This window comes from Trifolium pratense, linkage group LG4 (genome assembly GCF_020283565.1).
Source record: "Trifolium pratense cultivar HEN17-A07 linkage group LG4, ARS_RC_1.1, whole genome shotgun sequence".
NCBI classification, from domain to species: domain Eukaryota; kingdom Viridiplantae; phylum Streptophyta; class Magnoliopsida; order Fabales; family Fabaceae; genus Trifolium; species Trifolium pratense.
The window spans coordinates 47297103-47369191 of NC_060062.1; the positions used below are offsets into that span (position 1 = coordinate 47297103).

Below are 72089 nucleotides of genomic sequence, written 5' to 3' on the forward strand. Positions count from 1 at the left end.
TGTGTGTACTTTATTCTAGTGTGATTGCAGATTAAATCTGCGTAGGAATTTGTAGGATTATTAAGGTACTTGATTTGATTCAATTAATGAAAGCTTTGAACATTTTAACTATTGTCTTGGATTCATAATTAACTTATAAGGCTTTGAATCAACTAACAAGGGCACTATAATTATAGTGTATTTCAAATGAAATATCTGGATTAAATTGAGGAAAGAGAGATTAATCACCAAAATTTAATGGTTTTGACAAGGCATAAAAATGATGATATAAAAATGGTGAATCAAAGATGGGTTGAATCTCACAAGAACCCTAATTTCCTCTTAAATAGGAGTATATAGCCACAATCATGGTGAAATTCCTCTTCTTTTTTTTTTTTTAACCAAACAAACTTAATTCATATATATCATTAACTAATAAATGTTCAATACATAAGGGAATAATGTCAAATTTATAGAAACTGACCCAAGTATTGGCACACTAACAAGAGTATGAGCAACCAAATTCGCTTGTCTCATAAATAACATATTTCATAGCATGTAATAGTGTCCATACTACGCATTCCACTATAGAATAAACAAGTTGCTGCTATATTTAAATACAGTTTCTGTAAGTTTTGAGTATACGACACCACACATCGCGACGCACGTGTTCCATATTTTTTATTTTTAAAAATCTTATAATTCCTCTTTGGTGTTTTTTACTTTTCTAAATAGGAAATCAAATTTTGTCACAATTCTCTTCCTATCTATAAGGTTCCTACTAACTACAGAATTAGATCTTCTCCTGTCTTAACGTGTTGTTACATCTCTCCTACCTTAATCCAATAACTGAGACGGTAAGGAAAAATAAAATGGCATGAAAAGAGAAATAACAACAAAGATCCAACAATTATAATTGACGCAGGATAGAAAACATGAGATAATCCAAATCTACTAACGACTAACACTCACAAGTCTATATTAAGACACAATTAATTCTATCTACGCAATTTCACAAGGGTACACATGATACGTTTCACATATTAATTCAAATATTCACTATTATCACAACACAATATAAATCCGAGTAAGAATCGGGATGTTACCAAACTTTAGATATTTTAGTTCTTTTTTACAACTTTTCCTCTAGTATGTCAAATATGTTCTATGTGGTATTACAGTTTGATGATTAAGTGTCTGGCTCGATCAACAAAAAGAAGAATAAAGAAACATATATAGTCAATATTTGACAGACTCAAATAGAAAATTGAAATAATGAATCAAAGTGTTTCACGTTAGTAATTTAAAGGCTTAAAATGAAACAAAAAATAAAAAGCCAAATTTTTTAACGTTTAAAACTCAAAGAAATAAAATTAAAAAGAGCCTTTAAAGTGTCACTATAAAACTTAAAACACTACAAAAATTTATGTAACATCCCAGAAGACTTTACGCATTGTCGACTGACCATACAAATCAACACGAATCTTTTCAACGTATCTTGTCTTCACTCGCACGTTTTTCGGGAAACTTCTCAGAAGGTTACCCATCCAAAGACTACTCCAAGTCAAACACGCTTAACTGTGGAGTTCTTATCGAATGAGCTACCAGAAAGAAGATGCATCTTGTTGATATAGGTAGTACTAAACAATTCTTATATGCCTTCCTTCAACCATGCAGTCTCATACCTGCACGGTGTCAGGATCACTCTCATTTCGATGTGATTCGTTTTTGTCTAGAAACTGCCAGAAGTCGCTAATTGTCATGCCTCATGCACCGACAACCACTCCCCACCCTCAACAGACCCGGGCATTACAATTTCGCTCTTTAGCCACGGTCTATTAACCACGATTGTTTGGACTGTGAGTAAAGAAATGCATTTGCCACGGTTTAACCGTGGCTAAAATAATAGCCTTTAAAGTAATTAACTTGAGCTTGAGAGAACTGCTCTCAATTAAGATTTAGTGAGTTTAATCAGAAAGATTAATTATATTTAAAGAAATATGAAAGAGAGACCTACGAACATCGTTTAATATATAGTCTAACAATAAGGTCCTGTAGAAAAGTATGAAATTGTAAAAATTAAAATATTCAACATTGTCGATCTCTAATAATTTTTTGTATGAAATTCTGAAAAAATAAAATATTTTTTAGGATTATTGAATAATAGTTATATCTAATCTATATTACAGACCAATTAGTTATTCATTGAATTTAAAAAGTTATTTATTTCTTATAATAAAGAGAACCAAAGAAAGTCCCCGTAAACTTAACTCAGTTCACATGAACATTAATTGTATTATATATGTAGGGTTCGAAACTCGGTCATCTCATTTATACACTTTTAGGATGAAATTTCTAACCATTAAACTATTTGAAAAAGAAAAAAAAAAAAGACCAAAGGAATAACCCACTCACTCATGTCGCATTTATAAGAAATAATCATTTTTTTTTGTTTCATTGAACTTAAAATGTACGGTAGATTATTTCTTATGAAAGAGTAAACAGAGAATGTTTAATCAACATTTGTGGCTTGTGCAATCCAGCTCAAAAGCTTAGATGTTATAGCAGCCAGAACAGCCATGTTTTTCAATAAAATAGGGATCTTGTTAACATGTATTTTAGATAGCTGGGTATGCGGGCTAGTCCGCCCCGTTTAATCCGTCCCGCATAAACCCGCATATTAAACGGGGCGGACAAGCCCGTCAGCAAATATAAACGAGCTATAATATTAAGCCTGAGTTCGGTCCGCGTAAGTCTGCGGGTTAAACGATTAACCCGCGGACTATTTCAAAAAAAAAAAATAAAACTTTTTTCAAAAAATAAACAAAATTAGTAAAATATTGATATAATAATAGCTTAAAAAAAACATATTATTTATAATTTTATGTTATAACTTGTAACTAACAAATAAAAATAAATAAAATTCGTGATATCATTGAGTTTATCTATCTTCTTTACATAAGAGATTAGGTTTAGATTTTTTTTTTTATTTTGTTAAAAATGTTGGATTTGGACATTGACCAAATTATTTATAAGTGATAAATTTTATAATTAATTATATATAAAAAATATGGCGGGACACGGGCTAACCCGCGAATTTAATCCGCATAACCCGCGGTTTTAACGGTCCAACCCATACGCGCAAAAATATAAACGGACCAAAAAAATTTGGTCTTAAGTTCGTGCGGACTGCGGGTTAAACGGGTCGGTCCGCGGACCTTGGTCCGTATACCCAGCTTTAATTTTAGAGATACAGTATGTGTTAAGAAAATTAAAAATAATTTTTTTTATTGAATAAAATTAATATTATTTTTTTGAAAAGTATATTTAATTTTTAAGTAAAGTTAAATTCACGATTTTTAAAACAGATATTTTTATATTAGTTTTTTTTTTTAACATATTCTCTAAAAGTTGATGTTAGCATTTTCATAAGAAAATACTGAAATAGTAATCCTCTAAAGTCTTACCAAAATAAATTGGAAAGAATGAAAAACATAAAGTTGGTACTCCATATGGTGGAGGTTCCCCAAACCCTGGAGCCAATGGTTTTGAAGATTCTTCCACGTTTAATTATAATTTATTTGATTTGATTTGATTTATTCATCAAAACATTTTCAGAAGATTCTCTAATTTACTTATGTAAAAAGTGATAATAGGCAGTTTAAATAAAGTTTTGTAGAGTTGACCTATAATCTCATCAGTTTAATTTGTGGTAGATACAGATACCTTGGAAGAAAAGCATGTCAATCAATGGTGATAGAAGTAGTGACAATTACAAAAGAGAAAAAAGAAAAGAAGTACTATGCTTGTTAAATCAAATATTAGTGGACCAAATTCAAGAAAATTGGTTCATAGGTTACTTACACGTACATTACGCGTTGGATTTTAATGGTTCAAGATAACTTTGCACCAGCACTACTGACAATTGATAAACGTACGATAATCGAAATACTGTGTTCAAGTGATTAATGAGCTTTTTTAAAAAATCTAAAATACCATCAAACTCTTTAAGAGGTGTCAACTCAATTCCTGCTTCCTTTTACGAGTGAGAGGTAAAATATATTTTATACTAAAGCCGTTAGAGTGTTGTGTCGTGGCGAAACTCACTCTTTGTTGTCTTAGTGGCGAGACTCACTCTACTTCTTATCGATATTTATTATTTGTGTCACACGTTGTGCCATAGGGCCCTACACAGTGTAAAACACTATAACACAACATAGTATCTCAAGTCACACATTGTACCACTATAGTGGTATCTCAAGTCTACATCTAGTGGTGTTCCATCACAAAAGATGGCTTAAATATTAATGGCAAATCTTGGTATCTACATTTTATACGCAATAAAATGCATCACAAATGCATTGATACCAATTTAATTATTTCTTAATGCAGGTCAAACATAAAGACTAGAAAAGTATATTACAAGTAGAATCTTTCTACTTCTTTAGATTTGAGCCTGCGACTGCGCAATCATGCAACTCATTTGAAACTTAGACCTTAAGCACTTATAAACAAAGATATAAGTGTACTAATTTGATAACAACAAATTAATGGATACTTAATTAGACAGATGTATTTCACTTGAACTTGTCGATCGACCAAACTAATTAAAAAGGACATGTGACTTGTGAGATTGAACAAAGGCCATTCACTCATCCCCATATATCTTTTTCTGGAGGGTCCATTTTCATATTGTGCGCAAGTCGTTTAACTATTTTTTATTGGTTTTCTTTTTAACATAACTCTTCTAAATTCTAATGGTATCTGTTGCATTGAAAAAGAAGAAGAAATAAACAATCGAGAGAGCTTTAAAATTTCACGTTCTATGGAAGACAGGCCAAAGGCGGCTGGAGAGAGGAAGAGGGTTTGTACTACAATTCCTAACTGTCTGATGTGTTCAGCCATCTCTTCTGCTTTTCATCCGACGGTTAAAAATGTTTAAAAAATTAATTAATTAAAAGAAACAGTTTTAAAGAAAGAGAAAAATGTAGATAGACGGCTGAGATGACGGCATAACATGCAGCATGATAGAGCAGACTGGCGAGCATCCGAATCAGAAAATGGATAAACAAAAGTTTATATGTTTGGTTTAAAATTTGGACCATATAGGTTGCCGAACTCTCCTAGGATGAATTGTTTCAGGAGAACCCGAGTATGATTCCTAATAGAAACAATTTTTTACTAGATTTTATTTATCTCTCGGCCGAACTCTAGATTATCGGACTCCCTTCTGTGGGAACCAGAGGATTAATATAAAAAAAATCTTGGCCCATCACAAAAGACGGCTTAAATATTAATCGCAAATCTTGGTTTCTACATCTTATATATAAATTTTTGTTGACCAACATTTACTTAAAATTAAAAGAAATGTCTTTTTAATGTATAACACTCGGGTTGTGTTGATTCGAGTTTGATATAAGAATACAGAATCGGTCAAAATTTATTAAGTTTGTCCAAAAATGGTCCAACTGATCTACCTGCAAAATCCCCGGTCCAACATATATTTTTTCTTTAAAAAGTTTTATAGTCAAGCACCTTAAAAGTCTAAATTTTGGTTTTTAAAAATATATTTTCTTTTATTTCTCATTTTAGTTCCTTAACTAGTGTATCGGAACCCGTTAGCAAGACTAATGTTAAGAAGTCTTATATCGGTTGTGGTGCTGTGTGTAATTGAGGGGGTGTAGGGGGTGGTGTATATACACTCCCTGAAATTTTAAAATTTTCACAAATACTCGTATGTTTTTTGCACTTTGTATCCTGTGATTTTTTTTTTGTTTTGCACAACTTACTTAACGATTCAAAAGACATTTTATTACTCTCATTATTTCCTTTCAACTCCCCTCTAAATTTAAATCCTCTCAAACAAAACATTTAACCAAATACGTATAATAGTGATAAATCCTTCAACAATCTTGAAACAACACTAAGGGTCCGTTTGTTACGGATTAAAAAAAATAGTGATTTTGATGTAAAATAATTTAGAGATTAGTTTTTAGAGATTTTTAGAAAAGTTGAATTTACTTTGTGTTTGTTTATTATAATAAAAATCAATTTTTTTAAATAAAATAATCTTTAGTTTGTTTGGATACAACTTATAAAAGTGATTTTTTTTAATTACAAATAACTTTCTTATTTTAACATTTCTTTTCTCTCTCCTCTAAAAAAAATCTATTATTTTATAAGCTACTCTTAGTAGCTTTTCATTTTTAGCTGTTTTCTGATTATTTTTAACTTCTGATTATTTTAAAAATCTATAACAAACAGATGCAAAACAATTAAAAGTGATTATTTTTATAAAAAAAGTGATTTTTTTCTAAAATAAGTTATAACAAACGGGCTCTAAGTAAAATATAAAAATTCTACCAAGTTTTCAAAAAAAATTAAAAAATTCTATCGTTTAGGGTTTTAAAATTTGGGATTTTGATATAACTTCCATAGTGATAAATTGGTTGATTGATTAATCAATTGGGGTTCTAATAACATATTTGTGTGCTTTGTTAGTTGCTTGTTTGTAGTTTATAATTTGGTCCAAATCCATTATATTGATTTCTGTTTTACAGTTTCTAGTTAAGCCATCTACAAATTTGTTTAAATTTTAGCTATGTGAAAATTAGTGTTTTCATATGAAGCCAATACTTGTGTTGGTTATTGGTTTGTATATACTCAAATGATGGATATAAAAAATTGATCAACATCGAGCAATGAAAAACTAATCACATATTGTGTATTTGTGTTACGATATAAATACTTATGCACTGTTTATATAGTTTGGTTTCTTTTCTTATGAAACATCTGTAATCAATGTATGTCATAGATTTATTCAACAATATAGATAATGAGTTGATTATTTAGCAATTTTTAGACATCGTGTCATCCGATTCGGCCCAGGTTAATACCTATATAACTTTGTTATAGAGATCGATTTATTCAGTAACTCAACCAATAAGCAAGTGGCTCAGTACTCTCACCGATTCGATGACTTGGCCGAGTTTTAAAACATTGGAGGTAGAGTTTAGAATCTCAAATTCTCGGACACTTATAATTTCATAACCAGAGAGATGGATGGTAGTTTATTCAAATTTGAAAAAATAAAAGGGTAGATGTGGTTGGAGGAGCCGCAAATCTGGGAGAGAATCCTCTCCAGGATCCCATGTTGCACTCTATGGTTTAAGCTACAAAGATTCTTTATTTACTGGTTTAAATATTCAACCGAAAGTCTGAAACTAGCTACTACATAATAAGAGTTTTGAATCCCTTAAATAAATAGTTAGGAGTCCGATTTTTAATTTCTTAAAAAAAAAAAAATCTACCTTATATATCTCCCACAAACTCAATTAATTAAGTCCACCTTCTGTTCTCATAAGTTTTCTAACAAAAATTAGTGATCAGTTAACGATAGTAGAAACTTGGTTACTATATCGTAATAACCTAAAAAAATATTGATACTGATGATCACTTAATTTATTATAGTATTAGTTTAGGTTTTACGGTTGTATCTAGCTTGAAAAAGGGTGATGTTCAAAAGACAAAAGGAATCAAAAGAAGCTTAGCTAGGACAATATATGAAAGCCATGTGAATCTCTGGTGTTTCGTCAGTCATTGCATAGTATTAGTTGTACAACATAAGTATATGAACCTTTGCGTTTGTGTATTTAAATGCGAATATTCTAACACCGATTCTGTTCATTAAGTTATTTTTAACTCAACAACACACGAAAGATTTCTTCTGTCTGTGTGAAGTGGCAAAGAGGAATTATATTTAATTGATAGGAGTATAATCTTATACACGTGCAAAATTTAATGTTTTTTCAAGTTTGTAGTTTAGGGAAAAAAATAAATACTATGTTTTATGAAATTTAGGAATTGATCATTGTGTGAATGATCGAAATATTTTAAGTTGGGTAATCGACCAATGTTCAGGTTTCGAAACGTATTTTGATTTAATCAGTTTGGTAGGGAGGATAAAAAGATGAAATTACTATATGAAGAATGTTAAGAACATTTTTTGTCCATTAACTTTAATAATAGCACTTTTGATCCTCAAACTTTAGCTCATTTTACAAAAGACTGATACTAATTTTGACCAAGTCAAAATACACATCAACAATAACTCACATATGTCACGTCAGCATCATAAGAGTCAATATCCATGAGTACATTGCCTCTCATAAAACACCTTATGTAAGCCCACAAAAATAAAAACAAAATGGGCTATATATATTTTTTTTTAGAAAAAAAAAACTCTCAAAAAGAGGACATATAGTTAAGGGCCTTATTAGTAAATAGGAGGTTAGAATTTGGAGTTGATTGAGAATTCAAACTTTGGTTCGTTATTGTCAAACTCATTGTTGCATGCTTCTTATTTTGGACGTGCACGGGACTCGTGATTCGACATAAAGCTAACATAACCACCAATGTATGGAAACATTTAGTCGGGAGCGGATCAGGTCTCGAGTCAACAGATGTGAAAAATTGGTCATAAATGATTGTATATGGGCGGGTGCAGGTCTCTAAAAATTTATTTTTTGATAATCAAAACGACCAAACAATGATTAAGATGCAAATTAATTTTATTTTTTTTTCCTTTGATTTCGAGTGCCTCTTCTCTCTCACTCTCTCTCTCTCTCTCTCTCTCTCTCTCTCTCTCTCTCTCTCTCTCTCTCTCTCTCTCTCTCTCTCTCTCTCTCTCTAATATTTTAGGTCTATTTCAATTTCTACCTCTCATCTAGTTGATCTATTATTGTCTTTAGATCTACAAATTTTAAACAAAGTAATTGTATATCACTCTCTTTGTTGTTCATTTAGTTCTTTTATCTTTTATTGTTTTGTGTACGAGATGTTAAATTATTTGAAAATCATATATAAATGGATCAAAGGAATTTTAGATCATTTTAGATGCATTAACAAAATTTCAACCTAACCAGTTAAAACCGACATGTATGACCCGACACCCAAACAAACTGAAGACGTAAACAGTCAAAATTGAGTCCAAATTAAGATGTTGCAATTTTTATCTGTTTGGCGATTTTCAACCTAAGTTCAACTGAACCTGACCAAGGACCAATGTTCAACTCCATTTCTCCTTTTTAAGATCTATAAATACTACATGGGTGGTTGCCTTTCAAATATATATTCACAATCTTCCTTACATTCCTTTCCCCCAAAGGCCCATTTTTTAGCTTCTTTTCCTTTTGAAATTTCTTTACTTTTTCACATAATCATTCATTCAATGGCACATTTAGCTCGCATTTTCTTTGTACTAATATTGTTTTTGTCTCATGAACTACTACTCACTACTACTGAGGGTAGGACTTTGAGACAGAGCATTCAGCCACCAAACATTGACTCTACCAAAACTACAATGAGCACTCCAAAAAACATAACAAAAATTGGAGTTGCAAAATCAAGCCATGTGTACCATAGAAGATTGGAGGGAGATGTTGAAGCTTTTAGGCCTACAACTCCTGGACACAGTCCTGGCATTGGTCATTCCATTAATAGTTAATCAATATTAGAACCTTATGTTTTTATTTTGTGTGTATGCTTCATGCATGCATTAATATTGCAGTTAATTTGTAATAAGCTTGCTGTGTTGTACTACTATGATTGACTAGCATATGTTTGTTATAATTAATATTATATACTAAAATTTTCATCTCTAGTCGATCTCTTGGGCTCTTGCTTTTAATTCTGTTTTTAAAAAACAAATATTTATATTGTTTTTTTTGGGTAAATATTGATATTGTTAATATTATGCTTAGTTGTGTTGACATGTGAGTGTGAATTATTAATCTCGCATTTGATAAAAAAAATAAAATTGATGTTGAATAATATATAAATGTGATGATTCATGTATCTAATGTTTGAAGGTTATTGTTGAAGATGTGGTGTCAAAATTCCAATCAGAATAAATGGAAACTCAAATTTCTGCACTCCCTACAAACAAACCTGCCCCATGTTAACATTCAACATGTAAAACTGCGTCCAAAAATTCTGTCTTTAGATCTCCTTTAAAAATGATTATGCTTCTATACATTCAAAGGGATCATGCACTCAAATAGACCAAACCAAATCAAATAATAATATGGTTTGAATAATCAACTTATTTGAGACTTATAGCACAAGTGTTTATCATGATAAATGTGGAAATTGATCCCTTGTGGTCAAATAGTGACTACAGGTGATCTTAGTCGTCCAATCTATAATATAGTTTTTATTTATTTTCTGTGTTATTAATCTTCATCGTCAAATCTCAATCGTAAAGTCCACATCACTCTGACTACGTGACTGCATGGTTTCTTGATTGCAGGAAATCCAGATCAGATAAATGCTTATGTATAAGTTAATATAAACTATTTTAAACCACTTATGAAAAACAACCGAAGAAAACTAATGAAAAATTTCATAAGATATTTTTACAAGTTCTCTCAAATAATCTCACAAAACTTATATGTTTTATCCTTATATTTCAAATAAGTCAACTTAGACATGCTGAATATGTTTTACCCTCACATACTCTTTACCTTGCACATATGATCCAAAATGTAAGAAACTTTGACCCAAATTTATAAAATTGTACATGATAAAACCCAACTGTTACATTACCCTTTACAACATGGAAATTAAGGGTTTAATTAGTTTGGGAGGTGGTTTTTGAGGAAGAGTTTTAGGGACTCACCGGGTCTATATTTATTTTTAATATAAATGTTTAAGATTTTAAAAAGTTATCATATATTAATATATAATTCAATCACACTTTATTTTATAAAAAAAAAATGAACTTAAATAATTTAGAAAAGGAAAACAAGTTCACGAACTCTTCTTCAAAATCTCCCACCCAAACCGACTTTGAGATTTTGGCTCATAATCTAATTTATATAAGAAAGTTGATTGTTCTGAAAAACTCTTAATTGTCTCTCTTAAAATGCTACCATGTGTTCAAAGTAAGAGCAATTGGTGTCCAAAAAATTGATAACTAAACTAAAAGTACATTACTAACTAAGCCATCTAAGCCATATGACATTTTGTGAATAGAAAGTTAATGTATTATTGAGATTGAACCAAGTCATCTAAGCCATATGACATTTTGTGAGTAGAAAGGAAATGTATCATTGAGATTGAATCAAGTCATCTAAGTTAACCACATGAAAAAGATCATTCAAGTTACAAATAAACCATGTGACAGTGACATCACTAGTTTGACTCTTTTTCTTTCTTCCAATTTTGGTTCCCAATGTTTGAGACCAAATTTCAAATTCAATTTTTTTTCTCTCTCTTCACTTATTCAAAATCCTATTATATCTTCTACACAAATTTTCATATCATTTCCTCTTTCCTCACATCTTCTTTCTCTGTATTCATTCTTTCTTTCTCTACTCATGTTAAACTACATTTTTTTCTAATAGTTTGATTATGTAATTTAAAGATATTTTTTTCTATCTAACAAACAACAATATGAAGAACTTCATCACAGTCAAATTACATCGAGATCACGCGGTATGCAAAAAAAACTTTCATAATTATTTTTCAAATTAACATCCAAACAGTAAACATAAATGACATACAAGATCTTTTGAATAAAAAATATACCAGAACCAAAATAAATAAATCAAATTAACCCAAGAAAACACAAAAATAGTAGTTATAAACACTTCCAAAAAAATTTATTCATTAAAATTGTACTTTATAAAATAATATAAAGATCTAAAAAAACTAAATTGAAAGATGCGAATTTATGATAAAATATTGAAAGAAGAAGTTGGAAAAATGAAAGGAAGGAGCGGCTGTTCATAAAATGAAAGAGGAAAAGAGAATAAATTTAGGGTTTGAGATAGACTAATGATAAGAGGTTTGAGCTGCGTCAAGTTATTTGGGCATGGACTAAAAAAATATTGGTTTGAATTTTGGATTTTTGGCAAAACAAAAATGACATTGGGATATATGAAAAAAAAAGTCGATATTTTTTATTTACAAATATAGTCCGTAAAAAAAACAGTATGTAAAATATTTTTTAAAATTGATCATTCTTACTAATATAAATTTTAACCATCATAACTGGGACAAATTATCACCGATAAAATTTTTAAAATAATTATTATATGTGTGACAAGTTCTTACTAATAAAAATTTCAAACAAAACTATTTTACACGGGATAAATTTTAACTAATATATAAATTTTAACTATCATATACGGGACAAATTATCACCGATAAAAATTTCAAATAATTATCATACGTGAGACAAGTTTTAACTAATAAAAATTTCAAAAAAATCTATTTTACACGGGGTTAATTCTAATATATAAATTTTAACTATCATATACGGGATAAATTTTAACTGTAAAACATTCAAAATAATTATCATATGTGACATAAGTTTTTACTAATAAAAATTTAAAAAAAAAAACTATTTTACATGGGGTTAATTCTAACTCATATATAAATTTTAACTATCATATACGGGATAAATTTTCACTGATAAAAAATTCAAAATAATTATCATATGTGATACAGTTTCTTACTAATAAAAATTTCAAAAAATATATGGGGTAAATTCTAACTGATATATAAATTTTAACTATCATATACGGGATAAATTATCACTGATTAAAAATGCTTAGAAAAAGTTTATGTGTCACATATGATAATTATCCCGTATATGATATTTATCCAGTTAGAATTTATCCCGTATATGATATCATATGCGAGACAAGTTTTTACTAATAAAAATTTAAAAAAAAACTATTTTACACGGAATAAATTCTAACTGGTATATAAATATGTTATATGTAATTGTTTCTTTCAATTTAAATATTTATAATTGCCACCAATTTTGATTACTAAACTATATAACTTAAAAAAATATCGTCGTAACGTTATAACCCTTGCGATAACACAGGTCTATTACTAGTTTAAACAGTAAAGTCTCTCCATCTTCAGAATTCTAAAAACTTTCATTGCTAATATGCTTACATATTTAGTGAATGCATGAATTAAGATAAAATAAGCATCTCTATTTTCCAAGAATTATTACTCACAACACAAGTGCATAGCATCAAGAATCAACATTTTGTCTAAGAAGATCAAGAAAACAACTTTGATTAATACATTGTGAAGAAAAAAATGGATTAACAAAAGTGGATGTTTCTTATCTAAATTTTGACCATAACAACAAATTTTGTTCAGTCAATTTTTTCTCTTTTAGATAAATTATGAGCATTATAAGATATCATAGTAATTAATAGATATCAGAAAGACATCTAATAACGCTAATCTTATGCCTCTTTGTTTCGGTCAATTTTTTTCTTATATTAAAAACTAGAGGAAATAATACATTGCGAAAAATTACTTGGACAAGGAAATGGAAGTGTGTGCCGAATCAGTGATATTCTCGTAAACTTAGCATATTCTGTCTAGTTAAAACATAGATTCATGCATTTAAAAACATTAGCAGGTACTATCTGCCTATCTGGTGGCTGCTGAACTATTAATCTATTATTATTATACAACTGGGTAGCAAAATCTGATTAAATTATTATAATTCCAATCATGCAAGTGAGTTGAGACCCAATGATCTCCCAAAGTATGAGGAATCCACTTTTATTTTTAATGTATTTTTATGAACATGAGAGAATCTTTGAGTTTTCATTTGTTTCTTCTTGTTTACTAGTATATTCTTTTTAGGTACTACTTCTTTTGGATTCTCTAGCTGCAATGTTAGGGTAGGTTTGCCAGAGGTGTGAGTGAGTGCACGGTTCTCATGAAGGTATACCAAAATAAATAGTAGGTCTCATAAATAATAGTCATAGTTTATGTGTGCATTACTTAGAAAAAGTTACTTGTATAATATTAACCTAATGAATCCCACATGATATCATGGCCTAGTTAATGACATTGCAAATGCAAGTGGAGTCCTTAGTTAGTGGGGAATGTGCATGTGGAAGGAATAGTGACAAAGTACATTAGCCCTTTCAAAATTTAGAGTTCATAAGCAGCCTTTGAGTAGTATCAAAGGCAAAAGACACTTTTGGGAAAACAACATAATAACCTTTAACACCTTTAATTTAATTAATACTTAAATTTCTTTAATTGATAGATTTATTTAGTACTTACTTGGTACTAGCTAGTTATGTATACATCATGACTACATCCTAGGCCAAGCTAAGTACCATAAAAATAAAAATATGTGAGGGGGTGGGCTTTCTCTATTATATTATTATTTTTGACAGGATCTCTAATTTTATTTTTGGAATCAACAGAAAGAAATAAAAACAGAGAACAAAGGGGTTTGGTAAGATAAAAAACTAAAGAGTTAGCATATGCTTTGTTGAAAGGAGGTATATGAAGTTGGTCTGAATTTTGAATTAAATATATAGTCCTTTTTGTTTATACACCCTTGGTCGTATTTTATAATTATTGATATTTTAAGTGAGTTAAGTTCTACCTTAAATGGAAAATTAATTTTTCTTTTTTTGGTATTAAAATTAAATTATTTTATAAGTGAGATATCTCTATATTGACGGTCGGTTCATTCACTAGTTTTATCAGAGATGATTTTTTGGAAATCATTTTAGATTACCTAATTTAAAATTCCTTGAAATTTCCTTTTTTTTTTTTTTTTTGTTTCGTGAGGGTTAGGTTCGGCTACTCTCTCTCTGCACTCTTTTTTCTCTTTGGAATATATTTGGCTATATAAAAGAATATCAAAGCTAGATCATGGTCACGGCTAGTTGCTGTGTCTAAAAGACTCTAGCTTTTTTTTAAATTCGTGTAGTTGTCCATTTCAATATTGCTTAACAATGTGTGTATATTAAGATTTCTAATTCATGATTTGTATATCTCTTGTAATTTTCTACTGTTATAAATGTTATTGACAAAAAGAATTTTATTTATAAAAAAATGTATATATAATATTCCAACTCAAATATATGAGCGAGGAAATTGAAAAGAGAGAAATAAAATAAAGATAATTAACCAACAAATCTTGAATTCATCTACAGTTCCAAAATTACCTTGTCTCGTAATATCATAGAAAATATATTGTTCGTAGATGGTAAATGGTCAATAAGCAAGATTTGAGATCGCACCATAACAAAATTTTCATTAAGATCAGTCAAGAAACGAATTGCATACAAGATTAAGTAATTATTCCTAGCATTACACATACCTTTACAAGTGCATTTAGCTCTACAAGTATATTGAGGAATAGGCATATAGATCTCTATTTCTTTCCAAAGAATTTTTAATTCAGAACGGAATCCAAAACGGAATTCATAATCCAAGAGTGAACAAGCATGTTGCAGCTGTTCCATGCACGGTATGTTGGATGAAATTGATCGATTACCACCGAAATCGTGCCATCAGGGAACCCAGACTTCATTTTTCCACCAAGAGCTCTTCGCATCGAGCGCGCCCAAGAATGATAATTTGAGCCGATGAGGATCGGTTTGAGTGATATAGAAGAAGGTCTATCACTTAAATGGACGAAGTAAGGATTGGATTGATCAAGCAATTGATCAAGAAGTAAGAATTTTTTTTTAATGGTCTACATAATATTATATAAACAAAAAATAGGACAAGAAGTTTAAAATACAAATGGACATCGTAATACACGGGGTGCCAAAGATACACAGGAAATCTAAAGTCAAAGATACACCAGAAAATAAGAATACCCTAATTAATATCTCAACCACGAGTTTCGAGGGGAGACGGTCTCCTCGTAGAAGAAGAAAGAAACAACAACAAAAGCAAGCTAGACTCCAAGGGTGCCTCCAACCCAACCAGGATCATCGAGGCTCAGTTCCACACCCCAACACATTCTAATGGTTCCAGCATAAAATATGGTACATCCCACACTCATAAAAGGAATAGGGATATTAGAATTTTTATCAAAAAATCATTTTCAAGATAAAAGTTTTTCACCATATCCACCAAATACTCGACAGAAACGGTTCCTCCAAAAAAAAATTATATCATTTCGGGAGTTTCAGATAATCTAAACAATAGTAAAAGGATATCAATATTAATATTAGACTAGAGTCGGCCCAAAAGGGTCCAGAAATCATCAAAGCAAGGGCTTTAGACCCCAAAATTTTGGGATAAAAAAAGGCCTCAAAAAATTTTCATTTGGTTACAAATATAATACGATGTTTAAATTTCAAATATTTCTTTAGTTGAATTGCTAAAGTTATAGAACACAAAAATTCTCCTAAACACAAGTTCAACTATTGGCCTTAGCAACATCTAATTTTTATTTACTAGTGTATTTTTTCGGCGTTGCCCGAGTTAGATTTATAAAAATAAAGTATCATTTGTTATACTTAATATATATATATATATATATATATATATATATATATATATAAAATTAAAAATAATAATTTATGGATAACAAAAAATTCTTACACACGGTAGCAGTGACTGTGGATAAAATCCACCACATGCACGACACAAATAGCTTAACGGATAGATGAATATATATTAAACTTATATAATAAATATATGTAAACAATGACGGCCTTGAACATTGTTCGAGATGAACAACTTATGTAAATATTGGATGAACATAAATTTATTTTAGTAGTATTGTAAATAGTTAGAGGATGATATATATTTATGTTTTTCTACTAGCAACGTACTCCGTGATTGTAAGTTTGCACAATTATCTTTTATTTTTATGAATGTATGAAAAAAGATGAAATGAAAGAAAAAAGAAAAATATAAAATAAATAAGAGATCAAAGAAATATGATGCATGCACTATATATTACATGAAAAAATTAAGGAGAAAATGAATTCTAATATTTTTTATTTTTTGACAAATAAATTCTAATATATTTATGTTGTTATATATGCATGTAATGACCGGTTGTGAATGTTTTTGGTGATTTACATTCATGACTTCAAGAGTCATATTTAATACACGAGAATGAGGAAATTTAGTGATTTTTAATTTAAACTTCATATTGTCATGCATGTTATTGGTTGGTGGTGTTCTTGGTGACTGATATGTATATCTCGAAGGCTCATATTTAACACATGAAAATTAGAGAAAATAAATTGTGTATTATTTATCTAATATTAAAAACAATTAAAATGTTATGATATATTATTCATGTTTTCTTCATTTCATTAATTAAAATTTTCAAAATTTAAGTTTTAAATTAAAATGAAAATTATCAATTTTAGACTAAGTTCAATTTTTTTTTTTAAAACAAAGGAGGAAAGGAAAGCCAATTTTAGAAAATACAAAAAGAGAGAGATACAAGGAGGGGATCATAACAAACGAACTAAGTTCAAAATTAAATTCTCAATCAAGAGTATTCGGTTTGATATCAAACTAATGTTAAAAGAAAGTTTGATATTTAACTTGAGCAATACTTGAGTTATTATTTTTTTTTTACAATATACTTGAGGTTTTTTTTTGGAATCATTACAAGATTTCAACGAACCTAAAAAGTAATTTTTGCTTATAATTGTGTCCGGAAGAAGTATTCAATTAGAGCTTCCGGAAAAAGAGATCTTTTTTTTCCTATAATATTGGGGAATTTTTTTTTTTTGTTTACAATATGGGAGAAGAGAGTTTTTTTTATTATATTGGGGAAACAAATCTTTACGAGATTTTTTCACGGAGCTCTCTCGTGCATTCTTTCTCAACAGTTTTGAATTTTTAAAAGTTTGTCGTACGTTCAATTAAAGTTATAAGAAAAAATGTAGTTATGTATTCAGACTATTGAAATTCAGACTAAAATTGATTGGGTTTAGGTTCAGATTTTGATCCCCGATTCTAAACAATATTTTGGATAAATAATAGGAACATTAGTATCTATCCTAAACTCGTCCTCAAGACCATTCAACAAACTTTTAAACTACATTCATCTTTTTATTTATTTTTTTGATTAAAAAAATGGCATCCTCCCCATTTTTCATAAGATGCATCATATAAAAGAGACAATGCATGCATGCTTTGAAACAAAAAAGAAAACACAGACAATGCTCTATGACAACACCTTAATTCAATCTAATATAACAGAGAAATCTGCCTCCAAATTTGAAAAACACACTCATTGTACATTACTCAAATAGTCCACACCACATAACCAAAACATGAAACCAACAACACTAGACAAAGTGGCATATCGTAAATTATATCATGATGGACAGAAAGAGAGACAATAGGAACAATATTAACACAACTAGACAAAAGTAAAGAAAACAAGATACGAGTTACTTTATTTCCATTGAGAGGTTGGGCTTAAACAGTTAATATAGTTCACAGGTTGTCTCCGCGGAATCTTTTTCCCAGCGATGAGGAGTGAGAGACATCACATGCCACGGTCGTCCAAACCTTAAAAAACATTTTTTTTATTGACCTAAAATTCTTTTTTTTTTATTAACCCTCCTCTAATGAAAACTCGATAATTCAGAGTTTGGCCGGAATATAAGTAAAGTCTAGCCAAAAATTATTTCCCACCAGAAATTAAATTCGGGTTTTTCCGAACAATTCATCATAAGGAAAGCTCATTTACCAGATATTCACTTTTTTTTTTGGGTAAGTATTTTATTTATTTATTTATTTGATGTGAAATTTTTTTTTATATTTAATTATTTTTAAATAAATTTAAATTTTGAATTAATTTTATTTACAAGATACAGAGGCGTAACAAAACTCTAAGATACCAAAGAAATTTTTGTTATTTATATTCACATTTGGTTTTCAACACTTTGTATATAAATACCAACTTAGCTACATCAACTTTTTCACTATCACCACAACACTATACCTTCCAACACTATTTTTAAATTTCTCTCTCAAAAAAAAATATCATCCTAGCTTAGCTCATTTACTTCAACAAATTAATTTTTTTTAACATGGAAAACACTAAAAAGCTTCAAATTACTTGTTTTCTTTTCTTGCTATTGATTTTGCAACAACAAGTTGTGTTTGTTGAAGGAAGAAATTTGAGGTCTCATTTGTGTAGAAATTGCTCAAAGACTCACAAAAGATCCAATATTCATCATGAAGGAAGAAGAAGGTCTTCAAGACGTGTAGGGTATGAAGTGGATAATTTTAGGCCCACATCACCAGGTCATAGTCCAGGTGTTGGTCACTCCATCAACAATTAACTACAAATTCTACTAATTAAGCACTAACATTTTTCTTGATTATGAGCTACTTGATATGGACTCAGCATGCATTGGCATGAATTAAGTATTAAGCTGAAGTTTTTCTTTTGGAATGTATTTTTCTTTGTTTCTATAGACTCAACAACATTAGAGTAGCTTGTTAATTTGTGTGCTATCTCATACATTTATGGTAGCCTCCAAAAAATAGAAAAGAAAAAAAAAAGATTAAACAAATGTATGATGTATCTTGTTATTTATTCAGTTAATTTGGGTATATTCAGCATAGTACTAAATCTTGCACATAGTTTAATAGATTTCACTTGAGAAAAATATATACAATGAACATAAAGCCAACCAAAGTTCAAAACAAATATTTATATATATATATATATATATATAAAGTAATTCAAAAAAAATACTAAAGTTTGGACATATATTTATAGTTTATAAAGAATAATATTATACTTACTTTACAAATCGTTTTGTAAAAATAAGTTAGATCAAATATAAAACTACTACGAAGGTATTAGAGTCGATCATTGAGTCGCCAACCATAATATATATTTGCACATGGGTGAGTATTGAGAGGTGTATTAAGAAAAATCTAAGTCTTGCAATGAAAATGGACAGAGCTTGAATATATTGTTTATAAAGAAGAGATCTTTGGCTTTACAAGACTTTTTTGTAACACTATGTCTAAATTTAAATTCTAATATGGTTAAGTCATTCACAATTGAAGTGATAAATATTACTTAAAAACTCACACACAATTGAAATATTATCGGTTCGAATCTGGATAACCACGACGTTCAACTTAACAATTTTGATATTGTCAATTGAGTTATATGTCTTACAGACAAACATAATGTATGTCTAGCATGTGTCGTAAACTCAATTGTAACGGTAAGAAAACACAATGACCAATTGGAATTAATTAGTATGTAGATTAAATTAAAAATTAATGTTAGTAAAAAAAATTAAAAATTAATGAAAATATAATGAATGACATTGACATGGGTCTATAAAATATTAACCATATTGTTAAAGCTTATTAGAGGACATGACGCCATTACCTACCTACTTATAATCTTGAATTGACCAGACTCAAGCAAGTAAAAGGTGAATATCCCATACTCCCATAGACTAAAATCCATAAAAAGAAAGTAAATTAAAAGTAAGGAAATTATAAAGCCTGTACTTTTTGAAAGTTAACTCAAAAACCAGGCGCATTAAAGACTCTCTAAATACAGTATAGAGTCTATAGACCCACTACTATCAAAGTTTTATTAGTATTATCATGGGTCTAATACAAGTGATTGGTGTACAATATGTATGAATAATGTTAAAAACTCTTGATTTCGAATTCGATTTCTACATCTACTAACAATGTTATAATTATTTATTTTATAATTTATTATTTTAAATTGTATTATATTTTATTTTATGAAATATATATCATCTTAATTAAAGTGTGGAGAGAGATTTGAGAATCAAATCCCTTGTGTTTTGTGTATAGTGTGCACTATTGATATGAATCTCACCCATATACACTTTATAATCTATGTGGCTTTTTCACAACATCTTTTTTCATATCAAATATTTCCTTCCAGAAATGAGAAAACTTTCCATAAAAGAATGCAACCAAATGATGGAGAGAAATAAATTAGGTCCTATGAACATGAAAAACAAATGCTAGTGTTGATTCCACTTGAAAATTGAAGATGACATTTGAGGCCACAATGTAGTACAAATTTTTTGGTAGATACCTTTAATTTCCTTCAATAAGGGTGCATACAGGACTTGATGACGGTTATGTTAATTTAAGCTAAAACCAAACACCTGTAGAATCTGACCCTACTTGTACTCCTCCTTTTAAACAACGAAGAAACATACAAACATTACAATATTCACTACCTTAGATCAAAATAAAGATGGTTTTACTTGGTTGGTTCAGTGGTGATTGGCGTTGAATGTGGTACAGAGGATCACGGTTTGATCCTCGCAACTGTGATCGAGAGGGGACTATAGAATCACTTTATGTCAAAATTAATTTCCGAACCATATTAGGCGGTTCAGTTGGTCGGATACTTGTGGTGAAAATATAAAAACCAAAAAAAATAAAAATAATAAAGGTGGTTTTCCAAAGTGGAAGGTTTTATGGTAGGTTTCTTAAAATGCAACCCTATTCTATTTTTAGGGCTTGGTTGTCCACGAGGAAGAGCACTTTTGTGTGCCTTCTAAATTCTAATTATAAAAGTTGCAAGTTGAAGCATGCGCTAGCTGTGTACGGCTTATCATTTGGTTAAATTTTGTTTTATAAGATGGTGTCACAAAAAATAACATTATACTCAAACCGTACAAAAATAAGGTGTTGAACAATAAAGTTGATTCCATAAAAATAAAATAAGTTGATGTCTATAACATTTTTATTTGGGTATTTTTTTTAGATAGACAAAATGATCGAACATTAAAAATTCATACACAAAAAATAAAGTAATTGGGGTTCAAACTTCGGTCATAATATCCGATCTAACAATTTCGGTATTCATGTCGGTTGAGTTAAAGGATATGTGAACATTTGGATATTTACTTATAGAAAAATGTTATGCGAACATCAACTTTATTGATCAACACCATATTTTTATACGATTTTTAGTATAATAATTGAGGTATATATTTTTATTACTTTTTCATCTATTTTCAGGTTACATCAATATTTATAAGTTCAGTATTTTTATGCGGTATTTAATACGATGTAAATATTTTTATGTTCAAATAACATCACTCATATTCAAATAAGTATGATCAAACAATAAAAAGTATGACTTACTCATCAATGTGGCATAAATAACTAGTAGATGTTCGAATGCTAGTTTATGCAATTACATGTAAGGACACCTTATTTTACCAAACAAAATATGTGACCTCAAACAGTACTCTAACCAAACATTCTCCATATCAGTAATTGGGATAATCTTTGAACTTTAAAAACGCTGTTTAGGAGTTTTGAGATTGTATCCGGGTTGAAAGTTAATTTATATAAAAGTAAGCTTTATGGAATTAACCTTGATGAAAGTTTTTTAAGAGCCTCTTCGTCCTTCTTGCATTGTGAAGTGGAGTCTATCCCTTTTAGATTTCTTGGTATTCCGATAGGTGCTAACCTAAGAAGAAGAGCTAATTGGTTACCTATAATAGAATCTATGGAAAAAAGACTTTGCATTTCGAACGGTCGTAATCTCTCTATAGGAGGTAGAGTCACTCTCATCAATTATGTTCTTTCAAGTTTACCTCTTTATTTATTTTCCTTCTATAAAGCATCGGTTTGTGTGTCAAAGGAGATGCAGCTTTTTGTGGGGAGGAGGTTCAGATAGTAAGAAAGTGTGTTGGATTAATTGGGAGCGTATTTGTCAACCAAAGGAAAGAGGAGGTTTGGGAATAAAAAATTTGGAGTTTTTCAACTCATCGCTTTTGTGTAAGTGGAAGTGGAGATGTTTGAATGATATTTTAGCGCCTTGGAAAGATCTTTTGTATTTTAGATATGGTTCTTTCGCTGCAATTTTTTTGTATGGTGAAGCGACGGAGGGGCTCAAATATGCTTCAATTTGTTGGCGAGATATTTGAAAATTGGGTAGTGTGGTGGAAGGGGATTGGCTCAGTGATGTTAGTAATTAATGTGCTTAGTGATGGAAAAGACATAGAAATTTGGAAAGAAAAATGGTTAGGAATGATATCTTTTCGTGACTCATTTCCTTCTTTGTATGTTAAAACAACTAAGCAACAAGCAAACATTTCGGCAATGGGGTCGTGGGATAATAACATATGGTCGTGGAAGCTTGATTGGTCAGTCCCGCTTACCGAATCGGAGACGTCAGATGCAGCAGAATCATTATTGTTGTTGGAACAGGTTCAACCTCGTAGGGACTGCATCGACAGACGGAGGTGGATTCCGAACACGGCTAGTTTTTTCTCAGTTCAGTCTGCTTACGCGCATCTGCAGAACAGCAACAACATGGCTGCAATCGCCTCAAATATGTTGATAGCTTTAAAGAAACTTTGGAAGAACAATGTTCCGTTCGAAAGTAAACATTTTTTGGTGGAGTTATTATTAGATAAATTACCAACTAAAGAGGCATTATTCCACAAAAGAATCATCACTAATAATAACGGAAATATGTGTAATTGAAGAGCAATAATTGAAAATTTGTTGTATACATATTTATGTGGGGATGGTTTCTCTCCCGACCCCCCTCATTTCTTTTCTACCCCTGAATTTCTGTTTTTGTCCTTGGGGGTACTTCGGTTTATACGAACCGAATTTTTTTGTCATGCTAAAAAATTTCGGTTTATATAAACCGAAATATTGTGTTCCAAAATTTTTTCCAGCTTTCCTGCATAAATTCTGCATGAGACCCTCAACTTCCACAATTTATTTGAAATACTAAACGATGTCCGATTTGAGTAAATGACCACTCTTTGGAAAGCTTAGGGTGTCAAGAATACAAATATAATTTTTGTTTTGAGGGTTAACTATCCAATTGGTTCAGTTTGACGAAATAATGGGTACTGGTACAGAAACAGAGCATAAACTTTTCTCACACTTGTAGGTAGATTTTCTCATACTATACTTAATGAAATTTAACAATTCCGGTGTCAATCTTGTAGTAAATTTTGTCTTCTTTACACTGGATAAAATATTATTAGCATACGACTTATATTCAGAGAGTTATGATAAATTTACCACAGGTATCTCTACAACATTTTGCAGAAACTTTTCTCAAACTTGTAGGTAGATTTTCTCATACTATACTTAATGAAATTTAATAATTACGGTGTCAATCTTGTAGTAAATTTTATCTTCTTTACACTGGATTAAAAATCATTAGCATACGACCTATATTCAGAGAGATATGATAAATTTACCACAGGTAGCTCTACACGAATTTTCACATAAATTTTCCTTCTTTTTGGGGGGTATATGTTATTTCGGTTTATATAAACCGAATTTTTTTTCCATGTTTAAAAACTTCAGTTTATATAAACCGAAGTTTGTTGGCAAAATTTTTTCATACCGCAAGGGGCAAAATGGGATTTTTGGGGGGTAGAAAAGAAATGAGGGGGGTCGGGAGAGAAAACTTCTTATGTGGGACTTTAAGAAAAAATAAGGCCCTAATTTACTACCCCGGAAAAGAAACAAAATAAAGTTTGAAGATTTCTCCTCCCACCCTCCCACTCTTGTGTTTCTTTTCTACCCCCTCCTCCCGTTTTTTCATTTTTACCTTTGAATAAATATTTCAGAATGCGTTATCTGATTGTCTTAGAAAAGAATCCGAAATATGTTTACCAGATTTTTCTTGAATTTGAACTAGAAAAACTTCGGAAAACATGTTTCGAAATTTTTATACAAAATAAACACGAGAGGAGGGAAGAGAAAAATTCATAAGATAAATATGTGGGCCAGATATATTTAATAAAGGTTATGTGAGGCCAATGGCTCTGGCCTGGAAACTAAAACATTTTAACCCCGCCTCTCAAATTGTTAAGCGCGCCCCCCAGCCCCAACATAAATAACACACAAAACCATTCCACAGGCAGAATGGTTTTGGATTACAACCCTCTAAAATCATTCGACAGTAAAAATGATTTTGGCATTATAAGTACATCTAATGTGAAACCATTCCACAACAAAAATGGTTTTGGGGGGCGCGCGAGGAAATTTTGGGGGTGCGTGAGAAAAAATTGGGGGCGCGTGAGAAAATCTGGGGGTGCGCTAAGTATATGGGGGGCGCTAAGCAATTTGGGAGGTGCGTTAAACACTTTTCATTATTTATATATGGTGCATAAGGAAAAAGCTTATGCACCATCATAACCACTCCCCCGGAAAGCTTTGCTAAAGTTTGACGGAACTAAATATTTTTTAAAAACATTAAATGTACCGAAAAAAAAATGTTTTGTAAAACTGAAAATCTCAATTTTTAAGTTTTTTTGAACACGTTTATGTTCTAGAAAAATTAGTTTGTGTTTTCAAAAAATATTTTTGACCCACACCATGTTTTCAAGAACACAAATGTTTGAAATAGGCAAACTTTGTCAATAAGTTCAATTTAAATTCTCAAGAACACAAATGTGGTTCCGGTAAACTTAAACCAAGTTTTTTAGAACATATATGTGTTTCAAAAAACTTTTCAATTTTCTTGAACGAAACATGTGGGATGGGAGAATTATTTATTTATTTTTAAAAAAACTTCAGAAGAAGAAGAAAATAAAAATAGCACAACATGATAATTCCACCTCTGTTCCTATTTCCACCTCTGACAATTTCCTACAAAGGCTCTTAGTGTGTTTGGGCCCTTCATCTTGGAGTCGAAAGAAACGGAGAGGCCCAATGGTCATCTTGGAATGAAGATTGCTTTTTTCGCTCCCCGTGTTCCTCTTAAACCCCTCAAAAATCCCAAAATAACCTTGAATTTGGGGGGTTCAGGATGATATGGATTCTAGAATCCGAAATACATTAGATGTGGATCGTGGGATCCGAAACAAGCCAAATATAGATGGGAACATGGTTTTTGCAAGGAAAAATTGTGTGTGGATATTGGTTTGGATCCTACCATCCGAAACAAATTAGGTTTGAATCCTGCGAACCGAATTGGTCACGAAAATTACAGGTTTGGATCCTGCGAACCGAAATGGACAAGCAAATTACAAGTTTGGATTGTAGAGTCCAAAATCATGTTTTCTGCCGGAAATTTTTACAGGTTAAAGGTCAATATTATGCAGGTTCGGAATTTGCTCTTTTGCACTAAATTAAAAGTTAAAAATATCTATTGTCCTTACATACGATAACTTCAAACATAATCAAATAAATTACAACTTCAAACTCTAAAACGTAAATTACAACTTCAAACTTAAAAACAATACAAGCGAACCTATAAGAAAATTATAACTTATGACGGGTTCAACTACATTAGGTTGTGCAATGTCGGGTTCATCGATGTTCGGTTTCATTTCAAACGGAGGTTCGGCCATCCCAAACCCTACCTATAACAACAAATTACAAAATTTTAAAAAACTGCACAGTTTGGCATGTAGGATCCGAAATGGTTTCGGATTGTGTGATCCAAAGGCGACTGTGATCATAAAACCATGAAAATTGAAAAAATTAACGGTTTAAAGCGCATATTACCTCTTGTATGACTCCGGTTGAGCATTGCGACCCTCTTTGAGTGAATAAACGTTGTTTTCAAGCCCGTGATACGCCAAAAAATCGCCCTAGTGTCCAAGTGGTTATGAAAGTACAACTTCTGTCACATAGGCTATATAGACTGTATTCGGATCCTACAAACCGAATGTCAGCGTTTTCGATTGGTACAATCCGAAACAATGCAAAAATTAAAAAAGCAAGGCATTTCGGATTGTACAATCCAAACCCATGTTTTCCTCGGCAAAACATCACGTACAAGCCAGCCATAGCTGGCCAATTTTTTGTTTAAACTGGTTTCGGATTCTAGAATAAACACATTAAAAATAAGGAATTTCGGATTGTATAATCCAAACCCATGTTTTCCTGGGCAAAACATCACGTACAAGCCAGCCATAACCAGTCAATTGCTTGTTTAAACTGGTTTTGGATTGTATGGTCCATAACAAACAAGTTTCGGATTCTAGAATCCAAACGCATTTAAAGGGCCAAAATGATCACATTGGGAGGCCTTAGAGGAAACTATAGGGGTCAAAAAAGCAATCTTCTCTTGGAATTGAATTCATAACCTATCAAAAATCAAAAAAGAAAACACATCAACTACATTTTCATCGTTAACCTACACTATTTTTTAAAAAGGCTTAATTAGCAAAATGATACTTTAAAGACATTTTTGGTTTCAGATTGATCCCTTAAAGAAAAAAAGGTTCCAATAGGTCCCTTAAAGAAAAAAAGATCCGAATAGGTCCCTTAAAGACATCTCAGTTAATCAGTTTGGTCCCTAAAAAAAGGTCCGAATATGACCAAACTGATTAACGGATATGTCTTTAAGGGACCTATTCAGACTTTTTTTTTTCTTTAAGGGACCTATTCGATCATTTTTTTTCTTTAAGGGACCAATGTGAAACAAAAAATGTCTTTAAAGGGCCATTTTACTAATTAAGCCTTTTAAAAAATATTAAGTTATATAGGTATAAATTTTTCACACCTTTTAACTATGATTAATATTTATGGATCAATATGTGGGTAGACAACGTGGTTTTCCCATTTTTTTCGAATTCTTTTCATATGAATAAGTCAAAAATAGAACTTCTAACCACCTATTTAAAATATTCAAGACCCTTACCAATAAGTGGTATATACATGGGTTCCTTAACCATTTATTTAGGTTCAATCCCCGGTCGGTGCGTATGGAGAAACATTTGTTGGAAGAGGTCAACTCCATAAATAGATTTCAATTGTCTCGAGGGAATTTGTCTTTACAATTGCGCGCGGAGAATACCTTTGATTTATCAAAATAGAAAAGATTCAAGACCCTTACCACTTGAATTTGTCCATTATTGATGACCTTTAATATTAATATTAGCATTTTTTTCCTTCACATTCTATGTTTATATATCTGTGTATGAAATATTAACTAATCTTTATTGAAAAATATATTGAACACACAAAATAGATGCTCGCATTTCAAATTAAAGTTTATGTATTCACAAAAGTTAGAAGTTAATCCCTAAATACTTAAGATATATTCTTTTTGTTTTCACCACTAGTATCAGGTTTATTGGAACACCTAATATGGTTCGGAAGTTAGTTTTATTCTAGCATAATGTGGTTCTAGTCTCTTCCCGTTCGCAGTTGCGGGAATCTCTTAAACACTTGGACCAACCTCTTAAACTTTACAAATACCCTTTATGTATTGAAATAGAAGTCTCTGTAATTTTTTTCATCATAAAATTCAATTTCTAGGCCGATGTTTCGATTCTTTTCATTTAAGCACAAACTTAACATGATCAAGATTAGTTGGATGAGATAATAATTTCGAAAGTTTTTATGTTGATTTTAATAGTTTATAGCGTAAATAGTTGGAGAAAATAATTTAGAAACATGTTTGAAAACTAAATCGGTGAAAAAGTGATAATTTAAAGTTTAAATTGAAAGTTTATTCTAATAAAAGATAACAGTATGTGTAAATATAATTCAAGCATCTTACAAATGTTCTCTTTCATTTTTTTCGAAAAAAGAAAGAGGTGTTGTAATTATCGGAATTTAAATAAAGGACAATTAAATTTTTCTATAGTTTGTAATTTAAATAGTAGTACCTATAATTTCACTAAATTAACAATTTTTAATTTGTTTTTTTTTTAAGAAGTAAAAATAGAATATATTAACACCAACAGACAATTCTTACTAGCACAAGCTATGTCAGAAAGAATCTTAAAAATTTACGGCATGAAACCAAAAAAAATTTGTATAACAAAAATAAAAATTAAAATCATACTAAAATAAAACACATAAGGAAAATACACCAAAGTTTTATCTGTAAACGATTTTGCCATTTAATTTTTTTTGGAAATTAAATAATCCTACTCTTTATGTTTTTTACTTAAGAAGTGGCAGCAAAAACAAGAAACTAATAAAAAGCGTTTATGCAACGCAAGCAAACGGCGTATTCGATGAATAGTTTTGTTTTCCCCATGCACTTCGTAAACCAGCTGTTCATTTCTGTACAACCAAAATAATTAGCAGCCGTTTACGAGATCATTAGAAAGAAAATACTGGTATTACTATTAGGGAAAATACTCATGTTTCTTTTTTTGCGGTTATAATTAATGAAAACTCAAACTACTAAATCCAGATTATTTTTTTAATATTTTTTGTTTTTGTCAATTTAATAAGTAAAGTCTATAAAATTACTTCAACTTTTATTATGTAAATAAAAAGGATCTCTCCATGTACAAAAAAAAAAAATCTCTCGGAACTTTTTATGTGCAGTTTTCTCTCATTTTTCTGATCTAATAGTTGAAAAATAAGAGAAATAAAGTATTTGGTGAAAGATCAAGATTATGGCATTATAAGAAAAAGTGCTAGAGATCCTCGTGAGCTTAACTCAGTTGGTAGGGATATCGTACTATATGTGCAGGAGTTCGGATTTGAACTCGGGACACTCCACTTATTCACCTTTAAGGTGAATTTTCTAGTCACTAAACTACCTGAAAAGAAAAAAAAAAGTGTTAGAGTGAATATAAATTAGCTGCATGCGAAAAAATGCCGGAAAAGATCCAAATCCTTCTGCTACATCTATAAATGATTTGGATCCTTTCCGTCATTTTCAAATTAATTTTATCTCTATAGATGTAGTAGAAGATTTAAATACAAAACATCTATAAATTATTTGCATCTTTTCCGTCATTAATTTTATTTTTGACTTAGTGTTTAAAAATATGATATAAATTATAGTAAAAAAAAGCGCCAACGTAAATACTGAATAGTCGTTCTAATCCAAGTCAATATTATTATTTTTCGTCAAAGATCAAAATTATTACATTACTTTTTTTACAAATAATAAAGTCGAATCAAACGCAAAAAAATTTACATTTGTCAAATCATTTACAAGAAAAACCGTCATAAATTTATTTACTTCAGACGTAATAGTTAAGTTTATTGAATAATTAATTTTTTTTTGTATAAATTATTATTATTAGTAATATCAGTATATATATACATACTAATACCTTGTTTCAAAATAAAATCATAGTATTTAAAAGAAAAATTACTCATAGGTTCTCTAATCAAGAGTCTCTCTCAATGTGTCGCTTAATAAGGTAAAAACTCTTACTTGATAGTGATTGAAAAATCAGCATATTTTTTTTTTTAATTATGCTTTGAATATCTGGTTGTTACATCCCTTAGCTTGTTTAGGGATTCGTCTTACGAGTTACAATTAATAGGTTGTTTTATTTTTATCTTGTTTGTTATTTAAAAAAAAAAAAAAGTCATATGTATGATATGATTTTCTTATATAACATAGTATATTTGACATGATTTTGATTATGGTGTGATAATTTATATTTGAGAAAAGGTTATATTATACTACAATATTGCTGTATACTATACTATATTCTATTTCCTTTTCGTCCATTCATTCATTTTCTGCAACATTCTCATTGGAGCTCCGAACCCATCTTCACTCTTTCAAAACCTATTCCATTCGCCACCATCATCATCATCATGTTCTTCTCTTTCTCTTTCTCTTTCTCTTTCTCTCTACACCGGTATACTCTTCTTTACTCTTCCTTTCATCACTTTCCCATCCTTTTTTTTTGTTGTGTTTAGGTTTTCACTTTTCACTTGCTACTCTCAATACTTTTTTTTTTTTTATTTTTTTTATTTTGGGTTTATGATTCTGGGTAAGTAGAAAGAATGTAAATTTCACTGGAAGAGGGTTTTAACTTTTAATTTAATTTAATTTTATACTATATTTTTTTAATTATTTTGTGGAGTATGTACTATGTTAGTTAGTACCAAGGAATAATAATGTTAATGTTAATAATAATGGCAATACTGTTTTGATGATAATGTAGTATTTATGGTTATTTATTTTAACTCTACTGTAACGTTACTCATGAAATTAAGTTCCTTTTCTCTTCTAGTACTAGTATACAAAAATTGCTTCAATAGTATAGTTTATGTTTTTCTTAATCTTATTTTATTTTTGGTATATGATGTTTTGTGTGTTAGTATGTATAATGAGTAGTATATAACACATGAATTTTGTGTAAAGAGTGAATTTTTATGTTGTGTAATCATTACTCTATGTGGTAATGTAACTGTTAGTAGCTGTTACTTCTTTTAGTCAAATTTTGGTCTAAAAAACATTTTTTTTAGATTTTTTATTTATTTTTATTTAGTAATTAATGATATTCTGGATTCTTCATTGGTGGTGGTATATATATAGTTTGATATGATCAGAGTTTGATTTCTGTTTTTATTTTGATTTTGGATACAACCCGTTGAAATTTTTATTCGATGCTGCCCTGAAATGTAAGGAAAGAAAGGATTTTTCTGATTGATTTTTGTGTTTCTTTTGTATATTAATTTACTTGCCAATTGAACTAATTTTCGAATGTGTTTTTTTTGTTCATTTTAGGGGATTGTTGTGCAGGATCAAAGCATTCAATTGTTTTCTGGTTTTGTTATGTACCTTGTTTTGCCTTTCTGGATATGGGTTGTGCGCGACACATGCAAGGCCAAATTTGCCGGAATATGATGCCTGTGTGTCTTCGGGGAAAAATTGCGATTTGGGTTTTTCGGATACTGTTGTCGGTGGCGGTAATTTAGGTTCGGCATCAACTTCAATCCGCAACAGTTTTCAAAATGTGTGTCCGGACACACATTCGTTCTGTGTTCCTTTGACGATATATGGATTCAACGATGAAGAGAAAAGTCTTAAAGCAGCTTCTCTCGGAGTTTCTGGTAGACAGTGCGATGGTCCGTTTTGTGGATTAAGTCAAGATAGCGAGGTGACAAGTAGTGTGAAAGACTTATTGCTATCACCTAATACTGTTACTCATGTTGGCATTATTTATTGTAGTAATCTGCGCACTGATTTATATAATTTATCGCCTGAAGTATCCAACTTGCAAGAGAACTGCAAACTGGTTATTTTTACTAATGACACAACTAGTCCCCAGGTTGAGATTCCGTGTGAAGACGCACTGCATGTTTGTTTCGAGCATCAAAGGCTCTCATTCGAAGAAATCAAAGACAAAACCAAGCTTGTTAGTTCTGGTAGTACAAGGGCTGAGTATGTGGTCAGAAAAATGGGATTGCCACCAAATGTCAAGGTACGAATATCTATTTCCCTTTGTCTACATTTGTTTTTAATACATTTGTTGATGATTTTATTTTAGTTTTGTTAATCAAAATTTAGATGAACCAATTTTCAAGGATACTCTTTAGCCCTATATAAAATGGTCTGTTTAAGTTTCTATTTCGACTTAATATGGTAACATATTTTGTAAATGGTTTATTATTATGTTCAAATGATGCATGAAATGTGTGGTGGTTCCATCACATATTCTTGCTTATATTATTAAACTTGATGGTTACTGTATGCCTTTGGTTACCATTTAGCTGTTGTTGTTGAACCTGAATTATGTGTCTGGTCCGAGGAGAAAAGAAATGAATGTCATTCTTAAATACAGCCATTTACAAACCCGTCACCCACCCTTCACCGCTCCCTGTTTTTCCAAGAACAGCCAGAAAAAAAGAAAGAAAACACTATACCTAGTCCCTCTTGGTCCATTCTCTTCGTCCCACTCAACATTCTACCTTTGGCATTCCGTCTAATATATCTACTGTCATTTGTCACTTCCCCATGCCTCCTTGATCCTATGCGACAAATTTAGTGTCTGGAGCCAATGACACCTCTTGCACTTCCTGCTGTTTTTAGAGTTATGATTCAAAGGGCATGACTCATGATCACCACATCAGACAAGCTGTGGTGATATTCATATAAGGAAGCGAGGCAAGTGATAACCGATTATTGGCTCTTTATATCTTGGGTATGGGTTATTGAAGCTATAACTTCAGCAGTACTAAGACCGATTTTTTTGGTGTTGCGAAGATGTTTAGAGCATGGCCAAGAAAGTGTACTCCAATGATTTTCATCCATTTCTATAACGAAGTTTCTAACCTAATCGATTCTTTTTTTGGTGTTGCGAAGGCATTGATGTTTATCCGATTCTTCTCCCATACGCGCATTTCACTAAAATACAAATAATCATGCTACACATGGTTGATTCTTCATGGTCCTCATATTTGTTGATTTGGCCATATTAATAAGGACTAGTGCAGAACCAATGCTAACTAACTGTCCGGAACTGTGAATGTTGCTTAGGTTATCCCATCAGTTCATTTGGCCTTACTCTGCCATCCTTGCTAATGATTTTGTTCTTGTATAGGATTGGGATATTTAACAGATATTAGGAGTAGGATGAGTATCATAGATTGTATCTTCTCACCAAACTTACGTCTCTTTAAGCTTGTTTTTCCATTTTTGGAGTAGACGCTAAAATTTATGTTTTGCTGGTGGGAGAACATATATAGTTTTTTTTCCTGACAGATAACAAAGGATCTGTCTTTTTTATTTTATTTTATTTTTTTTATTTTTATTTTAGTCCATTAAAATATTTGGGGTCCTGGTTGTTGCCCTCATAATGTAGTTTATGAAAACCGTTACGTTTGTTGATGATTTCCCTTTGTACTTGGCTATTTTTTATGAAAAATTTACCATGTTTCCTCTATAGATATTTGTTTGTAAAATTTGAACTCAATTTGGTAATTGATACCTTTGTATTTGGTACCATGTTTCCTTTTTAAGTTATTTTATTTGACTTCCCAGACATTTTAGGATAGTCATTGTATGCTCATACTGTATTGCAGAATTACATTGCTTAAAACAACAATTGACGTCTAATGGAAATGGCCAGTACCCTGCTCTTTACTTTAATTTAATGCACCTCTTCAATTTGGGACGTTGCCATCTTCAATGCATGCTATATATTGTTCACATGCGATGACCTGTCCTCTAAAACCAGAAGTCCTAGTCTATATTGTTTCTTCAAAATGACCTATATTTTCTTCCTTTTAAGTGTTTTCGGATGCACTTGTTTTATCTTATTCTCTCCCTCTCCTTGTCTTTGGATGCACTTCTTTGCCTATATGCTCCTGGAAAAATAAGTCAGTTGCAAAAGTGTTTTTTCCTTGGTTACTCAGCCGTTGCAGAAGGGCTTCCAATGCTGCTCTGTAAATAGAAGATATTTTGTAGAAAGTTTGGATCAGACAAGATCACCATTGATTATGTCAATAGATGATTTTTTAATAAATCCCTTAGAAGGTCTAGGGTTGACTTTATTTGTTACTAGTTTGTGGGAATTTCTCTCGATTGATGACTTTTGAGTCATGAACTTGTAGTAGAGTGATTGATTAATACATGCTATCATGTGGAGATCTGTTCGAAGACGGGTACAAATAGTGCCTTTTGTACCATTGTTTGATTTCCCCCCTTAGACCTTCTACTCTCTTCCGCTTTTTCTTTATTGCTTTCCTCTGTATAATAATTCTGTTGCTACTTTTATAGCTTTGTCCTCAAAGAAAATTTCTAGTTACTCTAAGAGTATCTTATCATATTTTGTAGAGGGGAGTAATCTGAATTTTGCAACTTTTTAAAACATGGGAAATTTTATTATGGCCACCTTTTCATTTCCTATTTGTCTTTCTGCAAACTGCCGAGGAATTCCTTTCATATGAAAATTATCTAATGTTGCTACATGTATATGCAGGTTACTGAGACAACCGATGTAGATGAATTAGTTAATGGAAACTGGATGTCTCAAGGAACCACTGATGCTATGTCCGTGCTTGTTGACGATGAGGTGCTATTCCCAATGGTTCAAGTTGGAAGTTATGTCTCAAGGTGGATCACTGTAAAGAATCCTAGCCATCATCCAGTTACGATGAAGCTTATCTTAAACACAGAAGAGATAATTGATGATTGCAGGGGTCTGGATGATATATTTCCCAATTTTTCATCTGGTAATTTAGTTATAGATGAAGTTATTTCTGCTGCAAAGTATGGATTCTCAGTGCCAGGGAGTGCAGTAACAGAGGCTTATGTGCATCCTAATGATTATGCAACTTTAGGGCCGATACATTTTTATCCATCCAAGCGATGTGGATGGAATGGTTCAGCGTTGATCAAAAACAATCTTACCGGTGTTGAGTCGATACCTTTAAGGGGCATTGGAGGGCTGAGTTCCCTAGCTTTACTTGAGAGGTCTGAGCATGTTCAGAGTATAAGTTTTGATCTTAAACTGCACAATCTCCTCAGTTTCTCTCTTTCGTATTCCTTGCTTCACATGAAAGACATGGTTTCTGCCTGCTCACAGCCTTTAGTGAAAGAGATATATGCCAAGAACACGGGGGATTTGCCATTGGAGGTGAAGACAATGAGAGTCTCTGGGAGAGAATGTGGATTGGATGGTTTTAAGATTCATGATTGTAAAGGTTTTGCTCTTGATCCTGGGGAGTCGATAAAGTTACAGATATCATACCAAACTGATTTTTCTGCAGCAAAGGTACATCGGGATCTTGAACTTGCTTTGGCCTCTGGCATTTTTCTAATACCCATGAAGGCAAGTGTCCCTTATGGTGTGTTGTGTAACTGTAAGAAATTCATGTTTTGGGTGCGAGTAAAAAAATGGTTGCTCGGATTCATTCTTGTTGCATCCTTATTTTTTATGGTGTCCCTGGATTACTTGTGCAAGAATGATAATAACTCCATCCACATCACCTTACAACATGATGCGAAAACCCCTCTAGTTCCTTGTAGTAATCAGAGAAAGGATAAGTTATCTGTGTCTGATAAGACACCTAATATGTTTTGTTCGGTTCGAAAAGGCCCAACCTCGACAATGCGAGCCACCTGTGTCAGATATTCGTATGATCTACGCAAAACCTCTGACCAGGAAATATCTCAACATTTGACGCAGGATTCAGAAAACCATAAACAGACTAGTCTTTTGTTTGATACTACAAAGAAAGGAAAGTCACCAACCACTGCAGTTCAGAGCTCTGATGCTGTGAAGCCATCTCAAGAGACTGTGAAGCCATCTCAAGAGGTTGTGAAGCCATCTCAAGAGGGTGAACTAAAAGTCAAAATTGGAAAAGAAAAGACTAGAAGACGGAAAAAGAAGAACTCTGGTGCAAAGTTAACTGCAATGTCTGAAGTTTCAAGCAGCCGAAGTGGAAATTCTACACCCTCACCACCCTCCTCCCCCGTGGCCCCTGCATCAACCAAATCTAGCTGTCCATTGTCTCCTGATGTGAAGCAACCCTCCATTCAACCTCACAGTGTAAAAACTCCGGAGACTGCCCGACATCCTAAAAATTCCCAAGTTTCTGCATCTGCTGCTAAAGCAAATACATCGAAGACCAGGGTTCCAGTTAAGTCTGTCAATAACAACATTTCTTCTCCTAAAGTTTGGCATTCACCTTCAACAAGTGATGCTAGTACACCCTTTAAGATGTTTGGTGCTCCTCCCATGCCTAGTATACCTTCTCCTCCATCCTTGGTGTCAACATCTAGTGTCAGCTTAAGTTGCCGTGCTCCAGGATCGAAACTTGACAAGCAAGCTACTGTTTCAGCACCAAAAAATGCAGAACTTGCAGAAGAGTATATATATGATATCTGGGGTGGCCATCTTTCAGGGATTCATTTGTTAGATCCAAAAGATGTTACTTGTATGAAATCTTGTCCTGCTGAAAAGAACTTCAACAGCTTCTTTGTTGGAGATCCACAGGCAATAAAGTAATAAAAATGGCTATTAAGATAAAAAAAAAAAAAAAAAACAAAATTCTCATGCATTTTTTTGACTTGCACTTATAACCTGCTAACTTGATAAAAAATTTAAATTAAAAAAGGAGGTTTCAAACATTCGATATTAACCACACCCTACTACTCATAGGCGCGTTCATTATGCGCGATAGTTTAATTTATTGATTTTTTTTTAAACATAATTAACAGATAACAATCCTTTGAACTCTAGTATATTTAGAGGAAATAATATGAAGCAACTAAGGTGGTTTGGTTTTGTTTATTTGGAAATACGATTATACTTGGTAATGTTTTGCCAACCTTGGGAATATTTGTCTGTATGTTGGTGTAATAACTGGAGAAATTAGGTTGCTATTAGAAGTTAGGTGTTATTAATGTCCAAAATTAAAGAAGTTAGGTGTTGTTATTGTAGTATAGTTGTACTAACATGGAGTACTTATTAGATTGATGAGGAAAAATATAGGGAGAAGTGATAGGTCCCTATTCATTTTTAATTGGAATTTTGTCTCAAATGGCCTACCACTTCCCAGCAGATGGGAAATTATTGGTACACAATTGACACGATCGTAGCAACCTGTTAATGTTTTCACGTGTGTATATACAAAGGACTGAAAATCTTTTGTTTTTTGTTATGGCATTTATCTAAATGTATTCAATCCCTCATGTGTGGATTGAATTAAGTTAAGCATTAACTGTGAAGTATATATCTCCACACCTTCTTAATATACCCAGCTCACATTTTCATAAATATATCCTTCACTCTTTTTTTTTTTTTAAAAATAAAAATCATGAAATATATAATTCTATTTAAAGAAATGTACTCCATAAATTACATATTTATAATAACTAAGTGATTAAATTCAAATGATTAACGAACTCCTCCAAAAAATAAATCGTTTAAAAGAATTAGTTTGACTCATGGGAGGAGAAATTATTTAAACACTGTTGGATATTTGGAATTGGCTTAATTTTGCTAAAACAAATATACTAACAAGATGTTGGAAAACATGTTACAACATCATATTTTATTAAGGAAATCTCGCGCATTTAAGAGAGCATCTGCTATATATGGAAATCCACTTAAGAACACGCTTATTGAAGATTTGATCTGATCAGGAACTTTAAGGATAAGACAAACTTAATGGAATAGCTGGATGACTTATCCTATCTTCTAAAGTCCTTTGAACACTTTTGGAAAGTCTTGATATATTCTTAATGAAGATTGAAAAAGTATCAGATCACCTTTTATGATTCTCAAGGAGCGTCCTATCTACTCTGAAGCAAGAAGAGCGTGCTAAGTTGCTATATATATGAAGACCAAGTTCAAGACTAGGTATCTCAATTGAAAAATATTAAAAACACATATTGAGTCTTTGCTGAGTCTTTGTTTGTATTTGCTAATTGTAATTCTTACTTGTGGATTCTATAACACAAGTTAAGAAGTGAGTTTATTATTGTAAGGTTACTCCTAAGCTTTGAAGTACGGAGTTTACCGTGTGTGATTCACTTGAAGCTTTTAAGCAAGAGTGAAGTAGTGTCTTGGTAAGTTGTTGCCACATCATTCCCAACATTGTATAAACAACACAGGTTGTGTTGTGTGAGTGGAAGTGAGATGGGATCTCATGTCTAGGAGTTCATAGGCAGAAGTTGCATGAGTAGTGTCGAAGTTATAAGACGTAAACTAGGGGTTTGCTGGAGGTCTTAGTATAAGGCGTAAATCCTAGGGTTTGCTGGAGGTCTTAGTAACTAGAACTATTAGTGGATTTCCTTCCTGGATTGGTATCCCCCAAAGTAGGCAGTTGGCTGAACTGGGTTAACAATTACTCGTGCAGTTTATTTATTTTCTGTCAGTATTTTACATGTTACGTAAGATGTGCTAACAATAGAAACAACATTATTCATAAAGTAGTTGTTGGGACATCTTGGGTAACATCATTCTAGTGATACCAGAATTTCAAACACTAATACTTAATAATCACTCAATTTATCCTAATCAACAAACAAATTAATATTACTAAATGTGCCTACCAATAGCTATGTTTTTATTTTGTGAGCATCCAATAGTTATATTTTTACTAAATGCATCCACACAAAGGGATATAAGTAGTGTCATCTCTGGCTCTGCGGTAATAAATAAATAAATAAAAAGTGATATGAGATATTGTGAGAAAAGTCCAAGGAATCAACAAATTATCAATAAAATGCTGGTATCGAGTAGGAGGTGCTTGTTTGAGGCCATAAAGCAATTTATTTAGAAGGCATACATATTAGGATGGTGATGATTGCAAAATCCAGGAGGTTGGTAAATGTACATAGCTTTCTCAAGATTACCAAGCAGAAAGACATTTTAACATCTAATTGATGGAAACACTATGATTTTGAAAGAGCTACACTGAGTATAGTTCGAATAATAGCCGGTTTAACGACTGGGCTAAAGGTTTTGGCATGATTAAATTTGCTTACAATTAGATTGCGCTATATTATTACTTGGTATATTTAGTTTAATTGTCATTAATTTCGTCTTGCACATCTTTGTTCTTGATGTGTTTTGATCGAATTCACAATATTAATTATTGTATAACTTTTTCCAATAATTTGGCTACTTAGGTAGTTAGGATTGTCCAAGCATAGATAGATACTAGCAACTTCCAAAGGACATTTTGAAGTTAAAGAGTACTACTCCTTCTTCCAAATTAAGCCTGCATGGCAATCGATGGAGACTACTACATATGAAATTAGGAATGAGCATACGTCTGTTTTATTCATGCTGAGCCAACAATAGCATGAAAACTATATAAACTAAGTAACCTCACAAAATTTTGGGACCAATTAATTTCCAATTCTATTCACAATTGGCACAAAACTGATTTTTTAAACTATGCATTGGCCATATATACAACAATATATAGTGAGACGTTGACCTTGACAATAGCCAAACAACACTATCCAAGTTTATCATTGTACTATTTGTACACATAAGTTAACATTGATCGACAAAGCATAGATAGATACTAGCAACTTCCATTTCAGAATCAGTGTGCATGTTCTTATTTTTCATAAAGTATTCGTTGTCCAAATAAGTGAAAAGCTACTACTCACTCTGTCGATTTCTATTGGTCCATGCTATCAATTGGATTTATTTAGGTGGTGGTCCATTTTTGTTTTATGTTAGGACCAGTTTTATTTTTTTCACAGCATGCAATGACTAGGACTTATACTCCCACTATGTACTACAAATTAATAAAAATCCACATATCTCAATGCTCCACGACAACAAGAAAGAGAGCTAGGCGTCATATCTTTCAAGTATATGAGTTATTTCTCTTATATTTTTAACTCTGTCATAGGACTTAACCACTCACACTTGAAACGCTACAATCTTCTCTGAAAGACCCAACAATAGTCTTCCCTCAAGTGTGAATTTCCACATCTTATAATTGATCCAATGCCATCCACTCCACTCTCCCACCAAGCTGAACCACGTTTCTAATACAACTTGTTAGGGAGTTGAGGGGAGCATTGAAGGAAACTACAAGCCAATGCTCTAGGATCACAAGAGAGGAAGACGCAACATCTCCACCCAAAATCTTAAGATATTAGGTACATGAGTCATTTATCTTAAATATCCAGCATTTTACTCATTCATGGTCGATGTGAGATTTAACCACTCACACTTGAAACCCAACAATCTCCCCCCAAGTATGAGTTCCAACATTCTATAGTTGATCCAATACCATGATCCACTCATGCTCCCCCACCAAGCTGAATCATGACTCTGATGATGCAACGGTTGTAGAGTCTGGGAGAACGTGAGCAAAAACCGGACAAATGCTCCAAGAGAACAAGAGAGGGAGACACAACATCCCCACAAAAAACTTTAAGGCGGATTTGGATTATGTGCAGTCGAAAAAACAGTGTAGTCAATAAGTTTTAGGCTGTCCGATCTTGATCAGATGGTGCAAATGTCATATCAGAATTTTATAGTAAACAAAAATAAAAAAAATGTCTTAAGATCTGAACAGATCAAACGGTTCAGAATCGCTGACTGCATGCAGTCCGACTGCATGTAATCCAATTCCCTTTAAGACATTAGGTACATGAGCCACCTCTCTTATATATCCAAAATTTTACCCATTTATAGTTGAAATCAGACTTAACCACTCATAATTGAGACCTAACAATCTCCTCCCAAGTGTCAGTTCCCACATCATATAGTTGATCCAATACTAGAATTCACTCCCGCTCCCCTACCAAGCCGAACCATGACTCTGATATCACTTGTTGGGGAGTCCGGGGGAGTGTCAGAAGAAGCAATGTGCCAATGTTTTAGGACCACAAAAGAGGGAGACGTCACATCTCCACCCAAAACCTTAAGACATCCTATAATTGATCCAATATCAAGATTCACTCCTGCTCTCCCACCAAGGCGAATTATGCCTCTTATATCACTTGTTGGAGAGTCTGGGAGCTGAGTGTCAGGAGCAACAACGAACCAATGCTCCAGGACCACAAGAGAGGGGACACCACATCACTCAAAACCTTAAGACATTAGATACAAAACTCACCTCTCTTATCTTTAACATTTTACTCATTCATAATCGAGGTGAAATTTAACCAATCACATGAAATCCAACAATATATTTTGCTGGCCTTTTTTTGCTATTTCCAAAAAAAAATATTTGCCAAGTTTTTTTTTAATCGATTTTTGTTGTTGTTGTTGTCAAGTAGTTTAGTAGTTAGAAATTTCACTTTTAAATTGAATAAATGAAGTGTCTCAAGTTTGAACTTCAACCCCTACATATATAATATGATATCCTTATCAATTGAGCTAAAGATGCGGCGATATTTTACATATGATTTTATATTGTTCTCTTAGGAAACATTTAGCTATTTATAAGAAAAGTTTGGCATATTGGCCTTTTTGTTCACTCTTTTGTTAATTAAAATTGTTGGTTGATTAATTAGGCCTAATTGTTCAATGTACACAAAAGTGGAATGGTGACTTTTGATAAAGATATATAGAGGGCAGGACCGTGACCACAACTGCCACAAGAAAGCGGGTTCTTCTGCATGTGTTCCAATATAATTGAAAAGAAGACCATGTCACGTTCATTTCATGTTATAACTTTAGCAAAACCCCATAACAAATCCATGCCAATTAGTCATTGAAATTATAAGCATCGATAAAAAAAAATAGTCATTTATTTTTACAAATAAAAATAACAAATACATCATTGAAATAATAAAATTTGATTTTAAATACTAGTGCAGCCGTGACACAAGGTGCATAGTTGTGTATTCTTATGAGTGAGAGTATATGGGTGGTTTCAAGTATTTTGTGAGTTTTATTGATGATTTTTCACACAGAATTTGAGTGTATTTTTTTAAACATAAACTTGAAAGTTGCAAATGAGGTATATATGGACAAATAATCCATATGATCTTGAAAATTTAAGAATTTTGAGGCGTCCAACTTATGTATATATTAATTGAAGATCAATACAAACTTGATCCAAAGTCGAAGAAATGTGTCTTCGTAAATTACATAATATCTGCGAACGAGTTCAAGTTAATTAGATCCAAATTTAAAGAAGATGGTAACTATTAAAGATGTTTCTGATGAGCAGTTCATGTTAAAGCAATTAGATAAAATAAATGTGTCAGCACTCAAAGAAGAAAATTTTAAGCAGTAAGGTAATTTAGGTGAATATTGGACCCCTACTAGAGAAAAATTTACGAATAGTATCAAAATCACGAGTGTAGTTAAAACTGATCCTGAATGATTATAATTATTATACTCTCGTATCGTATGTGACAAGAGAAATGTTATGTAAACACGTTTATCTGGAATAAAAATACATTAATTAAGGATAATATTGTCATTTCCATAAAAAGATGTTTCCATAACATTTCTCATTAATGAAAACATGGTTGATTGAACAAATATCGTTGTAAACTCAAACCACTTTTTGAGAATGTCGCATAAAACTTTTAAGAATGAAAATCGTATTTTAAATTGTCTTTACTCTATTTTAAAATAACTTTAAAACAAACATATGTATGCAAAGTTTTTCCGTTATGTAATACTCCATTAGTAAAATATTGTCGCATTTTAATTGTCATTTTATAATAATGGAAAATACTATTTAGTAAGAATTTTTTGATGCAAGAAAGAGAAGAATTTTAAGTGGCAACATTTAACACTTATAAATTATAATCACTCTCTCTCCCATATATGGTTAACCAATTTTTGATTGGTCAAATTCTCTAACTTTGTGGATTCTTCTATTTCTTGCGTAAATATTTCTTACTAAATAACAATACTATTTTAATTATAATAAAAAATTATTAATTTTGTATTATGAGCTTAATTCAGTTGGCAGAGACATTGCATTATATATGCAGGGGGCTGAAGTTTGAACCTCAGTCATCCCACTTATATACATTAAGGGTGGAATTTCTAGCAACTAAGCCACTTAACCAAAAAAATTAATAATTTTTAATATTATACCATTAATTATTAATAATTTATTTTTCCATTGATTAATAGTATAGTACTAGTAAGGTACATTATTAGCACCTTTTAAAATGAATAAGTGGAGAATTTCAAATTTAAATACCAACTTCTATATATATAATATGATATTTTTATCAACTAAATTATGCTCACGATAATAAGACACAATCTCTTTATCTTTTTCTTTGTATGCCCGGTGCTTAGTATATATAATTTTAATATATTTTGACTTTTATAAAATATAAGACATAGTAAATGATACATTAAGAAACTCTATAAAATCTAAACTATCATGTGCCTAAACCTTATATAAAATGAGATTGACTAATCAGATTTAATGTGTGAGTCATGCATATAAAAAAATTGTTGGAATTCCAGCTAGGAGACACAACCAAAAATGGACTGAGGGAGTAGCACGGTGGATCAGTTGCTTCAAAAGGCATTTTAGTTTGGGTGTTGTTAACATGTGCATATAGGGCACATATTAAGGTATCTTAATATAGAAATTTAACTTTTAATGATACAAAAATTTAATGCTTGAAAAGTTAAAATTTAATGTTTCAACATTTAAAACTTTCTATTTTTACTTCCTTAACATGTGCTTTTGGTGCACATGTTAACATTCTCCTTTTAGTTTTATGTTTTTCAATAAGCTACTAGTATTAAACAAGGAAATTAACATTTAATTAATGATCTGCTTATGATTAATTAATATGGACATTTAAACTACTAAGAGCATCTCCAATGGTGATATCATTTTGGGTATCATACATTACTAACAAGTGGTCCCTACAATGTCATGTAATATTTATACAACTCATATAGTATATTTTATTCCAATGATGATACCACTTTTTGAGTATCATACATTAATGACAAACGGTAATCTTTTGACATATATGAAAGCTATTAAATTGGATTTATGTACCAAAAATAATAATAACATTAAATTGATGATACGGTACCTTATTTAAGGTACCGGTATCATCAATTTTGATACTCGTTGTGCCACGTCATGGAACTCCAATGACAAAAAAATCAAGGTACGATATCATTAGTCTATGAAACTCTCTTAGATACCATTATCGGAGATGCTCTAAGTAATTTATCTTGAGGGGTCCCTCTATACTTTTGGCTTGTATGGTACAATTCAGGACGATGTCTTTCAAATGTTTAGTTTGTTATGTTCAATTTATTCATTTACTTGTTACTCTTTTTTATCTTTTAAGTTAAATTATTGTTTTGACAAAGCTAAAGTAAAAGTTGGGAATTTTCATCTTTAAGTAAGAAAAGTGTAAAATAGGAAAGATACAAAATTGAAAACGAGAAGAGCCAAAAAAAAATTGTTGTTAATCAATTAAGTGTTTAATATCCATAAAAAAGTTAAACTTGTAACCAAAAAAAAAAAAGTTAAGCTTGTTTAACTTCTAATGTTGACATTATTAATGAATCATTAACTAAATTGATTTTTTTTGGCAAATCATCACTTGATCACCTTCACCATGTTTGCATCAAAATAATGTGGAAATAAATGAAAAGAAGAAAATGTAGGACAACATGTCATTACTCATCATTAATATGAGAATCTATAATTACCACTTAATGTGACGAATGTGGGAAGGATATGAATTGTCTGCCATAGATGTTTTACGCGGTAGGTGATGTGAATGTTTGATCTATGATTAGGGATGTGAACGGGGCGGGGAATGTGCGTAGACAGCTTTCCCGTTTCCCGCCCTAAAGTGTTTGCGGGAGAGTTTTTGCCTCCATCCTCATTTTCACGGGGAATATTTGTCCTCACCCCCATTTCCACAGATTCTCACGATACCCTCGGAGATCCACGAATATCGAATATTAACAAAATTTTTATATTTTTCGGTCAAAATTATGACAATAGGATGACGTTATTTTTCCTATTTTATTTTAAAAAATAAATATTTTGCATCTTTCTTTTAAAAAAATAAAAACAACACATAATGCATCCATAACAAAAAAACATTGCAAAAGCATTTGACTACTAATAATCATACAAAATCTAATAGTCAAAATATTCCATAATGTATAGCAAAATATGCATAATAATACAAAATTCATAATGAAAATATCGCAAAATTGTTGGAGAAGTTAATGCATATATACAGTTAAGTAATCCGCGGGGACGGATGCGCTTTCCCCGATCCCTGCCCCGAAGTTCCTATGGGAGAGTTTTTACCTTCATCCCCGTCCCCACGGAAAAAAATCCTCATTTTCGGAGCTTGAAACGGGACAATCCTCGCGGGAATCCGCTCTGACGGATGCAAACTGACATCCCTATTTATGATTAGATTATTGTAATGAAAGTAGTTTAAATATAACAGTTTAATAAATGATTTGATCTCAGCCATTCATATTTAATCGGACGGTTACCAACAGTTACTACACGGATGCAGTAACTGTGGCAAATCCAATCTCATGCGGGAACCAATTAATAGTATGTGTTATTTAAGAATCTTTTATTAAGTAGCACATTAAGTAAATAATAATTGCGGATTTGATCAATTTTTCTTGTGTAAGTATAGACTTTTTGATAGAGATGAGTTTTTGTCAAATAAATGTAGATATTTCCCTATAAAAAATGTAGATATTAAGGAATCCATAAATAGTAATTATTTTTTTTTTGTAAAAAGTTGTTCTAACAACACATGTTAGTATTTCCTATGAAAAATATGTGGGATAGAAAGAACGAATTTGAATCGTCTCCTAATCACCCTTTTCAATTTTCCATTTTGTTCTAATCTCAGTCACTCTTCAAAATTATTTATTTTTTATAAACTTTCGATATTTAAATAAAACGATATTGAATCCTATCCTTTCGACCAATCTCTTCATTTTCCTCCTTCCACAATTTGTCTCTATCTCTATCTTGATTTTATTTTTTCTTTATCTTTTCCTCTCTTGATATTCTCTATAATTTAAAGAGAGAATACAAAATATAGACGAAGAGATATCCGACCTCATTTATAAGCAAAAGTCAATAATTTTTTTTGGCCTTAAATATAAATAAAAGTAACCAAATTCAACTCTATTTAAAGTTATTGTCCCAAAAATACCCCTCATTAATTATTCTACTTTTTAAAATGATTGTATAATTCCAACATAAATTTAATCTATTGTAAATGATATTTTAGTAAATATAACAATTTTCTTAATAAGTGTTAAACAACACATTTTGGCTTATAAATAAGGGTAGTAGTTAATTAGAATGAGAAGAGCCGAATTCAGATAAAACTATGAAAGATGATTGAATATATATTCTTATGATTGAGAGTTTGACATAATTCAACCTTACAAAATCGACTTATAAGATAAGAATTATCTGTACTAATAAACTCTTATCCAAACCAATTTACATCTTAAAGAGAGATATTTGAGAAATGACTATGCAATGAAAAAACATAGAGAGGGTGCAATGCAAGGTGGGTTGCATGTTATAATTGATTATAAGAAAGGGTAATAACAGTGACACTCACTTTCACACACACACACACACACACACACAAGGACAAAGGCAAAAAGTGCATGCTCACAACAGATAATCACATTCCTCTGTCTCCTTCTCTGTCACGCACACACACACATAATTAATGATTCTCTTCTCTATGAGTAGTAGTACGTACTAGTATATAGCATCAAATTCCATACCACTTTTAAAGCGTGCTCATGGCCTAAATTAAGTTTCCAAATTACACTAAACCAATAGCTACAAAGCTATAGCATCATTCTGTAGCTGTAGAGAATAATTTAGAAGAAGGACAAGTTTCCTAACATTGTTTTAGATTTTATTTTTTTTTGACTAAATTGTTTTAGATTTTTTGCTAGTGGGTTTCTTGAACGATATTTACCACAAGTTTTAGAGACAAAGAACAATAGAATCATTTTCAATTTGTACCCAAATAAAAAGTGTCACTTTAGTCCAATTTGGTCCTCAATTATCAACTTCTCATTTAGTCCACAAACTATATAAATATATATACTTCATCCGACCACAATTATAAGGAAAAAAAATTATTGTTTATAATTGTCTTTGGAGTATTTTTAATGGTCCTTGAACTACTCTCTCTCATATTTGTAATGAAATTGTGTATTATAAAAAGGATTGGAGATATTTTTTATAGCTCATTGATCAAATTGATGAGAGATTGGGATATTGTTCAGAGGCCAAATTGATTTTTTTTTTCCCTTCCAATTATACTCTCTATATACACTACCTCCAAAATATTATTTTACTTTGTATTTATGATGGTGAAAAAGATATCAATGGTTACCTCAACCGACAAAAAATACTAAAATTATTAGACCGATTGCCATGATCGAGATTCAAAGCCTAAATCCTCGACCGTTTTTATAACAAATCTCAATAATCACAAGATAAACTAAACTTTTTTCTTCTTTCACCACCGGTTTAATCTGGTTTGGGTCCTCCCTACCAAATTCAGTGTCAATAACCGCTGAACCAACTAACGATCGATAACTTTTTATTTGCTTGTTCTTTTTACTGTATATGTAGTGATGGACAGAGACATGAAACTTTTAATAACAACTTGATATTTTGTTGTATTATTATGTAGTTGCGGGGATTGAACTGCGATCTTCCCTACCGATTTCAGCGTCAATCACCACTGAACCAACTAACGATCGATAATCTTTTTTTTCTTTTGACAGTATATGTAGTGATGGATAGAGACATGAAACTATTAATAACAGCTTGATATTTTTTTGTATTATGTGATTCTTATTTTATTATTATGGTTAAATATGATGGAACAACATCAAATCAAACACAACTGGAACACTTTCTCGGATGAGGCAACAACCTCGTCGTTTTCCTTCTTCTTCTATTGACCCTCTCAGTCTCAGTCTTTTGTTGTTTACTCACACTCTGTCTTTCACTCTGTTCAACATTTCTACCACCAATAATAATAATAATAATAATAATACTATTATATAACCAAAATCTTTCTTCTTTATGTAGAAGCTACAATTTTTCTTTTCTGGGTTTTCTCATTTTTCTTTCAATTTTCCCGCTCCAATTGTTTGTGTATGAATTCTTCATAATTTTTTCTCTCTTTTTCATGTTTCACTCTGTTTCAGAATACTCTGTTTTTTTTTTTATGAGTTCTTCATTTATCAATGTTCTGTTATAATTTGACACAGTTTTTTTTATTCTGAATCAGTGCTATTACATTGCATTGTTTTCTGAGATAAAGTGGAACATCAAATGAATGCTAGAGCACGCTCAACTCTCCACTCAATCAAATCTTCTTTCAATGATGCCAAAGTAATTTCTCATTCTTCTTCTTCAAGACTAGTTTTTTATTTTTTTAATATAATTTAAAAATTGAATTTTTCTATGATTTGTTTTTTGTATCCCTCAATTTGTTGTTGGAAATTGAAATGTAAGATCTTCAGAAAGTAAATTAAATTGAAATTGAAATACCCATTTTTAAAAAAAGAATAATTGAAAAAGAAAAAGCATGATTTCAAAGAATAAAGAAAAGTGCTACTTTAAAAGCAACAAGCATGGAATTTTTCTTCAAATTTTGAAATAGTTGTTTGTAATTATGAAGCCTCATGGTTAACTGACAAAAGGGTGTGTCATGTTATGTACTTTTGATCCAAATCTAAAATCTTGTTCTTTAAATTCTCTCAAGAAACTAATAATTTATATTATTATCATCTTTTTTTTGTTCTTTCACTTTTGAGTTCTTTTGCTTTGGAAGATAGACCAAAGTTTTTGTGTTTATTGATTTGTTTATTGTTGAATGTGAAAAGAAGGAGAAGATGGAAGGTGGAGGGAGCAAGAGCAAAGCAATGAAAAATGGCCGTCGATCTAATCGAGAAAGGAAGATTGCATTGTTACAAGATGTATGTATTTTGATTCTTCACTTAATTGAAAAAGAAATTTGTGTATTCATTTTGTAGTGTTTTCTTTTCTTTTCTTCATTCAAAGTAGTGATGTTTTCAAAGCTTTGTTTCAGGTAGATAAGTTGAAGAGGAAGCTAAGACATGAAGAGAATGTTCATAGAGCTTTAGAAAGAGCATTTACTAGACCTTTGGGATCTTTACCTCGTCTTCCTCCTTATCTTCCTCCATATGTTAGTCTCTCTCTCTCTCTCTCTCTCTCTCTCTCTCTCTCTCTCTCTCCAAATTGAAGATTTCAGTGTGTTAAGAGGTTCTATATCGGTTATAAGGTGGCCTAAATATGTTTATAAGTGAGGGCAATCCTCACCATACAATCTGGTTCTGTAGGGTTGAGTTAGACCAAACTCCCAATTCTAAGACGGTGTACATTTAGAATTACAGTGAATTTGACGAAATCACTATGACAAAACAATTCAGTTGAAGACTTGGAGTTCAAAAATGTTGCTTTTGCAAAGTAAGAATGACATGTCATGATTTGTGATTCTGTCAAATTTACTGTCAATCCAAACATGCCTGACAATGAGTTTGTTGAACCTTGTTCATTGTCTTCTTTATCCAGTTCAATCTCACGGTGAGATTGATGACGAAACCACAATGACAATGTGATTTTGTTGAAGTTCAAATGTCTTGGTTTTGCCAGAATCATAGCGACACACTGTAATTCTATTAAACTCACCGCCAATTCAAACATACACTCTGACAATGAGTTCAATTCATTGTATTGTATCTAAATTATAGTATTAGTGAATTTTATTTTAAAGTTGACTTTTTAAGATTCATTGAAAGTAATGTGTGTGTTGTTTTAGACATTGGAGCTTCTAGCTGAAGTGGCTGTATTGGAAGAGGAAGTAGTTAGGCTTGAAGAACAAGTTGTAAATTTCAGACAAGGTTTATATCAAGAAGCTGTATACATTTCCTCCAAAAGAAATGCAGAAAATTTGAATGACCCTATTGACCAAAACAACATGAGAAGTAGTAATTCTAAGCATCAAAGATCAAAATCTTATTCACAAAGTGAATTTAATTCAATGACAACAAGGCTACCACCACAGAATTCTCTTGCCAGAAGTGCTTCTAGCAGAAAGCTATTATTCTCTCCTGACACTGTCATTAATCACAGTGGAAATAATGGGAAACAATTACACAGAAAACAAGATTCATTTTCATCTATTCAAGAAGAAGGAAGGGGAAAAGAGAATTTCTTGTTTGGTAACTTTGTGAAAGATAAGCAATCACCTGTGAAGAGAATATCCAAACTCATTACTCCATTAAAGAAATCACCACTCAAACATGAATCAGCTCAAAAGTCCATGGATCAATTGAAATTACAGGTAATGAAATAGTATCCTCATAAACAGTTTGCTAGGCACGTGATTAAACTTAAGTGGTTAATGAATTTCAATTAAAGACGAATCATTCAGGAGAACCTGAGTTTGATCCTGATTGGAACAATGATTGGCTAGACTTTAAGTTTAGTCTATGATATGATTGATTTTTCTATATTTTCAACAATTATTTTGTTTAATATTTTTATTCCTTTTTTTTTTTTGGTGCCTAGCTGGATTGGAGATTATCAGAACATGAAAGGGCACAGAGTTTCTTAAATTCACCAATAGAAAATAAAGTGTCAGAAATTGATGGCACACCAAATAGAGTTTCAGAGGATCTTGTCAAGTGTTTGTCTAACATATTTGTGAGAATTGGTACATCCAAGGACAAATTTGTTGAATCTAAAACTCCTTCAACTTCTGGATCATCTTTCAACCAATGTAGGAAAGAAAAGGATCAGTTTTGTGATCCTTATGATATCTGTTCAGAATCTAAAACAAGAGAAGTTGGTCCATATAAGAATTTGTGTGAAGTTAAAGGTTCCACTGTTGATCTCAATAAAACAACAAATGCAATGTTTTTGATCCACAGATTGAAGTAAGTTATAGATCCTTATTATGCTATGAAACATTGACACCGACACCGATGGTAATTTGAGAAAATGCACTAATTGAATATAACTGCATGTGTCGATGTCAGACACCTGACACACTTTCAATCTGAAGTGTCGTGAGATATCTAATCTTGATGACAAATTTCAGGTTCCTACTTGGTAAACTTGCCTCTTTGAACTTGAAGGGACTTAACCATCAAGAAAAACTTGCATTCTGGATAAACACTTATAATTCTTCTATTCTGAATGTAAGACACCTTTCTTTCACACTGATTTACTACACCTCATTACAATGCAAGAGTTGGGTCTATTAGTTCTACATTTGAATTTGATGAAAATAATGTTTTAAAATCCGAACGGTAGTGAAACTACTCAACTGCTCGAACCGGGACAAAACTACTATCGAACTCCTAAATTAACCGAACGGTAACAAAGGCAGGTTCAGAGTTCAGTCAGTTGAACCGTCTAGTTCGGTTTTTCAAATACTGGAAAAAAAATTTAGGTTTCCTAATATTCTTGGATTCAAGAGTCAACACCTTGAAATATTTTGGTTTCCATCTTTTGTAGGCATACTTAGAACATGGCATACCTGAAAGTCCTGAAATGGTTGTAGCACTAATGCAAAAGGTATGATGATCAGGGAAATATTCTCAGCATTATATGTATTTAACAAAAAATACTTGGTAGAAATATTGCTGATATTTCTCATCTAAATGAATATTTAATCTCTTATTATAATGCATTTTTCAGGCAACAATAGTAGTAGGGGGGCAGTTGCTGAATGCAATCACAATAGAACATTTTATCTTGAGACTACCTTATCATCTTAAGTTTGTAAGTCTTCTTTGTTGTGTTGTTTTATCAATAGTGTCCTAAAAGTGTATACCACAATTAATTAGTCCCTTAATTTTAATCTTGATTTATTTCAAAAGACATGTCCAAAAGCTGCCAAAAATGATGAGGTGAAAGCAAGAAGCATATTTGGATTGGAATGGTCTGAGCCCTTAGTGACATTTGCACTTTCCTGTGGAAGCTGGTCTTCACCTGCAGTATGTTTCTTAACTTTATAGTAACATAAATTATTATTTTGTGGGAATTGATTAATCATCTTTTAATGTTAGCTACCCTTTTGGTATATTAACCAAATAGTCTAACAATAAGGCAAAGCATTACCAAATTAAATGTCATGTTTCCTTTCACACCCATTTTTTCTTAAAACAAATTGTTAAAGTTAGCAACACTACTCAGGAGTGAATAGATAGTTTCATCCCCAAAATCAAGGTTGTGAGAATCGCGATTTAAAACATAAAATCGTAGTTTTTATGTTTTTAGGTAGCAATTTCGAGTTAAATCGCTAGTATAATCGTTTTTGGGTAAAATCGTGGTCTGATACGATTTTGAACGATTTAAATCGTGGTGAAATCGTGCAAAATCGTACGTTTTTAAATCACGTTAAGTTCAATAGTTGGACAACATAACATGGCATGTTAAATGAAGATGGATGATCCATGTGGATTCCACGTCAGTGCCACGCCTTCATGAATGAAATTAACTAGTATAATTATGTTTGGTAAAAATCAAGGAGTTACTTTTTCTTTCTGAAATTTTAAAGTAAAATTAAAGTAATCCCTACACTTTTTTATCCAACAAAATTATAACATGTAATTTTGTCCCTATAAATGTAGTAGTGATGCGGAGTTGACACTACGGGTGTGTTTGATTTGTTAAAGGGTAAGTACTTGACAGAACAGTACAAGACAGAACAGCACAACACATGACAGAACAACACAGAACAAACTTTTGGGATATTGAACATTTTTTTTTCTTATACGATATTTTGTTAATAAAATGGTATTTTGGCATTTTAGACAACTTGTACTGCGAACAAAAAGTTGTGTTGTGGTTTAGCGAGGTACAAAAAATTCTGTTTTTGTCCTATCTATTGCTTCCCAGTTTGTCCAGTTCCTGAAACAGTTTTACAATCAAACACAGTACAACTACAGTTGTCCTGTCCAGTCCCTTATTTTTAGAGAATCAAACGACCCTACATCTTCATTTAACTTAGTCTAAGCCACGGAGTAATAAGCTTAACTTAATGTGGAGCCCCTTTTTTTATTAACTTGTGATAATTTCAAAGATATTTGACTAAAGATTACGATCTTAGTTACAAAATTACCTTTTCACTCTAAATTTTACTTACATTTTTTTTTTATACAAAAGAGTGCCGAGGGCCCATACTTACATGCTTTCTTGTTTATACATTGTGAATGTTATTGTCATGGTCAATCACCAAACTCTGCCAAAATTTTAGGCTGTTAGGTAAAAGGAATGGTTTCTATACCTAACACAAATCCATATTATTTTTTTCTGCATGTGATTAAATCTATATATATTTCCTTAGAATTTTATGCATTAAAGGAGTAATTTTTTTATTTGTATTTTAATTAAGGTGAGGGTGTATACAGCATCACAAGTTGATAATGAATTAGAAGCAGCAAAGAGAGATTATTTACAAGCTTCAATTGGAATTACAAAATCAAACAAGATAATAATTCCCAAATTATTGGATTGGTATTTACTAGATTTTGCAAAGGACCTTGATTCTTTATTGGACTGGATTTGTCTCCAATTACCTAATGAAATAAGAAACCAAGCAGTTAAATGTATTGAAGGAAGGGAAAATGAGTCTCTTTCACATATGGTACAAATGAAGCCTTATGATTTCAGTTTCAGGTTGCTTTTACATCAATGAATTAGTCTCTTAAGTTTTTTAATTTTGATGTGGTGGGTATTTTTTGTACATTGGATAGTTACATAGAAAATATATAAGCCAAAACATGTAATAATGTTTCGGAGCAACTTTACGCATTCACACATGTTTAAAAAATTAAATGTGTTTTTAGAAGCGTAGTTCTGAAAGACATATTTCGCTAGGAAGTGTATTTTCGGATTGCATAAAATTATCATTTTTCTTCTTTTGATGTGTACATTCGAAACGATTCATATTGGAAGGTGTGAAAAGTTATTCCTGATGTTTTCATTTTGATCATGATCATTTTAATTAGTTATTTTATTGATTAGTTATGTATGATTTTTGAAAATTGACATAGATATTGTGGTTTGTTAGACATTCATTTGGCTAGTAACATTTTTTATTTTGATTAATATATTGCTTTATTAATACAGTGTAGCTAAATAATACAGTGCAGCTAACGTTCAGCATGTCAAAATCAAAATACCGAGGAAAATAATAGTCCTTTTTTTTTTCTTTTTTACTAAGAAAAAATTAATAGTTTTTTTTTTTTTTTTACGAAAGAGAAAATTAATAGTTGGAAATAGAAAAATGGGTAGCTTACCACAAAATGGTCTATCGCAATTCAAATTCGCATTAAAAGAGAACTTTTTCTAAAATAATTTTATAGTGTATTAATGTTTTGTTACAGATTTTTTAACGATGGATTTTTAAAATAAGCTATAAATGAAAAATTAATTGAAATAGTTTATCTTAAAAGTCATTTTAAATAATTTATCATTTTATTAAAAAAAATTGGATAGTAAAATGTTAAAAAATCTCTAAAAATGTTTGTCATTTTTCTTTTCTTTTTTTTTTTTATGAGAAAAAAGTTTGTGATTGTTGTTGGGTATACTTCTGATTGTGAATTTAAATTAAAATTGAGAATTTTTCTTCTAATTTAGAAATTTCAGGGTCACAAATTTTAATTAAGAAAATGATGAAAACACAAATAATATACTATGAAATTGAAATTTTAAAAAATGAATAATACACAATTAGTTTTTCAATATTTTCATGTATTAAATATGACTCATGTAGGCATCTCAATCACCACGAGAACTACCAATCAACTACACACAGGACACCACCAATGTATTATGAATTTTAAATTAAAAAAAAATTAAATTGAAATTTTAATAATCATATACAATAGATTTTCCTCATTCCCATGTATAAAATATGTCTTTTGAACTCATGCAGTCAAGCATATCAAACCAAAAACACCACTAATCAACTACATTCATAACACCACAAATATATTTTTAACATAATTCATTATCCATAATTCTCATGTACTAAATGACTCTTAAATTCATAAATGTTATGTGATAATATATATATATTATATATATATATATATGTTAGAAATAAAAAATAATTATAAATTAAAACTCTTATTACATTTATATATATTACTAGCGTGCATTCGTGCCCGATTGTCCACTCTTTATATTATGCTAATATATGTAAAAGATTATTCTCAATTTTTCATATATTTTTTTTATGAATAGTTGTTTTTTTTTTTTAAATAAGGATGAAAATTTCAATTATTTTAAGTAGGGACAAAAATGCACTTAACTCTATTTACTCTTGTTTTTCTAGGTTAAGTAGACAAGACCCTGATCTATCAAAAAGTTGAAGGCTTAAGTAGCCTGTCATAGGCTTATTTTCTAGGCCTGAGTGTGGCCTTTTGAGAGCGTGATATGTTCTATTAACATGTTTAAAAGTCTATTTCATATGAACATATTTAAATAAATGATTATATTTATGTTTAAATATATTAATGAACTAATAGACCAATGAAAATAAACTCTTTTTAATATTAACATGATATTTTAGAAAGGTGCGCTATTTACGGAGGAGAAGCCCACAACATAAGATTAATGTATAATTGAGCACCATGTTTAGTAAGTCAATTAACATAGTTCATTTCCTTTTCCGAGAGTATGAGAGAACAATAAGGACCGATCACGCGTCTGGAAGATACAAAACTGGCCAAGAACAATTCCATGGGGGCGAAAATTATTGTCATCTTTAAGATGATATCAAAAGCTATCAAATTCCAAGATAATGGTATGATAGCCTAAGCCCAAGCCAATTGAATTCCTTTGAGGATGGCATAAAACTCTGCCAAAAGGTTAGAAGCACGACCACACAATTCAGATAAACTACGCATCTATTCTCCAAATCATTGCGAATAACACCTCCAAAACCAGTATGACCCAAATTTCTGAAAGAGTTACCACAACACATGTCGTGTAATGTGATGACGTATTTTTTTTGTTTGATATTGGATTTTTGAGATATGTTATATGTGTTGTCTAAACAAATCAATAGATTATTGCAGATCAAAACATAGTTAAAATCACAATTTTTTCAAAAAATTGTATTACAAAAATGATTTTATGAAAATCTATTTGAAATAGCTTCAAAATTAAGTGTTTTTTTTATTTTTGAAATTTTGATATCCAAACAAAATTTCAATAAAATATCTAAAATAACATTTTAAGAATAACTATTCAAACTAAATTTTCATTTGAAGTTTTTATTAAAAAATTCTTTATAAATTTTTTACACAAAATTATATAACACTATAAATTTTTAATTTTTTTTTAAAAAAAGGGGCCCTTAAACCTATAGTTGACAAAAAAGTGATTATACAAGTTAAGAATATGAATTTTTTTTCCTACCCCAACATTTAACCCTTTACCCCTACAAACAAATCAATATTTCAATTTTACCCTTTCCAAAAAACTTAAAAAATAAATTTTGAACATTTAACCGTGGCTAAAAAGAACATTTTTCCCAAAGTTTTCCGATAACAAGTGTAAACCGGAACGATTGAAAAAAGAGTTCCGGTAAGCGTTAGCCACGGTTTAACCGTGGCAAAACTTGGAATCTGAAAATGTAGAGAAGAAACAAGAAAATATTATGCGACCATTTCAATCAAATTGCGAGGAAACAAAATCAAAGGTGTTGCCGTTAAGGAACCACCAGAGTGGTTCTTCCGGTGAAAAGCATCATAACGAGAATTTGACTGTGAGTAGTTTGAATTTGAGTAGTGAAGGTAGTTTGGAAGATGATGATTTGTTAGGTAGTCAGAATCTTCAATGGGCTCAGGGAAAAGCAGGGGAAACTCATGCTCATGTTCTTGTATCAAAATTCAAGGTAGTTTGGAAGTTTGAATTCTGAAAAATGTTCCTTTTAGCCACGGTTTAACCGTGGCTAAATATTCAAAATTCATTTTTTAAATTTTTTGGAAGGGGTAAAATGGGAATATTGATTTGTTTGTAAGGGTAAAAGGTTAAATGTTGGGGTAGAAAAAAAAATTCTAAGAATATACGTCAGATAATAATAAAAAATGTGTTCAAAGATTGTATAACATAAATACAATGTTTAATTTAGTACTCCCTACGTTTCCAAAGATAAGTAAAAAAAAATAAAAATTATTCATTCGTGCAAATGTGGGATTTGAAATAAGAGAATACCAAAACTAATCATCCTTTACAATACTCCTAAAAACACCAAGGGTGTGCAAAAATCCAACAATAAAGATTGCAAGTCATGACAATATGAAAGTTTACTAACAAAGTAATATAAAAGCATATCATGGCGTACTTTCTATGTGATAATAGATCATATACATTAATTATACAATAATTAATGTGAATTTTGCTTATATTTTAACATATAGGGTGTGTTTGATCTGCTAAAAAATAAGGAACTGGACATGACAATATCTACTGTACTGTGTTTGATTTCAAAACTGTTCCTGGTACTGGACAAACTGAGGGCCAAGGGACAGGACAAAAATTGAAATTATTGTCCCTACAGAACCACGGGACAACTTTTTGTCCTCAGCACAAGTTGTCTAAAATACCAAAATAACATTTTGTGCATCAAACATCGTACAACACAAAGTTTATTCAATACCTTAAACGTATTGTTCTGTCTTGTACTACATTTTGCAGATCAAAAAGACCCCTAGAGAACATAGAGCCTTGCCTTGTTGATTTAAATTGTGAGATTTATTTAAATTGTGAGATTTATTGTTTTTTTTAGCAATGATATTTGTTGAATTAGTAAACATCACGTATAACATGGAAATGTGCATGAAACAAATGAAGAATAAATTAGAACAATTGTTATCAAAGACCCTTGAAGATAATTAATTTCATTAAATTAACATAAGTCATAAGCCTTAACATAAGTCATAAGCAGATGAAAATAGACACTTTGCCAAATTCAATCAATTTAAGGCATACAATTGTTTGATTCTACCAGTAATAAATTTTTAAAGTAATTCTCTACCAAAAAAAAAAAAAAATTTAAAGTATTTGATGTGCATGAAAATGAAAGTGTCCAGCGTGAAAAGAACTCAAGACTTGCTAATTAGTTAGTGTACCACCATGATCCTCTGATTTTCCATTCAATGACACCTTTCATTTCTTGGTAGACTCTTGTAAGAATCATGGTATCAGAGTAACCGCATTCAATTTCCACAACATTGTGTCCCCTCATCCTATTCAAATATTAGATATAAACATTTTGGAAAACAAAACATACAGAAGTTTGATGAATTCTATGGCACAGAGGAGCGAGAGTGTGTTGCATTTTCAATGTGAAAGAAGAAACTTATTCCTTTGTTCTATTTTAATTTCAATAAGTTTGGGTTTATGAGAAAAGAAACTGTCACTAAAGTAAGTTATAAATAAAGTGAGTAAAAAAGAAAAAGTTAATAGAATGATTTAAAAGAAAGAAAATATAAGGATTAGCAAGGAGATTGAAAGATAAAAAATCTTCCCTCCCCTAAAAAGGTTTTGTTCATCTCATATACTTTGTATCTACCACAAAAGACACCTCTATCTTTGCCTTTATGGCCTCCCTCGGCCGTTTCTTCATTCTTGTTACTCCTAATAGTAATAGTAATACCATTGTCTCTCTCTCACGTGTTGCCAATCCCATTTTACCTGCAATGACCACCAATATCTAAATTTCTAAACTGAAAATATCGTATTGTTTGGTCATATTTTTCTATTTGTAAACTAAGAAAACAAAAACCTCCCCCAAGATGACCACATCACATGTTATCAAATTTCTACCATCAGATCGGACATCATTTTATCCACGTGATGGCTTAAACATATATTTATAAGCAAAGACAATCTCCCAATTTTAAGATTGAATGAAGTCAAACTCCCAATTTTAAGATGTCATTCCTCCTGACTATAACAAAAGTATCTTTTTATAAATAAAAAAATAAATCCAACACTGACAGATACTAAATGGGCAAACGAATAAAGCAAAGAACTATAATACAGTTACTTAGCCTGGATTAGCGAAATGTAAAATAATGCATGAGCATTTAAGTTCCTTTTTACTTTTTTTTTTTATAAAACATTAGCGTGCACAGACATCACATGATAATTATGACATCCTAACTATGTTGGCACTCCATAATCATCACCTATCATTTGCGGCACCCTAATAAATCTATTAAAAAGAAAGAGAAAAGAGACAAACTTGGGGGGACTAGACCAAAACCCAAGGAAACAAAAATACAAGAAACCTGCCACTGCCTCATTAAAAACCTTCCCTGAAAAACCCCAAGGGATAAAACCAAGGATAAGGGAAAAAGAATGCAACACATCTTGAATTTGAATTATTTAAAATAATAATCTGACAATTTTATTATACATTCAACACATCTTGCAGTAAAAAAGGGAAGAGCTAGTTAAATTAGATGGGCAAGATTCAGAAAGGCAAACACATTCTTACAGAAGAAAACATAACGACACAAACAAATCGTTCAAATATAATGCATGCACAAATACACACTTAAAAATACTAATATACAAATCTTGCTATGTAACTTCGTACTTTCATGTGTGCAGATGTACAACATAATTACAAAATCAGAAGAAAACATATGGTAATCACATAATTCATCATCGGGAGAGGAGGAAAAAAAAAGCTCACAAGCCGAGTACGCAATAGGAGAAAGCATATAATCTCATCGAATTTGGTGCAGAAGTTCTGCTTCCCGCTCCCTTGTATATTTTCTCTAGTATGTAGTTCTTTACAACAAATTCACTAGGGGTAGCACGTTACAAAGTATAGTTATCCATCTTCAAGACTTAACCAAATGGCGAAGGAACTGGTCCGGCAAGAGCATCGGATCTTTTGATGCTTCCCATTCCACAGACGATGCATCCAGGGGCAGTCACGGCCGAAAATTTGGCCCCACAGAGATCACATACATCATATCCAATAGTAGACAACCTGCTTAAAGTGGCAGCACAGAATTGCGAGGGATCTTCCAAGGGATCAATGGACTTATTAGTCAAACCCCTCTGAACACACAGGTCAACCAGGCTCCTAAATTCCTCCTGCTTGTTTGAAGGTGCTTTAGACAGTAGTAGTTCTAGCATTTGCTTTGAATATGCATAATTTTGGACTTCCATATTCCTTTTGATGGCAGTTCGAATGCAATTTATTCTGTGCTTCGCAAGAAGAGGCAATGAACCAAGATGGCGTGAAAGTCTTGCCATCTCATCTTTTGCACTGATTGCACTTGGGCCATGAACTCTTTGCAGACGTCCTATTTCCTGCAATAATAAAAATGATTCAGTCATCCAATTTATCACAAAACTCAAGTGAAAATAATTATGGAGGTTAAAGATCTGCTGTAATTTTCCATGTCTGACTGATCACTATGCCATGCATAACAAAAAATACTTTCCGCTCAATCTAGTGTGGACAATGGCTTTTTCAATCTTGAAGCTTTAGACCAAAATTAGAGTCCAGGGTTCACAGATGATAACTCGTCAATTGAAATGAAATAAAAATAAGAGACCGGGTCTCCCATACATTAATAACGAAAAATAACGCATTTTCTTCATGTATATTCAGATTGGCTAAAAAAGTAGCGGAGCTGTTCTGGCTATTTTAGGAGTAAGTTGACATTCTTTATAACAACATGCAATAAAGATTGACAGCAATGAGGACATCTTAATATACATACTCTGGTACAACAAGCTTATGGCCTAGAGAAACAACAGCATGTATTGATTTATTTTTATTATTATTTGTTATTATCAGACAAGATTTCATTTTATCTATGTTCTTTAAAATTACAGAATTGTATTAGTACCCGAAGTAGAGTGACCGCTATTTTGTATTGAGCACAAATTGTCGCTTGAGCTTTTATATCACTTCCACGAGATTGTTCCTTAGCCAATGCAAGAAAAGACTCGTCAAAGCAAGACAACGCATCTGAAAGATGGTTTAGTTCCAAGTGAGCAAGTCCAGTCTTGAAACATACAGAAGCAGGAGCCCCACGGGGAACCTGTTAATAGAAAATACATTAGATTCAAGACTGTATAGAAACAATACATGCTCAGCAGATTAAGTAGCCGTGTCATTATCATTGAAAAAATCCTCGTATATTACTCATACGTGCAATAGCTAAATCGAAACATTTTTGTCAGTAACCTTCCCTAACTTCTCTAGAAACCAAGGAATCACGATAGAAAAAACAGGAAAAAGAATATTCGTTTCAGTTTCTTGTAGTTGCCAATTCAATACATAACATTTAATTCCTGCATTCTTCCTAACATACAGAAAATAATGCGCAAAACCGTGTTTGAAAACCAGAGAACGTCAAACCAAGAAATAACATCATGTACACCATTTGAGTTGTATGTAATTCTTATGCATGTATGTATTCATACCTGTCCAGGATGCACGGAAACTGGTGCAGAGCCAGTTTGTGGAAGCCTCCCAGAATCAGCAGAATTTGGTACTCCAAGTACACTAAGATCAAGAGGCTGGCTAGAAATTTGGGGCTGAGCAGGCTGCAACTGAGATTGGGGCGTGACTACAGCCTGGGGCATGGATTGCGGCGGGACACCACCATCAGGAAGTCCTATGGACTCTATTGGAACAGGCTGTTGAATGGCTTGAGTGGAAACACCACCTTGAAGACCAGAATCAGCATGAGCAGCACTAACCTGATTTGGAGCTGTATTGCTAATTTGAACCCCTGGAGTGAATTTTGAGAGAAAAGTTCCAGCAGGCGGCAGTGATGCAGCAACGTGAACCGAAGAAATTGTATTCTGAAAGAAATCCTCTGGAATAGGTCCTGTTGCAACTCCCCCACCTGCACCAGTAGTTGGCTGTGAAATAAATTCTGGTTGAGTTGAGGCATCTGTACCAAAAAGGTCAACAGGAGTTGAAACAGCAGCAGAAGCCACTCCTGTAGTTGCTGGTGGTAGGGACAAAATCTGGCCAAGATCCTGGCTTCCACTATTTGACCTGGTCTTCATTGGTGGAGGTAACCCTTCACCAAGTTTAAACTGTCTAGTGGCTTCTTTAATCTTATTCACATCCACAGTAGAAGAGGAAACTGGCTTGTCTCGTATTTTAATGTGTATTCTCTTAATTTTGGACGCTCCTTCTTCATCACTACTGCTACCATCAGCAGCAGCTCCATACATGGATTTCTTAAACTCTTCTTCGGCTTTAGCCTGCTCATCAGCAGATGAACTAGCAAGCTGTTTATTAAGGCCTTCCAAACCCATCAATGAATCGCCATTGGGATTACCAACTACATTTGGTTGATTAGATATGGATTTAACTAAAGATGCCTCAAGGCCATTTACCTTATTGTCATTACCTGCTGGCATGAAGGCCTTAACCAAACTATCTTCCCTCACCTCAACAATATTACCCCTTCCTTTAATTGAGCCTAAATACACACCAATATGATCTACAATAATGGATGGAATTGTTCCATCATCAGTCTTCATGTATGGTGTCACCTCTGCAGCAAGCTCCCACTGAGGTATGTCCTTCACGGTAGTTGGGGTTTTAATTACCCAGTTTCCACCACCCCATTCAGGTCCTTTTGGAACCATACTCTCAGCAGCAAAGTTGGCAAATATACCTTGTGTCCACCCAGAAGATCGAACTCGTAATATCCTTTCACAATATCGCCTCAATTCCGAATCAAGGCCTTCGTCTTCCAATTTCTGAGCAAGACGTCGCATGGCGCTGGGATTAAGGTGGCATAAAAATAGATCAAGCATGCCTTCATAGTCTGCTATAACTTCAAATGTTTCTTTTGCACTATCAAATTGACCAAACCTGCATGCATGTAACATTACATTATAAAACTAACTACAGACTTGTATATCATGCTAATAACTACAGTACCACTACAACCACACATCAAATAATCAATTGTATGAGCTCCAAGTTCCAAAAGTATAGGTGATACACAAATATCATATATTACAGTAGATACAGGACGAGCTCTAAATCAGTGACAGGAAAATAGTACTAATATTACTGATATTACCTTGATAAGATTATTCCATATAAAAAAAAAAATAGTCAATCAAAGCTACTTGAACCATTGTACACATCAAGAATCATCCACATAATGGAAATACAAATAAAGCTGTAAATAAGAATATGATTTATGGCCACAAGGCTACTTGACCAACAAAAAAATGATTTATGAACAGAAATTATAATATCAAGTAGAGATTCAGATTTCGCACTAGAAATATGAAGATGAATGTATTTTTCATTAGAAAAATTAGGAGAAACACAGATAATCATAGCAATGCTCCTGGAAAAAGATTTCTCCGAGCTCAAAAGCCGAGAACACTAAGAAATGGAAATAAAAGCAACTTCCCGTGAAAATATAGAAAAGTTAGTTACTGACATATGTCTATTGTAACTGAAAGATGTATAGAAGAGAGTTAGTGACAAGCATAAACCTCCTGGTATAGGATAAGAGCTAGCTATAAAAAGCAGCTGCTGCTACTACTACAGGATAAGAGCAAGCTATAAAGTTTGTAAACTGTACCTAAGTTACTGACATATGTCTATTGTAACTGAAAGATGTATAGAAGAGAGTTAGGGACAAGCATTAACCTCCTGGTATAGGATAAGAGCTAGCTATAAAAAGCAGCTGCTACTACTACTACAGGATAAGAGCAAGCTATAAAGTTTGTTAACTGTACCTAAGTATCCACTACATGTCTTCTACTCTCAGATTTCTCTAAATCTTATACCCCGCAAATACAAAATATCCCCTACTACATGGTCCTCTCCATACCAAACCATCCACCTCAGAACCGTATTGCTAGAGGAACAAATTGATCGCCAGCTATGTGTTTCTCTTTCAAAGGTATTAGGATATGGATCCCAAGAAGAAGGTTCGGAGTCCTTGGCAATTACCTATAATTTTGGAATTGGCCAAGGTTGTGGTATAGGTAAGGACAACACGAGTGGAACGAAGTCAGAAGAAATCTTACCGTGAATAGTTCGCAATCTTGACATATAGTTATGAATCTAATGAGATGCAACAGCCACTAAAAAAACTAAAAAAAAATAAAAAAATACTATTTTCTTGTCTAGAAAAATATATATCCATTAATAGGTTAGATAATAGTTGGTGTTCTTAGAAAATAAAACCTAAGCATATTAATATAGACACTAAAAAGCCTTGGAGGAAGAAATAATTTGAGCAAATCTGTAGTAAATGGAACCATAGTTCAAAATCCCACAAGTACAACGGCCACATCATATGCATAATGACATTTCTCAGTTTGTCTACCTGATAGACGCATAAGCCAACTGCCGGAAACGGTGAAACAAATGAGAGGTGGGAGGACATCTTGGATAATCTCTGGAACGCAGAAATTCATCTTTCAAAACAGATAAAGCAGTGGAAAAACGAAGAGCTTTAACAGCATAGACACCTCGCATCACCTATGATCATATTTTAAACATGTTCAATAGTTGAGAGAGAGAGAGAGAGAGAGAGAGAGAGAGAGAGACCAATGCTAAATTGACTAGACAGAATCCAAATGCTTACCTGGGTGAACTGTGGACCTGATTGTGACAAAGAGACTGCTAAATCTCCACAAACCGGAGATCCTCGTGCAAGGATATCCAGAGACCTAGGTGTTATGCGCAAGCTGTCGAACCTTCAATAAGATACAAATTTAATGTGTCAACTTTATCAGATTCAATATACATTTAATTAAAATGAAAAGAAAAAAAAATGTCTTAAAGCCTAAAACTGGCATTTGTCCCAAAAGATGCAACCAGATGAAGATGTTACCAGTTTGGTGTACGTTGCAAGGGTGCATATTATTTTCAAATATGGTATAAATTGAATTTAGTTTGATGCAAGCTGTAGCTGTATAGCAAAATTTAGTTTGGGGTCTACAGCTTCAAAATAACAAATTAAATCAAGTTTAATAATTTCTTTACTTAATTGGTTGCTATTAGAAATTCGGGTAGGGCCTAACTCAACCATACCAAACCGGCTTGTAAAGTGAGAACTGCCTCTACTTATAAACACATGGGTTTTGAGTAATGAAAGTGAACTATGTCTCAGAAGGGAAAAACATGGGTAAAACCAACAGCGAGAGTGCCATGCATGCCATGTCACTTTCAATATGAAAAAAGTTGGGATTCTAGAGCCAACTCTACTCATTTATGGCATAGGTATATGACACCTCAACTCTTTCTAATGATTGAAGACTTCAGCCAAAAAAATACAAAAAAGGAATCTTATTCTTCATGGCTTCGAGCAAGAGGAATACTTACCTTAAATCATGGCATAAAGCCACAACTTTAGTAAGGAATAATGTGAACAAAAAAAAAAAAGGTGATCCAAACATAAGCGGTAGCCTTTAGCCATTCATTAAAATATTTTTGGAAAAGATACGACATAAGTTGTATCATACAGTCATGAGAAAAATAGTAAATATTCACATCAAATTGCATCGGTTGGGTAAAATCGGCATAAAAACTTTAGATATATAGAAATAAAGTTGTATGTTTCAGCAAAGTGATCAAATTTCAAAGGTATAAGAGAAGGAAACCTCGACGTTATTTGGTACAATATTTCTGACAGATCAAGTTTCTGCTCAAAACTTAGCTGCATTGTGGCAAATCCAATGAGAATCGGTTCAAGAAGGCCAACAAGGCAACTTTTAATCTCTACTCCTTTCTTCTGTCTGGGATTTATTTCTGTAGGGCTAGCGAGCAACAATCTGTCATTCAAAGCCCCAACCAAGACTGCAAAATAAATTCATATAAATAGATCAGTAGGACAATTGATGGATAAGATACGATGACATCCCAGTATGCAGCAAGAAAATTACCTGCATATGGCATACTGATTGATAAGATAGGCCTCACTTTTCCATCCCAACCAAGTATACTGACGGCAGTAGTAGTAGAGAAAAGAAGGGCAGGCCCAACCCACAAAAGAGATCTAAAGTGAGCTCAAGTTAAGATTTCAAAAAAGATAATATATGTGATGCAAGAAATTTAATGCAAATAGATCTAAAGTGAGCTCAAGTTAAGATTTCATGTGATGCAAGAAATTTAATGCAAATAAATGGTGTCTTGGATTTGGAAATAAAAAATTAAAAGGATATAGAAGGAAGTCCCTTGGCAAAGTTTGTAGAAGTTCCTGCAAGAATATCAAGTGCCGCCGAAACAATAAGGACTCTGTGTGTTGTTAAAACTCCAGCAACATATCCCCGTAGTGTCTCTTGCCAGTGCACCTGCAAGTTTGAAGAAAAGTTGATGAATGAAGTTATTTATTATACTTCCACAAACAAGGAATCCTATAATCAATGCCTTATGCTCACGGGAAAAAAGGATGAAGGAAACAAGCTCTTAACATATTTGATCCTTTTTGCTCCAATTGGAAACAGCCGTATTTAAAGTCTAGGTTCATGTACAATTGATTATAATATTCATGTACTCAAGAAGTTGCAGTATAATTAACATTCCTTGTAAACTCTTCGGATTTCATTTGGGCCTAACTCCACCCCAAAAACTAGCTCATGGGGTGAAGGTTGCCCCTCACTTATACAACTATTCAGTCCATATCACTATCTAACATGGGAAGTTAACACTCGAGCCTAAGACTGGAGAGCGTGAAGTTAACAGGACGGAACATCTGAATGTGGCACAATTGTGTTTGGGCCCAAGTCAACCCCAAAATCCAACAGATTTACCCTCCACTTATAACCATATTCAAGCCATATCATATAATATCAAATATGTGACTCCAACATGAACATGACTCATTGGCTAAATTTTTGGCATCTCAACATGATAGCAGAGCAGACTAAGTCCGGCTTCTTCTCTGTTCCTGAAGGTTCCGGCTATTTGCCCCATCATTGGAAATCATTTTAGAAGCTGCTGACCAGCAAGCACACCAAACACCGTCACTGGAAAACACTTAAGAAGACACCACTCACAGCCTTTTCGGCACACGTAACTCACGTGTTGCCCTCCTGTCACAGGAACTCCGCAACGACTACCTAAACTGGGACACCAGTCTCTCCTCGGTCAGATCGATGGCTATCGATTGTGTGGCAAGATTTCCTCTTTGTCACCTTTTTATTTGCACCACAGAAAATAGCCCTCCTATCTCTATTTCGAGAACCCCAAATATCACTTCAGAAAACTCAGAAAAACTATTTAGTTTGGTCTGCTTCACTTAAATTTAGAGAGAAAGATCTAAAATTGGTTCCAAAAAATGACTTGAGATTGAGTTTTTCGTATGTTTATTTATAATAAAAAAACAAGTACAACCAAATTCTAGTTAGAAATCAAATTCATGACAGTCTTAGAGACTCGGGCATCAAGCCAGTGCAAGGTGAGTAACAATACAACTTCGTTGCTTGCCATAAAAAAATAAATAAATACAACTTCGTTGCTTGCAAATTTTCAAGGAATATAAATTTTAAAAATTTTAAAATAATTAGTAAATAAATAGCTTGTCCAAAAAAAACTAGTAAATAAATAGTTTTAATTAATGTTTTTTAAATACATTATCTACTCCCCTGTTTTCTCCAATTTCCTATAATTTTACTCTTAACTTCCAATTACTTCACTAAACTTCAGAGAAGTGTGTACTATTTGTAATCATAATCAAAAGCACACTTCAAAGTTACTGTTAGAATATAAGGAAATATCTTGTAATATCTATCTTTGATAATATGTTAGAGTATCTTAATCCTGTAGGATTAGTTTATAATCTTATAGTATCTTAATTTATCTCCTAAGATCAGTTTCCTTATTACTCGGTCATTACCATGATTTATTTCCTGAATTCCCTTTTTATTATTTAGGATTAGGAGTAATTTATCCCAAATTCCTGAATTCCCTTTTCATTACCAATAAAATTACACATTATCATATTCAAAGTCTGAAGACCTATAACTACAACAATCATACCTGAAGTACAATCTCATTTCTTTTTAACTTAATTGACTTTTTTCCATCACTCTTGGTGGATATAAAATGACCATTGGCGGTTGAAGTTGATAAGCGGTACCCTTCAATGAGCTTTACTAGTCCAATTTGGTTCCCATGAGAAGCAAACATCAAAGTTGAATCTACAATCAGAGAAAGCATTTTCAAATACTTTATGTTGTTGATAAACCAATGCTAAGATTGTAGAAAAAGGGACAAAATTGTGTCGGCGAAAAAAGATCGATAGGCAGGTTAGATAAATTTAAATTATGTGTATACACATTTAAGCACCTAATGGTGTAGAAAAGATACGATCAACTTCAGATTCAAACATAAATGGTGTTGGGCCACGAATTGAACCAACATTGGTCTCTGTAGGTTGAGTTTCTTCATAAACGTTATCATTGTCCTTAGATTCTTGAGAGGCCCCTCCTGGCAGAATATATAAAGCCAACCCGGCCCTGTCCTCATCAAGTATAGCAAACTGATTTTCATTGGAACCAATAAATGCTGTGTCTCGACCTACAAGATAGTTACATGAATTATTTAGACATTATGCATGCACTAACTAGCAGAAAGAGATGAATAAAAGTATTCCACAGGAAGAAACACCTTTTACTGTGCTGCTTTTACTGTTTCCTGTCTGTGCAGCAGAATTTTCCCAGTAAAGCACAACTTCATTTGAAGCACCACTAAATTCATAAACCACAAGAAATAAGCGCTGCTTTTTACTGTGAATCAAATATTTTGGTCGGTACTCCACATTTCCAGGAATCTATAGAAAATTAATGAACAATGTTACATGGTTGAATTATCCATTGATAATCATATTTACAACATCAAATGTTATTGTTATGTGAATGAAAGTTCGACAGAAATCAAAATGTATGATACTTGTAAAAATACTAATCTCTCTACATTACCGAATTATAGAGCTTCCTGTAGATAATGTCAGACCCAGATGAAAGGTTATGTGCCATAAGGTTCGGTCCATCCATATAGAATGCCCTGGATGGATAATGAAGAACTCGGTTTGCTTTATTAAAAAAATTTAGCTCCAAATGAAATGGCTGGCAGAGGATATGCGGTGTCAGGTGATTAAAAAAAAAAAAGCTAAACAAATGTCTTAAATCAAATAGTCATCACGATCATACCTCACAAACTGGAAAGTCCTTCAGATGATGCTTGGTATCTAAAACAGTGATGAGGGGCAAGCGTGATATTGGAGAGATTCTCATATGGCCTTCCATAAAATGCTACAAAATTCACGCAAAAGTATCATTCAGAAAGAATTGAAAAACACAGACTTCTCACTTCACTGCTTTGTCTCCTAACATGCATATATGTAATGTGTTGTTATGGTATGGAAAATGGAAATCATCTTTTTCCACATCGTTCTACTGCAACTTCTCTTTGGAATACGCTGTAAGGGATGAGAATTCTCTCCGCCCAAAGGACTTATATCAGTTTTTCCCACCTAAAAAAATAGAGGTTTTGGCTTTCGTAAAGAAGCTAAAATTCTATGCACTTCTGTCTTTGCTGTTCTCTGATGTCTGTTTCTGGAAAGGAATGCTTGAATTTTCAAGGGCACTTTGCCATCTCTGTACTACATTTGGGACACTGCTATTTTTTCAGATTGTCTGCTGTGAATTTCTCAATGACTATTTGGAGGAGTTTTTGTTAGAGATGCGGAGAGATTCAATCTATCAGAAACTATTTAGTTTCAGAAAACATTTTTGTATTCTGTTTGATTGTAAAAACGTCACATTTTATTACGAGAAACAGTGAAAACAATTAAAATTGTGATATTACCTATACAAAAGTTTAAAAATAGAAAACAAAGTGATACTTTTGTGGTTAAAAGTAAAACAAAAATCGAAATAGGAAATATTTTCTCAAAGTAAATAGACCCGTTTCTTGCAAACTCTCTGGGTTTTTCTTTTCTTCCATCACAAAATTCCTCTCTCTATTCGGAAGGTTTATAAGGAAACACAGTCTAGAATGCTAAACTAGATCAAGAGCATAGCTAGTAACCTTCCAAAAGCTATTTTAGGAAATTAAATGAAGTGCATTAAGGAGGTTTGAGTTCCTTTGCTTTTTTTTGTCTGACATTCAGGTCTATACTAGCATAGGATGATTTTCATGTGATAATAAGTTCTTATACAATAACAAGAGACGTACACTGTAAAGAAATGCCTTCCTTGCAATGTCTGATATTGTTAGTTGACCGTGGCTGCAGGATAGAGTGCAGATGTTAACAATAAAAAAAAACTTTGATCACTTTATGCCACAAACCATATGTGCTGAAAACTGTAAACTATGGAAAAAAAGTAATCAAGCACAAGTTACTAAGTAATCTGTTTAGTTTCACATCTCAAACTAGTGACTTAAAGATGTTTTGGCAAAACGAAATGCAGACCCCTCGGGAACCAAGCACCCAACACCATGTTATTAATGATCCTTGTATCCAGGATTATATGCTGCAGAGACTTTTAATAATATCGTGTTAATAAACCCCATATACAGATATAGGTATCACTTTCAATTCAATTTCAGATAATAAGCTGTGCTACACAATCAAGACCAAAAACTCAACAAGAATAGCAGGGGATTTGAGTCTAAAGAGCATATACAAGTAATTAACTAGCGACTTTAACAATATCATGTTGTAAATAAACCCCATATACAAGTAATAGGTATCATGTTCAATTTCAGGTAATAGGCTGTGCTACGGAATCAAGATCAAAAACTCGAAACAAGAATAGCAGGGGAATTACAGTATAAGCAACATTATATAACTAAGTTGATGGCGACTAACTCCAAAAAAGAATAGTAACTGATATATACTCCTCTATGTAACTGCAGATTCTAACTCACCCTTTCAGATGATTCTCTTGTAGTTGAGCTTGAAGCTGATGTTCTGCTAACACCCCAGATGATCCCAAGGTGGAAAGTTTTTCCTTTAAAACAGATGCTGCATAGTACCCTTATCATCAGCATATCTGATTAAAGAGATGGGTGGAAACAGCAGAAATGTATACAAAATACAAATATGACATGCAAGACGCTAATTGAAGGAATTGAGTACAAGATAAAATGTTCAGCAACAATTACAAGAAATGTGTACCAAATGATGCACAAAAGAAATGAAGTAATAACAAATTATGAGCACAATCCATATAAACCATATTTCATATTTGTCTCTATTATGTTGTTGTTATCACTATTTCATGGGTACTATTCTCCATGACTTACTCCATCCCTATTCCAAAGACAAATTCCAATAAACATGGAAGTCTTTTGTTTGATATACTATTTCACCCTACCTTAATTTTGAGCAATAGTCTTATGCCTTCCCGCTACTAGTTACATACTTCAGCCACCGAGATGCTAGAATTTCTACTTCAGCCACCGAGATGCTAGAATTTCTACTTCAGCCACCAAGATGCTAGAATTTCTACTTACAGCCACCAAAAAGTGAATACTTCCACTATAACAAAGGGATGTTAATGGCAGAAATTCTAGGAAGTCAATGTCGAGAGTTTGTCAACTCCCTTCTCACCCTCTAGGTACATATTCCTATTTCCTTGATTACATTTCTGCTGTAAACGATAGGATGAATTATAGGACTGATTTGATCCCTATTAATTAAGTGATTCTGTTGTACAATTGAAAGTGGTATTGTTACAATTGAAAGTGGTTGAAAATTAAAACAGAATATTTTCTCAAACCAAAGGGCCCTTATTTAGATAGAAAATATGATGAAATACTCGGTGCATGTTTAAATTGTCTTATTTTGGAACCCCATTAAGTGTTTTGGCGATTAGAAACATGCTACAAGGACTCTTTTAACTTTGTTTCTAGATAAAATGGAAACAGTCACCTGAAGATCCCCGTGCACTTTGTAAAACTGCAAAAAGTTGCTTTCTCCCTTCTCTACTGTATGAGGCCTTATTTTTCGAAGTGTCTGCACTTGTAACATTCTGTCAAAATAAACACCAAGTTTATTTATATTCCATATTATCCACTAAATAGTACGACATAAATAATGCAAGGTTGCACGTAACTGCAAAGACTAGTGCAGCTAAATTTGATT

The 72089-nt window shown here is 32.1% G+C and overlaps 3 protein-coding genes across 3 annotated transcripts in view; 2 read left to right on the forward strand and 1 right to left on the reverse strand.

Moving 5' to 3' along the window:
- The first annotated feature begins 31099 nt into the window (after window positions 1–31099).
- LOC123881589 (transmembrane protein 131-like) lies at window positions 31100–36519 on the forward strand. The gene is made up of 3 exons (XM_045930311.1): window positions 31100–31119; window positions 31226–31922; window positions 34422–36519. Coding segments are annotated over exons 1-3 (2730 nt in total). The 5' UTR covers window positions 31100–31117; the 3' UTR covers window positions 36453–36519.
- An 11213-nt stretch (window positions 36520–47732) lies between these two features.
- On the forward strand, window positions 47733–53876 carry LOC123881590. The gene is made up of 11 exons (XM_045930312.1): window positions 47733–48069; window positions 48206–48309; window positions 48804–48896; window positions 49010–49126; window positions 49760–50284; window positions 50512–50879; window positions 51044–51143; window positions 51463–51522; window positions 51646–51729; window positions 51828–51944; window positions 53345–53876. Exons 2-11 carry the CDS (start codon window positions 48250–48252, stop codon window positions 53645–53647), a joined length of 1827 nt encoding a protein of 608 aa, XP_045786268.1. The 5' UTR covers window positions 47733–48069; window positions 48206–48249; the 3' UTR covers window positions 53648–53876.
- A 5522-nt stretch (window positions 53877–59398) lies between these two features.
- The window catches only part of LOC123881591, a 16858-nt gene continuing 4167 nt past the window's right edge, over window positions 59399–72089 (reverse strand). Inside the window, exons 8-24 of the mRNA XM_045930313.1 lie at window positions 72061–72089; window positions 71877–71976; window positions 70871–70967; window positions 70175–70226; window positions 69148–69249; window positions 68917–69063; window positions 68606–68768; window positions 68285–68515; window positions 67976–68136; window positions 66160–66288; window positions 65881–65998; window positions 65599–65794; window positions 64581–64692; window positions 64320–64474; window positions 61423–62836; window positions 60843–61037; window positions 59399–60297 (exon numbers count right to left, since the gene is read on the reverse strand). The exon at window positions 72061–72089 is cut by the window's right edge and continues 96 nt beyond it. Of these exons, the coding sequence (XP_045786269.1) occupies window positions 59827–60297; window positions 60843–61037; window positions 61423–62836; window positions 64320–64474; window positions 64581–64692; window positions 65599–65794; window positions 65881–65998; window positions 66160–66288; window positions 67976–68136; window positions 68285–68515; window positions 68606–68768; window positions 68917–69063; window positions 69148–69249; window positions 70175–70226; window positions 70871–70967; window positions 71877–71976; window positions 72061–72089 (3872 nt within the window). The 3' untranslated portion in view covers window positions 59399–59826. The remainder of the gene's footprint in view (window positions 60298–60842; window positions 61038–61422; window positions 62837–64319; window positions 64475–64580; window positions 64693–65598; window positions 65795–65880; window positions 65999–66159; window positions 66289–67975; window positions 68137–68284; window positions 68516–68605; window positions 68769–68916; window positions 69064–69147; window positions 69250–70174; window positions 70227–70870; window positions 70968–71876; window positions 71977–72060) is intronic.

Bases quoted from the DNA above. Each gene is read 5' to 3' on its own strand.
- LOC123881589 (XM_045930311.1), top strand. The intron at 31,923-34,421 runs GTACGAATATCT...ATGTATATGCAG, and splicing joins GATTGCCACCAAATGTCAAG to GTTACTGAGACAACCGATGT.
- LOC123881590 (XM_045930312.1), top strand. From the start codon at position 48,250: ATGAATGCTAGAGCACGCTCAACTCTCCACTCAATCAAATCTTCTTTC. The intron at 48,897-49,009 runs GTATGTATTTTG...GCTTTGTTTCAG, and splicing joins AGATTGCATTGTTACAAGAT to GTAGATAAGTTGAAGAGGAA. The intron at 51,523-51,645 runs GTATGATGATCA...TGCATTTTTCAG, and splicing joins TTGTAGCACTAATGCAAAAG to GCAACAATAGTAGTAGGGGG.